The sequence below is a fragment of the Aegilops tauschii genome, chromosome 6 (assembly GCF_002575655.3).
Source record: "Aegilops tauschii subsp. strangulata cultivar AL8/78 chromosome 6, Aet v6.0, whole genome shotgun sequence".
NCBI classification, from domain to species: domain Eukaryota; kingdom Viridiplantae; phylum Streptophyta; class Magnoliopsida; order Poales; family Poaceae; genus Aegilops; species Aegilops tauschii.
Genome location: NC_053040.3, coordinates 426,904,038 through 426,975,783, shown reverse-complemented (window position 1 = coordinate 426,975,783; position 71,746 = coordinate 426,904,038). Strand labels below are relative to the sequence as shown.

At 46.6% G+C, this 71,746-nt stretch overlaps 2 protein-coding genes, 1 long non-coding RNA gene and 1 pseudogene across 5 annotated transcripts; 1 reads left to right on the top strand and 3 right to left on the bottom strand.

Moving 5' to 3' along the window:
- Positions 1-10,060: 10,060 nt before the first annotated feature.
- Positions 10,061-11,646, top strand: LOC120966578 (uncharacterized). The gene is made up of 2 exons (XR_005760593.3): positions 10,061-11,211; positions 11,402-11,646. It is a non-coding gene; the product is annotated as an uncharacterized lncRNA (long non-coding RNA).
- A 28,100-nt stretch (positions 11,647-39,746) lies between these two features.
- Positions 39,747-43,612, bottom strand: LOC109773352 (pyruvate dehydrogenase E1 component subunit alpha-1, mitochondrial). Its single transcript, XM_020332044.4, has 8 exons — positions 42,743-43,612; positions 42,561-42,640; positions 41,947-42,024; positions 41,031-41,126; positions 40,872-40,943; positions 40,684-40,737; positions 40,531-40,596; positions 39,747-40,107 (listed from the first exon to the last, which is right to left on the bottom strand). Exons 1-8 carry the CDS (start codon positions 43,416-43,418, stop codon positions 40,063-40,065), a joined length of 1,167 nt encoding a protein of 388 aa, XP_020187633.1. The 5' UTR covers positions 43,419-43,612; the 3' UTR covers positions 39,747-40,062.
- A 1,721-nt stretch (positions 43,613-45,333) lies between these two features.
- Positions 45,334-48,899, bottom strand: LOC109773355 (E2F transcription factor-like E2FE). Of its 3 annotated transcripts, none has more exons than XM_020332046.4 (10): positions 48,401-48,893; positions 48,188-48,308; positions 47,984-48,061; positions 47,822-47,887; positions 47,590-47,716; positions 47,426-47,493; positions 47,256-47,331; positions 47,093-47,154; positions 46,556-46,940; positions 45,334-45,703 (listed from the first exon to the last, which is right to left on the bottom strand). In XM_020332046.4, exons 1-10 carry the CDS (start codon positions 48,586-48,588, stop codon positions 45,579-45,581), a joined length of 1,296 nt encoding a protein of 431 aa, XP_020187635.1. In that variant the 5' UTR covers positions 48,589-48,893; the 3' UTR covers positions 45,334-45,578. The 3 variants fall into 3 exon arrangements, with proteins under 3 accessions (XP_020187635.1, XP_020187636.1, XP_040248754.1); XM_020332047.4 differs by having other exon boundaries at positions 47,256-47,328; positions 48,401-48,892; XM_040392820.3 differs by lacking the exon at positions 45,334-45,703 and adding an exon at positions 45,710-46,456 and having other exon boundaries at positions 48,401-48,899.
- Positions 48,900-52,153: 3,254 nt separating this feature from the next.
- LOC109773353 (uncharacterized) lies at positions 52,154-55,519 on the bottom strand (annotated as a pseudogene).
- Between the last annotated feature and the right edge of the window lie 16,227 nt (positions 55,520-71,746).

Sequence of the window (71,746 nt, the reverse complement as noted above, 5' to 3'; positions counted from 1 at the left end):
CCAGCAGAGCTGAGAAAAGCAAGTAGGCCTCGGTTTTGGTGTTCTCCAAAAAAAAGAACTGGGCTAGCCATTTTCAGAAAGAAAAAAGATATCAACTGGGCTCGTCATGTGCTTAAATAAAAGCGTAAGCGTGGGCTAGACGGGCCACAGCCCCCGCATAGCGCGCAGTTGAGCTCCGTCTCTGAAACTAAAAAACCAACTGGGCGAGCTGCTGGGTCCCTGGTGTTATCCGCTCGTTGTGTAATTTTAACAAATCCGCCGCCGCGCCGGCCTATGCATCGCCGGTGTGAGATGAGACGTTGATGACTTGTCCTGGCGACATGCCGCCGTTGGTGGACTCCGCGTCCCCCTTGCTGAAGTCGACCGCGTCCTCGTTCTCGTCCTCGTCGTCGGTGCCACCCTCAAGGTTGTAGTACTCGTAGTAGTGGCTGCGCCAGAGCTCGCGTTGGTACTCCACCGCCGATTCCTCGACGGACAAACTCTTCTACCTCGACCTCGGCCACGCGCAACTCCTCCTCCCGGCGCTCCACGATCTCCGCCGCCTCCTGCATCTCCAGCTCTCGCTCGGTGACCTCATGAGGAAGCAGGTGATCCATGGCCACCACCGCCTTTTCAAACGTGGGTTGCATGCTGGAGTCCGAGGTAGCCTGGAATATCTTGGCGTGTGCATCCTCGATCTTGGCGTGGATGGCCTAGACCCAGGCCAGGGCGACATCGGCGGCACGGACGGCAGCTCGAGCGCTCTCGGTGTTTGCAGCCGCCGTCGCAGCAGCAGCTGAAGCCGTCTCGGCTGCCGCGGCTGCCCTGTCGGTTGTCGCAGACGCCCTCTCGGCGGAAGCGGCCGCGCTCAATGCGGATGCGGCGGCACTCTCGGCGTAGGCGGCCGCGCTCTCGGTGCAGGCGGCAGCGCTCGGGGGGGACGCGGCCATCGTACGGGCCTTCATGAAGCGTTTCCACGGCATCATCTTTGCAAGAAGGGGGTGCGGGAATGGGGATTGGGATTCATGGATTCGGGGGTTGCCGGCACTGGAGCAGACAAGCCGGCGAAGCTTAAGGAGGGAGACTTAAATAGACCCAGATATTTTCATCGCCAACGGTTCCTAGAAAACAACTGTGTGTGATGTTGTACATATTTTTTATTAGCTGTGAAAGATGAATTTGGAGTAAAGTGGCAACGGATGGTGTTTTAAATGAACGAGAAATTTTATAGTACTAATACAACTGTCATGTCAAATTTTGGAAAATTTCAGGGGTCATTTGACCTTTTAAGACATTTAAGTGATTTTCTAGCAGTGAGGAATTAGGAGGAAGTATTCTTTTGGCTTGTAATAACGAGGCACCTGCTTGCGTAATGCAATGACCCTGGTGGGTCCCTACTGTCAGCCTCTCCACGTACAGTCATCTCCTGATTCCTCTTGGTTGTTGACCATGTTGACAACGCCAGATGGAGACGGGCACAGCGAGCGAACCAAGGCGGAGAACGACGGCAAGGCCTCGGACGAGAAGGAACAGCAGTCGTGGAAGATGCGACAGTGTAGTGGCAAGTGGAGGGGAGTACGAGGGCAACAACATGCAACTCAATCTTACGAATGGTACAAAAAGCCCAAGGATTAATTGCTCATCAAATTTTTAGACAAAACCCAGATTGAACATGGCAGTAACATCTAACCCAACCACTCTTTTTCGCAGTCACAAACAAATGGATCGGTCTGATCCATAAAAGCAACATCTTGTGCATAAAAATTTATTGCACGATGACTACAACTTGTTGTAAATAGAAGCCGAGCACGTTTAGAAGCTCATTTGTCCACCTGAAACTTCTTTTTTTGCTCTTCAACGTGTCCGTCCGTGAGAAATCTCTTGCGGTGAAACTTAAGCCTCAGGGACAATAGTAACCTCGCATTCAACAGGAAGATTGTGACAAAGCTTCTGTTTGCTTGGATGGATGCATATCCTTCCATCGTTATTGTCCTCAAACGAATGTCATGAGAACTGAGAAAATCCTGGTGCTTATTACGCCACCGATTGGTTATATGTTTTTGTCCATGTGCTTGCAGTACCTAAGTAGACATGAAGATTTGAAAACAGTTAAGGTCTGAAAAAAGAGTATGTCGAAAGAGCAACAGCTGAACGGTTAATTCTAGTACAATATATACAGTCTTTCAATGTGCATGAAATCATCACCTCCATATATAAATTCTCCAGAGACCGAAAGCATCGCAGCAAGCCAATAATTATGTTCAGATCATAACTATGCATTCCGGGATATAAGATCTTGACATAATCCAGCAGCATTGATAGGCTATCCATGGACGAACTCTTCATTGAGCATATAACATAATATTAGTACCCAAAGTGTACTCCAAGATGATATAAAACTTATGCGCGCAAATGAAAAATGTAGCTTATGATTACAAATGTGTAGATGATAATATACGGTACCTGAAAAAGTGAGGAGCCAAACACCGACTTCTTGTGATCATTAAACAGATTACGAATTACACCCAGGGTCTCCAGTTTGGGTGCAGAGACGATAGTTATTTGCGAAGGTTTATAACAATTATCAAGGAGCAACCTTTCAAGTGAAGGGGCATCTTCGATGATGAGCTGTTGTCCTTCAAAACAAATTCCAATGCTTTTAAGGTGAGGCGACTTTATTTGGAGACAACTGATAGGGATTTCTATTCCCAAAACAATCAACAAGCGCTCCAGGGCAGGGCAACTGGAGTGGATGATGCTGTGCAGTGAGGCCTTCGACAGATAAACCACCACAAGCGAAAGTCTTTTTAGCAGTGGGAGTCGAAGCATTTGTACCAGATCGTCTGGTAGATGGCACCGGGCGAAGGTGGCGGTGTGGAGAGAGGAGGAAAACCGCGAGATGGACAACGGTGGTGTGGGCACGAATTCTTGGTATGTTCGTGGTATGAAACTTTCATGGTAATGGTAGAACTCCAAATGCTGGAGTTTTCCAAATTAGGGGATGTCGGCCAAGCGTCCACTGTGCCGGGTATGGACAGCAGGTAGCGTGTCGGGATGCAGAGGCGTTGAACGGGGCCCTGCTGGTGAGAGGAGACGATGGCTCTGAGGAGATCAAATTTAGGAAGGACAGATATCTGACGACAGTCGAGATTGAGGGGCGCGGTGCGCCATAGAGGGCGCCACCGAGTTGAGAGGACTTGTGTGCGGCAGCAATCCTTGGTGGGGAGAAGCGAGATGATCTCCTCAAGGATGACGTCCGGGAGATCGCTGATGCAGTCCACCGGAGATTCTACCGGTTCCTTAGATCCGGGTGGGGGGGGCTTGCCGCTTCTCCCCGCGATGCCGGGTGCGGGATCTACAACCGGCGTCGCCGCTGGCGGGAGCCTCATCTTCTTGGCGCTAGGGCCAGCCGACTCCATTTTCCTTGTGGGCGTCGCGCCGAGCTCACGGGTTTGAGCAGAGTAGCCAGAGACGAGCCTAGTGGCAGTGCGAGTGGGGAAGAAGGAGGGCTGGGGTTTTCTGTAGGAGTGGAAGAAGAGGAGCAGGCGTTTTCTGTACGAGTGAGGAAGAAGGTGAGCAGTTTTTTTAGAAGAGTGAGGAAGATGGGGAGCGGGGGGAATTGGGGCGAGATGGAAGCGTAAGTGGAAGCGAGGAGGAAGGAGGGTTTTCCTGGGATCGCCCCCTCTTCAAGAAATATGGGCTTCTCCTCGCAAAAAAACAAATGGGCTTTAAGATGGATAGGCTTTTGTATCAGCCCAGTCGGCTGCCCGTGTTTCGTACTGGAGGGCCTTGTGCTAGAGGCAGCCCGAGACACTCTCCAACTTATTGCCCATTCAAAAGAAAAAAAAGAGACGCCTCCAGCTTATGGCTACTCATCGGTAACCTTTTTCAACTTGGCATACACCAAATTAGAGGATGCAGTACTGGATGCAGACACTCACACTGGTCGCGTAGCGCGGCAAAGTGAGGTGTCAAATAACAGGCCTACAATATACTTACTAGATTGTGAAGGTTCACAGGCTAGTCAACATTTACATTAAACTAAGCTTCAGAAGACACGGTATGCATACTAACATTCAGAAGAACAAAAGTTCAGCATGTTTATGCATCTCAATGATTCACCATACTATAACCAATACAAAGCTGTGAGAAGGTGTGGGAATAAAGAAAATCGGTCGATGCTTCTCTGAGCAAAGGGCCTCCCTGCGCACGCATTAATTTCCTGGGCATGCTTGTTTCTTCTCAATGTTGCGAGCACTTTGAGCATCTTGGCAACTCCACAGCTAGCTAGCTGCCTCATCTTGCAATTGATGCACGTGCATCGTCACTTCGTCCTTCGCGAGCCTCCGTCTATTCCGTAGTTCCTGCTTTGAGTTGCAAATGTGAGCAACTGAACCGGTATCAAATACCTAGGCACTACAATGAGAGTTGGTAAGGTACACATCAATAACATGTATATCATATATACCTTTGATGACGTTGGCTCCCTTCTTGTCGGCCAGATACTTGGGGCAGTTCCGCTTCTAGTGGCCAGTTCCCTTGCAATAGAAGCACTTAGTTTCTGGCTTGGGTCCAGCCTTGGGTTTCTTCACGGGAGGAGGGGCAACTGCTTTGCGACCCTTTTTGAAGTTTCCCTTCTTTCCCTTGCTCTTCTTGAAACTAGTGGTTTTATTCACCATCAACACTTGATGCTCCTTCTGGATGTCTGACTCAGTGACTTTCAGCATCGCGAACAGCTCGAAGACTGACTTATTCATCCCTTGCATGTTATAGTTCAACACAAAGCTCTTGTAGCTAGGTGGTAGTGATTGAAGAACTCTGTCAGTGACAGCCTCTGGCGGGAGCTCAATTCCCAACTCAGTCAGACGGTTGTAGTACCCAAACATTCTGAGTATGTGCTCACTGACAGACCCGTTCTCCTCCATCTTGCAGGCATAGAACTTATCGAAGGTCTCATACCTCTCGATCCGGTCATTCTTCTCAAAGATAAACTTCAACTCATGGAACATCTCATATGCTCCATGATGTTCAAAACGCCTTTGAAGTCCCGGCTCTAAGCCATACAACATGGCGCAATGAACTATTGAGTAGTCATCAACATGCGACTACCAGACGTTCACGGTGTCTGCAGTTGCTGGAGGGGTTGGCACACCAAGCGGTGCATCTAGGACATAAACCTTTTGGGCAGCCGTGAGGATAATCCTCAGATTACAGGCCCAGACCACAAAGTTACTTCCATCATCTTTCAGCTTAGCTTTCTCTAGGAACGCATTGAAATTCAGGGGAGCTACTGCGCGAGCCATTGATCTACAACATAAATTTGCAAAGGTAACTTTAGACTATTGTTCATGATAATGAGTTCAATTAATCATATTACTTAATAACTCCCACTCAAATCGACATCCTTCCGGTTGTCCGTGTGTAACATGATCCAAATTCACCAACCCAAGCCCGATCATCACGTGAGATGAGGTGGTTTCAATGGTGAACATCTCCATGTTAATCATATCTACTATATGACTCATGTTCGACCTTTCGGCCTCTTGTGTTCTGAGGCCATGTCTGTACATGCTAAGCTTGTCAAGTTTAACCCAAGTGTTCCACATGTGCAAAAATGGCTTGCACCCGTTGTATGCAAACGTAGAGTCTATCACACCCGATCATCACGTGGTGCTTCGAAACGACGAACTTTCGCAAGGGTGCACACTTGGGGAGAACACAATTTTATCTTGAAATTTTAGTGAGGGATCACCTTATAATGCTACCGTCGTCCTAAGCAAAATAAGATGCATAATAAAAGTACTAACATCACATGCAAACCATAAGTGACATGATATGGCCATCAACTTGTGCTTTTGATCTCCATCTCCAAAGCACCGGCATGATCTCCATCGTCACCGGCATGACACCATGATCTCCATCATCGTGTCGCCATCGGGGTTGTCACGCCAACCATGCTTCTACTACTATTGCTACCACTTAGAGATAAAGTAAAGCATTACATAGCGCTTTAATGAGTGACACGCATGTCTTGCCGGTTGCCGTATGCATCGACATGCAAGTCGATATAAACTATTACAAACATGATCATCTCATACATCAAATATATCTCATCATGTCTTTGGCCATATCATATCACAACATACCCTGCAAAAACAAGTTAGACGTCCTTTAATTGTTGTTGCATGTTTTACGTGGCTGCTATGGGTATCTAGCAAGAACGATTCTTACCTACGCAAAGCCACAACGGTGATATGCAAGTTGCTATTTAACCTTCTGAAAGGATTGAGATGGACCTAGAGGGGGGGTGAATAGGTACAATTACAAATTTTAATTATTACTTAGCAATTTTAGGCAATAATGTAAAATATGAAGGTGAGCCTAACAATTGCAAGTGTGAAGCTAAGAGCTAAGCAAGATTAAACAAGTGACACAAGTATGTAAATAAGCAAGCACAATATGATATAAGTAAGTGCTAAGAGACAAGTAACCACAAGTAGAGAGTTAGGGTTAGGAATAACCGCAACTCCGGGAGACGAGGATGTATACCGATGTTCACTTCCTTGGAGGGAAGCTACGTCACCGTTAGAGAGGTGGATGTTACCACGAAGGCACACCAATGCCACGAAGGCTCACCCTATTCTGCCTTTGAGATAACACCACGAAGGCGTTTCTCAACCACTAGTGGTAGACCTTGGGGTGGTCTCCAAACCCTCACAAACTTTTCCGGGGGTAATCACAATGGTTGATTCCTCTCCAAAAGACTCCTACCGCCTAGGAGTCTCCAACCTCCAAGAGTAACAAGATCGAAGGGGAAAAGCTCAAGACTTTCTCAACTCACGATTTGCTTCGGCATAAGAAGGAGAGGGAGAAGATCTTTGTTTTAATTGTAACAACTCTTCAAAACTCTCAAGAATCAAACCGGGATCTAGGATTTAGTGTGTGAGCAAGGGAGAGGGAGCACTGGTGTTCTTGAGGCATGTTTGAGTGAAGTGTTAAACCTTATCTCGAAGAGGTAAGGGACTATTGATACCACAAGTAAATTAGAGCCGTTTAGACAGAGATTGACCTGCCCGGATGATCCGGAAGACCATCTGGATGGTCTGGTCAGGGTCCGGATGATCTGGCTGAAGGTCCGGATGCAAGTGGAAGTAGCAGAGCTGCGAGGAGCCCGGATGATCTGGATGACGGGCCGGATGATCCGACTACATCCACCAAGGTTTTGTAAATATAGGGGCAAGATTACCCGGATGATCCGGGACAGTATCCGGACGATCCGGGCACAGCCCGGATGATCCAGCTTCAACCATCAGTGTTCTATGATGAAGGGGGCACATTACCCGGATGATCTGGAACAAGGTCCGGACGATCCGGGTTTAGCCCAGATGATCCGGCAAGGAGTTTGTGTAGAGAATGAGGAGGAGGAGTAGTAGGTTTTGGCTAAGGGGTTTTGCTAGGGATTTTGGTCCTTTGTGAAAAAGTTCTTGTGAGACAAAATATGAGCAAGCCTTGAACCTATACCTCGGATCCTCTCTTAATAGTGCGGGATTCCTATTACTCAAGAAATATAAAAGAGCACGATGCTTCATCTTTGTTTTCTCCTTTCCTTATTGATAATTTGCTTGAGTAAGTCTCATATGATGTGATCATGATGCACATTAGAAAAACCAGAGGACTAACAACCTTGTATATACTTAGCAAACACGGTTAGTCCCCTATATGTAACAATATCAAAAATATTCTTTAAGAGCAAGATTGCACTTTCAATCTCCCCCTTTTTTGGTAGTTGATGACAAACTACATATAGCACTCAATCAAGTGAAATGTGATGCGAATAATTTTTAGGAGAGTAGTCCGGTATGTGTTTTAGGAAGAGCTCCCCCTTAAAGTATGCATAGGAACAAAGTGATAAAATACAAAATCATGCACATATGGAGTGGATACCCTCATTCGGAATATGATGTTGTAACAGTAGTGTAGACATACACCATTAAAATTAACATAAGCAACGATAAGCAACGAATGAAGATAGCCACTGAAGATAGCATACTTAAGCTCTTACATAGTAGCATAGACTCATACAAGGTAGCATAACACATGACCAAGGTCCATTACAATAATAATACAGAGTCCAATAACTAGAGCTCAATAAACATAGCAGACTCACACTCATACTCCTAAGAATTACATCTCCCCCTTGGCAGCAAGTACCGAAAAGGGAAAAACATCCGAGAAAGTAGGAGGATCACTCGGCATCCTCATCATCATCACCATCACTCAGATCAGCAGGTGCAAGGAAGAACTCCGGAAAATCAGTGGCAGAAGGAAAGTCGACCTCCGGAAGAGGAAGCCGATCAGGAATGGGCTCATCAGGCTCAACAGGACTGCCAGGGCGCGCACGGAGACGAGCCCTAAGTGCATTTGCCTCCAAGATACGGCAAACCTCCTCGGTAGCAATGTGAGTAGCGGTGTAGCGGCACGTATCAAAGATAGCCTTATGGGACTTCCCAATAAAGCGAGCAAGGCGGTCAAAAGGCTTCACGAAAGGTTTAGTGTGGCGAGAAGAGCGCTCGGCACACGGAGGAGCAGGGGCCTTCCCCCTGGAAGACTCATCACGCGGAGTCCATATGGAGTGCGTGGATGTCTTGATAATGGAACACGGATAGACCGAGTCGATGACTCTCTGAATGAAGGGGGCATGAGGAAGTGTACGAACCTTCAGACCACTAGCCATGCGAATCTCATGCCATAGGAAATCTGCCATGTCAATGGGACGGTCGTGAGCCTTCCTCGAGTAGTACATCAAGTCAATGCTATAGGCCCGAACCATCCCACGATCCCCTTTCTTGGGAGCAATGGAGTTGAGGATACACTGAAAAGCCACTGATATTTGAGACGGAAGATGGAGATATCATTAAGCTCCTTGCTTTGCTGCACCGTGGATAACTAAGAGGGAGGCATGACGAGGCAACCACATGCACTGATGAGCATGGCCTCAAACTTGGGGTTCACCTCATGGATCCGGAAAAGAGAGGCCTCAGATCCGGGCATGCCCAAGGCAGCAGCAAATGCCTCGAAGGAGACGGTGAACTGAGAGTAGTGAGTCATCCAAGCGATAGAGTGATCCGGATGGAAGAAACACGTGGCATAGAATTGCCGAATGGCAGCCTCATTCCAATCACAGTGAAGGGACATAGCATGACGCAGCCCCATGCCATCAATCTTCTCCAATACACCTTCAAACTTGGTTGGATTCTTCTCAATGTAAGCCAAGTTCACATAATGCTGAGGAGAAAAACCTAGATGAGCAATGATGGATTGATAGATGTCTTGTTGAACCAAGGTGCGAAAACGAGGATCGGTTGCATTGGCCGGGGCGGCAAATTGATTGACATCACTCCTTAAAGCAGCATACTCAGAGGGGTCCATGGACAGATAGTTGACAACACGACGGCCACGGTTGGTGGGATTGGCCATGGACAAGACGAGGCCAGAAGGTGCCGCAGACTTGGAGCTTGAGGCACCAGCTGCTTGTTTCTTCTTGGACTTAGTCGCGGAACGAACAGGCACGAGCTCCTCATCGTGGAGTTCGGCCTCGTAGTCAGGGTCATCCTGCCCGGCATAGGACGGACGAGCACGACCCGGCGCCTTCTTGAGTGGACGAGCATCATCCTCGGAGTCCGTCGATGCTTGACGACGCGCATCTGCGTACACGCATAGGAGAGATCCAACACGATGAATGACTAATCCTAGATGGATAGATGGAGGTAATAGAAGATGAGGAGCATATGGAGTACCACGAGAGGGACCCTTGGACGTCGACTTGAAGCTCCGGCCACCTCCACGTCCGACCACCATGGCGATTTTGGGGACAGAGGGCACGAGAGTGGAGAACCAATCGGCCCCGGGAAAAACGGCGTGAGGAGGGGGTGGATCGAGGCGATGGCAAGGCATGGCGGCGAGATCCAGCCAAATGGTCGGTCGGTCTGGCGGGGCAGCCCACGAGCCGCTGCCGGCAGGGGCGAGTGGATGGGGTCGTTGGGGGCGGAGAACAGAGGAAGAACCCTCTGTTCCCCATGGCCTGATGTTTTACTGCTTAGGGCGAGGACCCACCCGGATGTCCGGGCGTAGCCCCAGATGATCCGGATAGGTTCGGATGACCGGAAAGGAGCCCGGATGTCCAGGTATATGGGTACAGGGAGTGGAACTACCCGGACGTCCGGATGAACATCCGAATGATCCGGCCAGCCAGAGTGCTGGCTGATATTTTGAACTGGTGATGATGTGATGATGTTTATTTGGATCACAGCAGCCTATATAGGGGCGACGGAGGTTCTGCCGAGATAAAACCTGAAGCGAGCAGCCGATAAAAAAAAGGAAAACCGATCCCGGCCCCGACTCTCTTCCCCAACCTCCCCACTCCCTGCGTCTCCATCCCGCAACCGCGGCCGCGCCCACTCCCCCGACCTCCCCGCCGCCGCGCGCCATCCCCCGGCCCCGCCCCGTCTCCCCTGCCTTCTTCCCCGACACCATCCCGGACCTTCGTCCGAAGCATCCGCCGCGTCCAGATCCACCCGCCGGCGACGCCCACCGCCGGCACCCCGCTACCCACTACCTTCCCGGCGGCTCCGCCTGCGTACCACCGCCGGCGCGCCCCTGTGCCCAGTCGCAGTTGCTGCCTCGCCACCCGCACCCACCTCCAGGCACCCATGGCCGCCATCGCCAGGACCTTCCCTCCCCAACGAGGCTACACCTAGCCAGATACCTGCTGCTCTCCAACGCCTGGACCAACACAGTCAACCGTGCGCCGGCAACGCGCAACCGGTCACCATGGAACCCGCGTGCAGGCATTCGTCCATGGTTGATAGCCTCAACCATGGCGGTCCATCCCCACACGCCGCCGCTGGCCGTCGTCGTCCCTGACCACCAGACAAGCACCGCCGCCCCTGCATCTCCGGCCACATCGACCTTCTCAGGAGGGCTACCTTGACCTTCCCGGGGAAGGTTCATCCATGGAGTGGCCGCTGCCGCCACTCCACTACCGCGCTGTGCCTGGCTTGCCGCAAGCCTCCGCCCTCCATCACCAGTGCGCTGCCACCGCATGGAGCTTACAGCGCCAAGATTCCCTTGTGCGCCATCAGCTACCACCTAGGCTGCGTGGCTACTTCCCACCCCGTTGTGCTTCAGATTCTGTAGAGCTTCAGGTTCAGAGCTTTTCCCTTCTGAAATTCAGTAAGTTGCCTTGGGTGAATGCTGCGTCTGGTTCAGTTGCAAGCCGTCCTCTGTTTTGCTGTTGTTGTCTGTCTACTTCTGCTTTCTAGTTTAATTTGAGCCATTATAGAACTGATGGAGACTGGTAATGGATCAGCCATACTTCCTCTTGGTATGTAGTTTGTTTAGTCTAGTATGTTGTTTTGTGCAGGTGAAGGGAAGGACTACCTGAGCGCTACCAGCAGTACAAGGAGTTTAGAAGGCAAGAGATGGGTCAATAGATGATCCCTACTTTGCAGCAGTGTGCTGTACATGTGGAGGAAAGGTCAAGCAAAAAGTGTAGTTTGATAATTACGTCGTAACTTATTAAGCTCGCTTGCTCTCTGGCTCTTATTACTTTGTGTTTGTGCCTCAAACAAAAGAAAAGAAAAAAGTAAAAAATATTTGAAGATTTTACACTGGAGAAGTTCATGTACACAGACCTACCCCCGATGCCCAGCTCCCTATCGCAGCGATGCCTGTGTGCCCCCCAATGCCTCCTTCCGGCTCGCCGCCGCCCCCGCAACCTCCTGGCACGCCGCCACCCTTGCCAACTTCCGGTGCGAGGTCGCCTCCGCTTCCTCCTTGTGCGTTATCGCCCCCACCTCATCCAGCGCGAGGTCGCCCCTTCTTCAGGGCGAGGTGGATTTGGACTTCAGCGGCAGTACATAGAGCACTTCGGGAGCACGTGGCGAGCTCAGAAAAACTGGCCGCCCCTCGCTCTGGCGAGCTCAGCTGCTCTCGTCGGCGGCCGCCCATCCCACTGCTCGTCGCCGACCACAACGGCGTGAGGAGGTCGAGCTTCCATGATCTTTAACAAATAAGTTCAAAGATAACAAATCACATGCGTTCCTCTCCATGTGTGCTTGTGTTCTGTGTGTGTTCATGGAAAAACTAGGTGGTTTATTTTATTTTTGTGTATAAAAAGAAATAAGTTCAAATATAATAAACAAAAAAGTTCAAGAATATGTAACATGATAGAAAGTTTCGTGTACGAAATTGATATTTACAAAGAAAACTATCATATATGTCCTTTAGGCGATTTTTTTTGGAAAAACTAACATAATCAACTCCTGGAAGTTTATATGTTAAAAAGAAAAAAATCACTTTAAGAAATAAAACCGATTGAAAAGTTTACCACAAACACTACACAAATTTACCGAAAAAGAAAATCAAAATTTCCCCCATTTAAAAAAATAAAAACAAGAAGTTCAGATTGAAACAACAAAGAAATTCAAATTATTTTTTTCCAAAAACTAAAAACGAAGAATTTCAGATTGAAAAACCAAGAAAGTCCAAATTAAAAAATAGAGAAGTTCACTACTTATTAAAACTGATTTTTCCCTATCCACAAACACTACTGCTTTGCGGCTTTAGTAAACAAAAGTTAAAATTTTGTTGAAATGTGTGCATCTTTTGCATTATACGGAGTGAGAGATTGAGAAATATGAATGTGTATGTTGCTGCTCTGTTCTGTTTGCTGCTTTTACAACATCAATGCTGCCATTCCTTTGTTTAATGAAATATGAATGTGTATGTGCTGACTCAAACATAAAAATTCACAGAAGTTCAATATAAAAGCCACTAGAAGTTCAAACACTAAAACTCTAGCAAAAATAATAAATTGAAATATGCTTATCAAAACAAAAAAAAGGTTGGTTGCAAAACATATTTTTGATATATCTAAAAAATCCAAGAAAGGTCAAATTAAATAACATAACATTTCAAAAAGTTTATAAAATATGAAGTTTCCCCAATTCTAAAATAAATTTAAATTCAAGTTGAAGTTCATGTATAAAAAAGTTGAATTCGCATATAGTAAAAAGGTGCATTTCTGAAAAAGATGTAAGAATAAATTATATATTTTCTTATAATAAAACCAAGAAGTTCAAATTACAAAAATAGAGAAGTTCGCTATTTATAAAAAACTTACATTTTCTTGGTACTAAAAGAAATAAAAACAAGAACTTCAAATTTTCACATTTATAAAACACACACAAAGAAGTTCAAATAAAAAAGTTAGAGCGGTTCAACGTCTATATAAACTCAGATTTTTTTCCATTACTAAAGTGAAACACAGAGAAGTTAAAGGTGATAACAGCCAGAAATTCACGTCCTGCATGGTGTGTGTTTCGTACGAGAAAAAAGAGTAAAAAAGGCGAAGTTAATTTTTTGTTGTTAGAAGTTCAAGTGCTCTTCCGTCAGATGTTCAAAAATTCTTGTTAGAGAGGTTCAACGTGTGTTTACATGCTCAAAAAACACAAAAAATATGTTGGGTCCCATGTTTTAAAATAATTCTCTCAATCAATTACAAATTCGGAACAAAAAACTCTACATGGAAAAAATTCTTCTCTATTCAACAACTTTTCAAGGGGTATATTGTATGCTTTGTTCGAAAAATAAATTGGTGTATGTTGTTCGAAAAGAAAAGTTTAACCGTATAAAAAAAATTGCATCTTTTCAACAAGTTTCTAATTATTTATCATTTGTGGAACTCCGAGGAAAGGGTGAGGAATTACAAACAAAAACTACGTGGCCGAAGTTCAATATGAAAACAGCGAACAGTTCAATTACTATACAAAATGCATTTCAAATGAGAATAAAAGAATACAAACCACCCTACACGGTTCAAAAATTATATTACGAGACTCCGAACTTCATAAACTTTCCAACCGTATATTATATGCTACATTCCGATGAGCGGTTTAAAATTTTCATGTATGCCATTTCAAATACATTTTTATATATTCAAAAATTCTTTTGAACCATCGCGAGCATGAAAACTAATCAACACGGGAAAGTTGCGAGTTTTCAATAGCTTTCCATCGGTATATCATTTGCTCAATTCCGGTAAGCGGTTTACGGGTAAACAACAACACGTGAAAAAAAGAGTAAAGTTCAAAAAGAACTGCTCCAGAAGTTCAACCTCTTCACAACAAAGTGCATTTTCGGAGACTTTGTTTTTTCGATGAAGGCAGAACGCATGTTCTCAGAAGTTCAGATTGATAACTGCTAGAAGTTCACGTACTACACGGTGTGCATTTTGTATTAAAAAAGAACAAAAATGCAAAGCCTAGAGTTTTTTTGCTAGAAGTTCAAGTGCTCGGCCGAGAAAGTTCAAAAATTCTTGTGAGAGAGGTTGAACAAAAATACATGACAGAAGTTCAAGGTGAAAACAACGAGAATTTCAACTACTGCAAGGAATGCATTTCAGGTGAGAATAAAAGTATAGAAAAATAAAATCTTAAAAGGTTTGTTGAAAGAAGTTCAAGTGCTCTGCCCGGGGAAGTTCAAAATTTCTTGCGAGAGAGGTTCACCTTGTATTTCCATGTTCGATTTTTTCCGTATAAAAATCGAATACAATTCTTTACTCAAAATATAAAAATGTGAAGTTCATATTGAAATAACAGAGAAGTTCGAAGTTTATTAAAACCTAGGATTTACCTGTTCAAAAAATAAAAACACAACACCATTTTTTGCACTTTTAAAAACAACTCATAAACGCAAAAATGGTTCTAGAAGTTCAAGTGCTCGGTGAGGAAAAGTTCAAAAAATTCTTGTGAGAGAGGTTCACCGTGTCTTTAGATGTCCAAAATACATAAAAATATGTTGTTTTTTGTGTTTTAAAATAATTCTCTCAAAGCAGAGAGAAGTTCAAAGTGATAACAACCAGAAGTTCACGTACTACATGGTGTGTATTTCATATAAGAAAAAAACAATAAAGTGAAACAGAGTGAAGTTCAAACAGACATATCCCAGAAGTTCAACTACTTCATGCAGTGCAAAAAACAGCACGTCAAAAACAGAGTGAGGTTCAAACAGACATGCCCGAGAAGTTCAACTACTTCACGCAGTGCGTTTCCATCCGCAATGAAGGCAGAAATCATGATCTCTTCATTTCTCTAATTTACTTCAAAATGACGGGAATATCATTTGTGTAAGTTCAAGTCCTCGGTCGGAGAAAGTTAAAAAATATATTGTGAAAGAGGTTTGTACAAAAAGAATATCATTTGTGTAACACTGACGAAATGGATGAGAAAATTACAAACGAAAATACGTCACAGAAGTTCAACGTGAAAACAGCAGGAAGTTCTGTTGGAAATATGCCCTAGAGGCAATAATAAAATGGTTATTATTATATTTCCTTGTTCATGATAATTGTCTATTGTTCATGCTTTAATTGTGTTATCCGGAAATCGTAATACATGTGTGAATACATAGACCATAACATGTCCCTAGAGAGCCTCTAGTTGACTAGCTCGTTGATCAATAGATGGTTACAGTTTCCTGACCATGGACATTGGATGTCATTGATAACGGGATCACATCATTAGGAGAATGATGTGATGGACAAGACCCAATCCTAAGCATAGCACTAGATCGTGTAGTTCGTTTGCTAAAGCTTTTCTAATGTCAAGTATCATTTCCTTAGACCATGAGATCGTGCAACTCCCGGATACCGTAGGAATGCTTTGGGTGTACCAAACGTCACAACGTAACTGGGTGGCTATAAAGGTGCACTACAGGTATCTCCGAAAGTGTCTGTTGGGTTGGCTCGGATCGAGACTGGGATTTGTCACTCCGTATGACGGAGAGGTATCTCTGGGACCACTCGGTATTGCATCATCATAATGAGCTCAATGTGACTAAGTAGTTAGTCACGGGATCATGCATTATGGAACGAGTAAAGTGACTTGCCGGTAACGAGATTGAACGAGGTATTGGGATACCGACGATCGAATCTCGGGCAAGTAAAGTACCGATTGACAAAGGGAATTGTATACGGGATTGCTTGAATCCTCGACATCGTGGTTCATCCGATGAGATCATCGTGGAACATGTGGCAGCCAACATGGGTATCCAGATCCCGCTGTTGGTTATTGGCTAGAGAGGTGTCTCGGTCATGTCTGCATGATTCCCGAACCCGTAGGGTCTACACACTTAAGGTTCGATGACGCTAGGGTTATAACGAAGGTTTGTATGTGATTACCGAATGTTGTTCAGAGTCCCGGATGAGATCCCGGATGTCACGAGGAGTTCCGGAATGGTCCGGAGGTAAAGATTTATATATGGGAAGTCACCATACGGTCACCGGTATTGTACCGGGACCACCGGAGGGGTTCCGGGGGTCCACCGGGAGGGTCCACCTGCCCCGGAGGGCCTTATGGGCTGTAGATGGAAGGGAACCAGCCCTTAGTGGGCTGGGCGCCAACCCCCTAGGGCCCATGCGCCTAGGGTTTGGGGGGAACCCTAAAGGGGGGGCGCCCCCCTTGCTTGGGGGGCAAGCTCCCTCCCCCCTTGGCCGCCGCCCCCCCTCTAGATCTCATTTAGAGGGGCCGGGCCCCTTCCCCCTTCTCCCTATAAATAGAGGGGTGAGGGGAGGGCTGCAGCACCACATCCAAGGCGCAGCCCCTCCCCTCCCCAACACCTCTCCTCCTCCGCGTGTGCTTGGCGAAGCCCTGCCGGAGAACTGTCACTCCACCACCACCACGCCGTCGTGCTGCTGTTGGAGCCTTCTTCCTCAACCTCTCCCTCCTCCTTGCTGGATCAAGGCATGGGAGACGTCACCGCTCCGTACGTGTGTTGAACGCGGAGGTGTCGTCCGTTCGGCGCTTGGATCATCGGTGATTTGGATCACAACGAGTACGACTCCGTCAACCCCGTTCTCTTGAACGCTTCCGCTCGCGATCTACAAGGGTATGTAGATGCACTCCTCCCCTCTCGTTGCTAGTAAACTCCATAGATTGATCTTGGTGATGCGTAGAAAATTTTAATTTCTGCTACGATCCCCAACAAGTTCGACTACTATAGTGAATGAATTTGAGATGAAAAACTTTTCGCGAGTATGAAAAAACGATCAACACGGGAAAGTTGCATGTTTACATCAGCTTTCCACCGGTATATTACTTGCTCAATTTTGGTGAGTGGATGGAGAGCTACGAGCAAAAAAAGCACGTGAAAAATAGAGTGAAGTTCAAGTAGACATGCCGAGAAGTTCAGGTTCTTCACGCGGTGCATTTTCGAAGAATCTGTTTCGCGAATGATCTCGCCATTTTCGAAATTACTTGAAAACGGCTAGGAATCAGAGAAAACCATCAACATGAAAAAGTTTCGCATTTTCCTTAACTTTTCAACGGTATATTATTTGCCCCATTCCGATAAAGTTTGTAAAAATTACGGCGAAAATACGTTTTTAGCCATTTTCAAAATTGACTTAAAACAATAAGGATCTGGGAGAAACAATATATACCAAAAAGTTTCGCATTTCCCCCAAGCTTTCCAACGCCATATCATTTGCTGCATTCGGGCGTACGGTTAAGAAAATAGATCGAAAATACCAACTCGGTGGAACTTGTATTGTTTTCTAAATTACTCTTAAACCGTTCAAAAGTAGAAAAAACTGTCTACATGAAAAAGTAGCGCATTTTCATAAGCTTTCCAACGCAATATCATTTGCCTCAATTGGATTAGCCGTTTAGAAATGGCATCGAAAATACGAACTCGACTGTTCGGTTTGCAAACTTTTACAATTTTCCTAATTACTCTTCAACCGTAGGGAATTAGAGAAAAACTTTGAACATGTGGAAGGAGTGGGGTTGCAGTAGCTTTCCAACGCCATATTATTTGCGTCATTCCGATAAACGGTTTTAAAATGCAACCGAAAATACGATTCACGTTTTTTGTATGAAGAAAAAACGGTTTTCAAAACTGCTCTTACACCGCTTACATTTTGCCAAAAAAATTAACTTGGGTCATGATATTGGTGTCCATAGCTTTCTAACAATATATCGCAAGCCCCATTTAGGCAATATTGGCGGAAGTTCAACCTAGCACTGGGAGAAGTTCAGGTCGAACAACTCAAGCAGTAAAATTGCAAAAAACGCAATTTCATCACGACCCGAGAGCAAAATCCGCTAATGAGCGAGCTTTCTATTTAAAACCGGTATTTAGTTGATAAAAAACGTTTCTAGATTACACTAACATCATATAGAACACGACTAACCAGAATAATTCACGGGGGAAGCCACGGTTGCGAAGATAGCCCGAAGGTCGGGTTCGTACAGAGGGAAGTTCAGGCGAGTTACTCAGGCAGTTCAGGTTGTGATCAGAATATTATTCTGATCCCGTGATCAGAATAGTGTTTATGTATGTATGTATGTATGTATATATATATGAATATAGATATATAAGTGTAAGAATCAATCGTATCCAAGACATATCACAAACCCACATAAACAACTAAGAAGAGTTGTAGCCTAAGTCACCATGTTTGAGTATACATAACCTGGGATACCAAGGAGTTGAACTTTAGACCCATAGTTACTACTCCATCATTGTAAAGTACTATGGACACAGAATAAGTGTCATAGTGACTTTGAGAGTGTTGGTTTTATTTATGCATAATGTAGGGTGAGAGTACTCATGAATTGAGTGTCTCCCCCTAAGAATATGCCTACATCAAGACAAGACATTATGAAAATGCATGAATGGGTTCTAGATTTCACATAATATTATCAAGCTCCAAGATGCCAAGTTCACGCCTAAGTTGACAAAACCTTGCTTCATCCAATGGCTTGGTGAAAATATCTGCAAGTTGCATATCTGTGCCAACATGAGCAATGTCAATATCACCCTTCTCCACATGATCTCTCAAGAAGTGATACCTAATGTCAATGTGCTTGGTGCGAGTATGATCTTTGGGGTTCTCAGCAATATTGATGGCACTTTCATTATCACATAGAAGAGGCACATGTCTGTAAGTGCTACCGTAATCCTTCAAAGTTTGCCTCATCCATAGTAATTGAGTTGCACAACTGGCGGTTGCAATGTATTCAGCTTATGCGGTGGAGAGGGTAGCACAATTTTGTTTCTTCGAGGACCAACTTACCAAGGAGCGTCCAAGAAACTGACATGCGCCGGAGGTGGACTTACGATCCACTTTGTCTCCAGCCCAATCCGCATCTGTGTATCCAATGAGATCAAACTTAGCATCCTTGGGGTACCATAGACCCAACTTTGGGGTGTGAACAAGGTATCTAAGAATATTCTTAACCGCCTTATGATGACTTTCCCTAGGGGAAGCTTGAAATCTAGCACACATGCATACACTAAACATGATGTCTGGCCTAGATGCACAAAGATAAAGCAATGAACCAATTATAGAGCAGTATTTAGATGGGTCGAAAGGGATACCGTTTGTGTCTTCAGTGAGTACAATTTTGGTTGGCATGGGTGTCTTACATGGACTAGCATCAGACATGCCAAACTTTTCTAGGATATCCTTGAGGTATTTTTCTTGGCACAAGAAAATTCCTTCTTGAAATTGTTGAATTTGAAATCTGAGGAAGAACTTCAAATCCGCATTGAGTGACATTTCAAAATTCTTGGTCATGGAAGCCGCAAACTTCTTGCACAAATGAATGCTAGGAGAACCAAAAATGATATCATCTTGCCTTGTTGCGGATGATTACACCATTCTCATCTTGCTTGTTCTTGAAAATCCACTTTGTTCCAATGACGTTGTGTTCCGTAGTTGGCCTCTTGACTAATGACCACACTTGGTTGAGCTCAAAGCTATTCAACTCTTCTTGCATAGCAATGAGCCAATCGTTGTCCATCAACGCTTCTTGTACCTTGAGAGGCTCAACACTAGACACAAACGAGAAGTGAGCACAAAAGTTTGTCAATTGTTTACGAGTGACTCTACCTTCGATATGCCGGTGAGGATTTTATCAACATCAACACGACCGGCCACTCGAGGCATGATGGAGGTTAAGGTTTCGCGAGGTTCAACTTCATGTCCATCATCCACGTCCTCAACATATGGATCATTAATGTGTGGTGGAAAATCTTCTTCTTCATCTTGCATTTGTTGAGGTTCATTGTTAATGATTGTAATTTCTTGTTCTTGCCCTTGGGGATGATCTTGTTCTTGATAATTATCATGAAGAGGAACTTGATCATCATCTTGTACTTGAACTATGGGCATTGGTTGAGTAATAGGAGCTTGTGGTGGTATGGGTGTTGAAGTAGTTTGATGATGTGTGAAGTTTCCATCTTCTTCTTCATCATCATGAGGTTCTTGTTCCATTGGAAGAAGTGCAACAATACCCATGGTCAAGATATCTTGAGAAGAATCTTCTTCACCTACATCACTTAGCTCAACTTGCTCCCCATGGGAGCCATTAAATTCATCAAACACCACGTCACAAGTTTCTACAACACATCCATTGGATTTGTTTAGACTCTATAGGCGTGAGAGTTTGATCCATAGCCAACAAATATGCCCTCAATGGTTTTGGATTGAAATTTTCCTAACCGTTCTCTTTTGTTGAGGATCAAACATTTGCACCCAAATACACGAAAGTACTTGACATTTGGCTTGTTCCTAGTTAGAAGCTCATATGGAGTCTTTTCCAATATAGTGCGGAGAAAGAGCCGGTTTGATGCATGGCATGCAGTGTTGACAGCCTCGGCCCAAAAACTATGTGGCGACTTGTATTCATCCAACATGGACCTTGCCATCTCCACAAGTGTGTGGTTCTTCCTCTCTGCTACACCGTTTTGTTGGGAAGTGTATGGAGCTGAATATTGATGTTCAATCCCTTCATCACTAAGAAATTCTTCCAAGGTGTAGTTCTTGAAATCAGAGCCATTATCACTTCTTATTGCCAAGATTTCTTTGTCAAACTTGCGATGTGCTTGCTTGGAAAAATCAATGAAGGTGATCTTCGTCTCGTCCTTGGACTTGAGGAAGAAAACCCATGTATATCTTGAGTAATCATCAACAATGACAAGCCCATACTTTTTCCCACCAAGACTATCCCATGAAGGAGGCCCAAAAAGATCCACATGAAGGAGCTCCAAAGGCCTTGAAGTAGACACAATATTCTTGGGTGGGTGCTTTGACTGATGTTGCTTCCCGGCTATGCATGCACTGAAGGAAATATGCCCTGGAGGCAATAATAAAGTTATTATTTATTTCCTTATTTCATGATAAATGTTTATTATTCATGCTATAATTGTATTAACCGGAAACATAATACTTGTGTGAATACATAGACAAACAGAGTGTCACTAGTATGCCTCTACTTGACTAGCTCGTTGATCAAAGATGGTTATGTTTCCTAGCCATAGACATGAGTTGTCATTTGATTAACGGGATCACATCGTTAGGAGAATGATGTGATTGACTTGACCCATTTCGTTAGCTTAGCACTTGATCGTTTAGTATTCTGCTATTGTTTTCTTCATGACTTATACATGTTCCTATGACTATGAGATTATGCAACTCCCGTTTACCGGAGGAACACTTTGTGTGCTACCAAACTTCACAACGTAAATGGGTGATTATAAAGGTGCTCTACAGGTGTCTCCGAAGGTACTTGTTGGGTTAGCGTATTTCGAGATTAGGATTTTTCACTCCGATTGTCGGAGAGGTATCTCTTGGCCCACTCGGTAATGCACATCACTATAAGCCTTGCAAGCATTGTAACTAATGAGTTAGTTGCGGGATGATGTATTACGCAATGAGTAAAGAGACTTGCCGGTAACGAGAGTGAACTAGGTATTGAGATACCGACGATCGAATCTCGGGCAAGTAACATACCGATGACAAAGGGAACAACGTATGTTGTTATGCGGTTTGACCGGTAAGGATCTTCATAGAATATGTAGGAGCCAATATGAGCATCCAGGTTCCGCTATTGGTTATTGACCGGAGACGTGTCTCGGTCATGTCTACATAGTTCTCGAACCCGTAGGGTCCGCACGCTTAAAGTTCGATGACGGTTATATTATGAGTTTATATGTTTTGATGTACCTAAGGTTGTTCGGAGTCCCGGATGTGATCACGGACATGACGAGGAGTCTCGAAATGGTCGAGACGTAAAGATCGATATATTGGATGACTATGTTCGGACACCGGAATGGTTTCGGGGAGTTTCGGGCATATACCGGAGTACCGGGGGGTTACCGGAACCCTCCCCCCCCCGGGGGAGACTAATGGGCCTATTGGGCCCTAGTGGAGAAGAGGAGGGGCGGCCAACGGCAGCCGCGCGCCCCCTTCCCCCCAGTCCGAATTGGACAAGGAGGGGGGCGGCGCCCCCCTTTCCTTCCCCCCTCTCTCTCCTTCCCTCTCCTCTCCTACTCCCACTTGGAAGGGGGGAGTCCTACTCCCGGTGGGAGTAGGACTCCTCATGGGGCGCGCCTAGGGTGGCTGGCCCCCTCCCCCTCCTCCACTCCTTTATATACGGGGAGGGAGGCACCCCTTGGAGACACAACAATTGATCTCTTGGATCTCTTAGCCGTGTGCGGTGCCCCCCTCCACCATAATCCACCTCGATAATATTGTAGTGGTGCTTAGGCGAAGCCCTGCGTCGGTAGAACATCATCATCGTCACCACACCGTCGTGCTGACGGAACTCTCCCTCAAAGCTCGGCTGGATCGGAATTCGAGGGACGTCATCGAGATGAACGTGTGCTGAACTCGGAGGTGCCGTATGTTCGGTACTTGGATCGGTCAGATCGTGAAGACGTACGACTACATCAACCGCGTTGTGCTAACGCTTCCGCTTTCGGTCTACGAGGGTACGTGGACAACACTCTCCCCTCTCGTTGCTATGCATCACCATGATCCTCTGTGTGCGTAGGAATTTTTTTGAAATTACTACATTCCCCAACAGTGGTATCAGAGCCTGGTTTTATGCGTAGATGTTATATGCACGAGTAGAACACAAGTGAGTTGTGGGCGATACAAGTCATACTGCTTACCAGCATGTCATACTTTGGTTCGGCGGTATTGTTGGATGAAGCGGCCCGGACTGACATTACGCGTACGCTTACGCGAGACTGGTTCTACCGACGTGCTTTGCACATAGGTGGCTGGCAGGTGTCAGTTTTCTCCAACTTTAGTTGAACCGAGTGTGGCTACGCCCGGTCCTCGAGAAGGTTAAAACAACACTAACTTGACGAAATATCGTTGTGGTTTTGATGCGTAGGTAAGTACAGTTCTTGCTCAGCCCGTAGCAGCCACGTAAAACTTCCAACAACAAAGTAGAGGACGTCTAACTTGTTTTTGCAGGGCATGTTGTGATGTGATATGGTCAAGGCATGATGCTATATTTTATTGTATGAGATGATCATGTTTTGTAACCGAGTTATCGACAATTGGCAGGAGCCATATGGTTGTCGCTTTATTGTATGCAATGCAATCGCCCTGTAATTGCTTTACTTTATCACTAAGCGGTAGCGATAGTCATAGAAGCAATAGTTGGCGAGACGACAACGATGCTACAATGGAGATCAAGGTGTCGCGCTAGTGAAGATGGTGATCATAACGGTGCTTCGGAGATGGAGATCACAAGCACAAGATGATGATGGCCATATCATATCACTTATATTGATTGCATGTGATGTTTATCTTTTATGCATCTTATTTTGCTTAGATCGACGGTAGCATTATAAGATGATCTCTCACTAAATTTCAAGGTATAATTGTTCTCCCTGAGTATGCACCGTTGCGAAAGTTCTTTGTGCTGAGACACCACGTGATGATCGGGTGTGATAGGCTCTACGTTCAAATACAACGGGTGCAATATAGTTGCACACGCGGAATACTCAGGTTAAACTTGACGAGCCTAGCATATGCAGATATGGCCTCGGAACACTGAGACCGAAAGGTCGAGCGTGAATCATATAGTAGATATGATCAACATAGTGATATTCACCATTGAAAACTACTCCATCTCACGTGATGATCGGACATGGTTTAGTTGATTTGGATCACGTGATCACTTAGATGATTAGAGGGATGTCTATCTAAGTGGGAGTTCTTAAATAATATGATTAATTGAACTTTAATTTATCATGAACTTAGTCCTGGTAGTATTAGCATATCTATGTTGTAGATCAATAGCTCGCGATGTTGCTCCCCGTTTATTTTTGATATGTTCCTAGAGAAAACTAAGTTGAAAGATGTTAGTAGCAATGATACGGATTGGATCCGTGATCTGAGGATTATCCTCATTGCTGCACAGAAGAATTATGTCCTTGATGCACCGCTAGGTGACGGGCCTATTGCAGGAGCATATGCAGACGTTATGAACGTTTGACAAAGCTCGGTATGATAACTACTTGATAGTTTAGTGCACCATGCTTTACGTCTTAGAACCGGGACTTCAAAATTGTTTTGAACGCCACGGAGCATATAAGATGTTCCAAGAGTTGAAATTGATATTTCATACTCATGTCTGTGTCGAGAGGTATGAGACCTCTGATAGTACTTTGCCTACAAGATGGAGGAGAATAGCTCAACCAGTGAGCATGTGCTCATAATGTCTGAGTACTACAATTGCTTGAATCAAGTGGGAGTTTATCTTCCAGATAAGATAGCGATTGATAGAATTCTCTAGTCACTATCACAAAGTTACTAGAACTTCGTGATGAACTATAAAATGCAAGGGATGACGTAAACGATTCCCGAGCTCTTCGTGATGCTGAAATCAACAAAGGTAGAAATCAAGAAAAGCATCAAGTGTTGATGGTTGACAAGACCACTAGTTTCAAGAAAAGGGCAAAGGGAAGAAGGGGAACTTCAAGAAGAACGGCAAGCAAGTTGCTACTCAAGTGAAGAAGCCCAAATCTGGACCTAAGCCTGAGACTAAGTGCTTCTACTGCAAAGGGATTGGTCACTGGAAGCGGAGCTACCCCAAGTATTTGGCGGATAAGAAAGGATGGCAAAGTAAACAAAGGTATATTTGATATACATGTTATTGATGTGTACTTTACTAGTGTTCATAGCAACCCCTCAGTATTTGATACTAGTTCAGTTGCTAAGATTAGTAACTCGAATCGGGAGTTGCAGAATGAACAGAGACTAGTTAAGGGTGAAGTGACGATGTGTGTTGGAATTAGTTCCAAGATTGATATGATCATCATCGCACACTCCCTATACTTTCGAGATTAGTGTTGAACCTAAATAAATGTTATTTGGTGTTTGCGTTAAGCATGAATATGATTTGATCATGTTTATTGCAATACGGTTATTCATTTAAGCTAGAGAATAATTGTTGTTCTGTTTACATGAATAAAACCTTCTATGGTCATACACCCAATGAAAATGGTTTGTTGGATCTCGGTCGTAGTGATACACATATTCATAATATTGAAGCCAAAAGATGCAAAGTTAATAATGATAGTGCAACTTATTTGTGGCACTGCCGTTTAGGTCATATTGGTGTAAAGCGCATGAAGAAAATCCATGCTGATGGGCTTTTGGAATCACTTGATTATGAATCAGTTGATGCTTGCGAACCATGCCTCATGGGCAAGATGACTAAGACTCCGTTCTCCGGAACAATGGAGCGAGCAACAGACTTGTTGGAAATAATACATACCGATGTATGCGGTCCAATGAGTGTTGAGGCTCACGGCGGGTATCATTGTTTTCTGACCTTCACAGATGATTTGAGCAGATATGTGTATATCTACTTGATGAAACACAAGTCTGAAACACTTGAAAAGTTCAAAGATCTTCAGAGTGAAGGAGAGAATCATCGTAACAAGAAAAAAAAAGGTTTCTACGATCTGATCATAGAGGCAAATATTTGAGTTACGAGTTTGGCCTTCAATTAAAACAATGTGGAATAGTTTCACAAAATCATGCCACCTGGAACACCACAGCATAATGGTGTGTCCGAACGTCATAACCGTACTTTATTGGATATAGTGCAATCTATGATGTCTCTTACCGACTTACCACTATTGTTTTGGGGTTATGCATTAGAGACAGCTGCATTCACGTTAAATAGGGCACCATCTAAATCCGTTGAGACGACGCAGTATGAACTGTGGTTTAGCAAGAAACCGAAGTTGTCGTTTCTTAAAATTTCGGGTTGTGATGCTTATGTGAAAATGTTTCAACCTAATAAGCTCGAACCCAAATCGGAGAAGTGCGTCTTCATAGGATACCCAAAAGAAACTGTTGGGTACACCTTCTATCACAGATCCGAAGGCAAAAATTCTTTGTTGCTAAGAATGGATCCTTTCTAGAGAAGGAGTTTCTCTCGAAAGAAGTGAGTGGGAGGAAAGTAGAACTTGATGAGGTAACTGTACCTGCTCCCTTATTGGAAAGTAGTTCATCGCAGAAATCTGTTCTTCTGACTCCTACACCAATTAGTGAGGAAGTTAATGATGATGATCATGAAACTTCAGATCAAGTTACTACAGAACTTCGTAGATCAACCAGAGTGAGATCCGCACCAGAGTGGTACGGTAATCCTGTTCTAGAGGTCATGTTACTTGACCATGACGAACCTACGAACTATGAGGAAGCGATGATGAGTCCAGATTCCGCGAAATGGCTTGAGGCCATGAAATCTGAGATGGGATCCATGTATGAGAACAAAGTGTGGACTTTGGTTGACTTGCCCGATGATCGGCAAGCCATAGAAAATAAATGGATCTTCAAGAGGAAGACGGACGCTGATAGTAGTGTTACTATCTACCAAGCTAGAATTGTCGCAAAAAGGTTTTCGACAAGTTCAAGGTGTTGACTACGATGAGATTTTCTCACTCGTAGATATGCTTAAGTCTATCCGAATCATGTTAGCAATTTATGCATTTTAAGAAATCTGGCAAATGGATAAATAAAACTGCATTCCTTAATGGATTTATTAAAGAAGAGTTGTATATGATGCAACCAGAAGTTTTTGTCAATCCTAAAGGTGCTAATAAAATATGCAAGCTCCAGCGATCCATCTATGGACTGGTGCAAGCATCTCGGAGTTGGAATATACGCTTTGATAAATTGATCAAAGCATATAGTTTTATACAGACTTGCGGTGAAGCCTGTATTTACAAGAAAGTCAGTGGGAGCACTACAACATTTCTGATAAGTATATGTGAATGACATATTGTTGATCAGAAATAATGTAGAATTATTCTGCAAAGCATAAAGGAGTTTTTGAAAGGAGTTTTTCAAAGAAAGACCTCGGTGAAGCTGCTTACATATTGAGCATCAAGATCTATAGAGATAGATCAAGACACTTGATAAGTACATACCTTGACAAGATTTTGAAATAGTTCAAAATGGAACAGTCAAAGAAAGAGTTCTTGCCTGTGTTACAAGGTGTGAAGTTGAGTAAACACTCAAAACCCGACCACGGCAGAAAAATAGAAAGAGAATGAAGAGTCATTCCCTATGCCTCAGTCATAGGTTCTATCAAGTATGCTATGCTGAGTACCAGACCTATTGTGTACCTCACCATAAGTTTGGCAAGGGAGTACAATAGTGATCTAGGAGTAGATCACTGGACAGCGGTCAAAATTATCCTTAGCGGAATAAGGATATGTTTCTCGATTATGGAGGTGACAAAAGGTTCGTCGTAAAGAGTTACGTCAATGCAAGCTTTGACACCGATCTGGATGACTCTAAGTCTTGATCTAGATACATATTGATAGTGGGAGCAATTAGCTAGAGTAGCTCCGTGCAGAGCATTGTTGACATAGAAATTTGCAAAATACATACGGATCTAAATATGGCAGACCCGTTGACTAAACTTCTCTCACAAGCAAAACATGATCACATCTTAGTACTCTATGGGTGTTAATCACATAGTGATGTGAACTAGATTATTGACTCTAGTAAACCCTTTGGTTGTTGATCACATGACGATGTGAACTATGGGTGTTAATCACATGATGATGTGAACTATTGATGTTAAATCACATGGCGATGTGATCAAGATTATTGACTCTAGTGCAAGTGGGAGACTGAAGGAAATATGCCCTAGAGGCAATAATAAAGTTATTATTTATTTCCTTATTTCATGATAAATGTTTATTATTCATGCTAGAATTGTATTAACCGGAAACATAATACTTGTGTGAATACATAGACAAACAGAGTGTCACTAGTATGCCTCTACTTGACTAGCTCGTTGATCAAAGATGGTTATGTTTCCTAGCCATAGACATGAGTTGTCATTTGATTAACGGGATCACATCATTAGGAGAATGATGTGATTGACTTGACCCATTCCGTTAGCTTAGCACTTGATCGTTTAGTATTCTGCTATTGCTTTCTTCATGACTTATACATGTTCCTATGACTATGAGATTATGCAACTCCCGTTTACCGGAGGAACACTTTGTGTGCTACCAAACGTCACAATGTAAATGGGTGATTATAAAGGTGCTCTACAGGTGTCTCCGAAGGTACTTGTTGGGTTGGCGTATTTCCAGATTAGGATTTGTCACTCCGATTGTCGGAGAGGTATCTCTGGGCCCAGTCAGTAATGCACATCACTATAAGCCTTGCAAGCATTGTAACTAATGAGTTAGTTGCGGGATGATGTATTATGGAATGAGTAAAGAGACTTGCCAGTAACGAGATTGAACTAGGTATTCTGATACCGACGATCGAATCTCGGGCAAGTAACATACCGATGACAAAGGGAACAACGTATGTTGTTCTGCGGTTTGACTGATAAAGATCTTCGTAGAATATGTGGGAGCCAATATGAGCATCCAGGTTTGGCTATTGGTTATTGACTGGAGACGTGTCTCGGTCATGTCTACATAGTTCTCGAACCCGTAGGGTCCGCACGCTTAAAGTTCGATGACGGTTATATTATGAGTTTATGTGTTTTGATGTACCGAAGGTTGTTCGGAGTCCCGGATGTGATCACGGACATGACGAGGAATCTCGAAATGGTTGAGGCGTAAAGATTGATATATTGGACGACTATGTTCGGACACCGGAATGGTTTCGGGGAGTTTCGGGCATATACCGGAGTACCGGGGGGTTACCGGAACCCCCCGGGGAGACTAATGGGCCTATTGGGCCCTAGTGGAGAAGAGGAGGGGCGGCCAAGGGCGGCAGCGCGCCCCCTTCCCCCCAGTCTGAATTGGAGAAGGAGGGGGGCGGCGCCCCCCTTTCCTTTCCCCCTCTCTCTCCTTCCCTCTCCTCTCCTACTCCCACTTGGAAGGGGGAGTCCTATTCCCGGTGGGATTAGGACTCCTCATGGGGCGCGCCTAGGGTGGCTGGCCCCCTCCCCCTCCTCCACTCCTTTATATACGGGGAGGGAGGCACCCCTTGGGTACAAAACAATTGATCTCTTGGATCTCTTAGCCGTGTGCGGTGCCCCCCTCCACCATAATCAACCTCGATAATATCGTAGCGGTGCTTAGGCGAAGCCCTGCATCGGTAGAACATCATCATCATCACCACGTCGTCGTGCTGACGGAACTCTCCCTCAAAGCTCGGCTGGATCGGAGTTCGAGGGACGTCATCGAGCTGAACATGTGCTGAACTCGGAGGTGCCGTACGTTCGGTACTTGGATCGGTCGGATCGTGAAGACGTACGACTACATCAACCGCGTTGTGCTAACGCTTCCGCTTTCGGTCTACGAGGGTACGTGGACAACACTCTCCTCTCTCGTTGCTATGCATCACCATGATCCTGTGTGTGCGTAGGAATTTTTTTGAAATTACTACGTTCCCCAACATGCACTACACACACGATCTTTCTCAAAAGAGACATTGGTTAGTCCAAGGATGTGATTACCCTTTAAGAGATCCTGAAGATTTCTCATGCGACATGGGCTAGCCGGCGATGCCATAGCCACCCCTTGTCGGCCTTGGCCATTAGACAAGTTGCATGGAATGTGCTCTCTTTCGAGAAATCAACCGTGTAAAGGTTGCCATCCAACTTTCCAACAAAGGCCACTTCGAGAGTATCTCTCTTAAAGACTTTCACATCCGTTAGTCCAAAGAGTGTATCATAACCAACAGAAGCCAATTGGCGAACAGAAAGCAAATGGTATTTAAGGGATTGGACAAGCATGACATTGGCAAGAGACATGTCATTTGTGATAGCCACCTTACCCAAACCAAGTACATGTCCTTTTGATCCTCCACCAAACATAATGCTCATAAATGGTTGAATAGCTTCCATGAAATCGTAGAGCAATTTGCTATCTCCGGTCATATGATTTGTACATCCACTGTCAATCACCCATTTTACTCCACCGAAGAAAGCAACCTACAAACAGTTATGACTTGATTAGAGGCACCATTTTGCAATGGGACCTCTCAGGTTAGTCACAAGGGTCTTAGGGACCCAAGTAGCATAAAACTGAAATGCATTTCGAGGACCAACAAACTTTGCATAAACTTCTCCATCCTTAGTCTTACGAAGAACATAGGATGGAGGCATGAACTCTTTTGGCTTGTTGAGAGTGGGTATGCCCCATGTGGCCTTCCCACTAACAACCTTACCTTTCTCCTTGTGCCCTTCTCATACAAAAGTTTCTTTTAGAGGGGTGGTGCACTTTTGAGAAGGCGTCTTCTTCTTGCTTGCGCTTGGGTCAAACCCGAGCCCCTCTTTGGCAAACACCTCATTGTGTTGCCTCAATACATCATCAAGGTTCTTTTGACCTTGAGCACATGTCATGGGACCTTTCTCGATTTGAGCCTTGAGAAAGTGATTCTCCTCAAGAATAGATGCTAGATCACTACTAGAGTTAGTAGTACATGCATCAACATTGATAATAGGAGAAGAGTAAGCCTTGGCTAGAGTTTCAAGATAAGTAAGCTTGAGCGTCTCAAAACTCTTTTTAAGAAGGGTGAGCTCTTCTTCCTTAGTCTTGAGGGACAAGGATAGGAGCTCACAATCCTTAGAGAGAGAAGTATTAGACTTCACAAGCTTACTTTTATCATCCATCAACTCTTCGCAAGAGTCAATAGCCTTTTTCAAGGAGGCAAGATCTTTAGTATGAACATCAATGTTTGCACCAATTTTCAAGTATAGTTCATCATTTCGTGATTCCTCATATTGGACTTTCTGCTCAAGGATTTCATATTTTTCCTTTTCCTCGGTAACGAGGGTTTCGAGTTCCTTAATGGTGATGGTGTGCTTACTCACCATCTCCATAAGCATACGAAACATAGTGAGCTTCTTTCCTTTGAGGGAGCACATGAACTTATTTAGTTTAGCAAGCATAGGATCATCTATATCATCATCCTCATAACTATCCTCTGCATCAAGATACTCATCACTAGGAGTAGGAGGAGTGAAAAGAGGAGGGTTTGATCGTGGGGTTACCTTGACCTTGTCAGGAGAGTGTTGGTCCTCTCCATCTTCTACCACGGCCTTTGCCATGAGGCACTTGTGAGCGTTGCCCTTGTAGTCCTTCGCGTAGTTGTAGGTGACAACATCACCACTCTTGTTGACTAGCCTCAATGTGTTTTAAGAATCTTGAGCAACTCCGGCAACACCACTAACATCATCCGGATCGGATTCTTCTTGAGCAACCATTGCTTTCCCATCTCTCTTCCTGAGCTTGGAGTTCAAATGATTTGGCAACTTCTTCTTGGGAAAGGTCTTGGGAAACCTTGGTGTATCCTCTCTCTTCTCATAAGGACACTCGTTGGAGAAGTGGTTGGTTTCTTCACAGTTGTAGCATTTTCTTACTTTCTTCTTTTGAAATCTTACCTTGAATTTTCCCGCGCTAAACTTCTTGACAAAGAGAGCCATGTCTTCATATGAAGGGCCCTCATCAGATCAACCTCATCACCATCTTCATCATCATCATCATCTTCTTCTTCTTCTTCTTCACTTTGCTCATCTTCACATACATGTTTGGCCTTCAATGCAAGATTGATCTTTGATGTTGGAGTACCATGCATGGCAAGATGTTTTGTAGCATTTGCCTTCGACTCTTCAAATAGTTGGAAAGTGGATATTATGTCATCTGTAGTCATTTCCTTGAAGGCATGGTGTTGTCTTATGTCCCACACCATTTGATGGTGATATGGGGCAAGAGCATGAAGCAACTTGTCCACAAGGAATCGCTTAGTCATGTTGAATCCATCTTGTGTCTTGTCACACTCACACGACTCAATGTCAGCGGTGAGAGTCATGAGACGCTTAAGGAGTTGATTGGGAGTTTCACCTTTCTCCATACAAAAGTTTTGCAATTGCCCCTTGGCAATTTCATATTGAGCACTCCGGTGGGTGGAGGTACCGGTCTTGGATCTTATAATACTTTCCCATAGTTCCTTGGCACTTGTGATGTGTATGAAAGGTCTCCTTTGCTTTTCAACCATCCATACCTCTCCTTATACACATGATTGCAGTGTCATTGAGATTCTTGTCATAAATTTCTCTTGGTGTAGGATTCTTTGGATCAACCACATGGTAACCATACTCCAAGATCTCCAGCATCTCATCGTTTCCATATCGAAGATGATCCTGGATAGCAACTCTCCACAAGGCAAAATCAGAAGTGGCATCAAGTAAAGGAGGTTTTCCTTGAGGGTTATATTTCGGTTTCTCAACTTGGGGTCTTGCATAAAGCCAAGGAACACTGGAGTGTTCATTGCTAGGAGGTTGTTGACCAAGTGTCGGAGTAGGCACAGCTGGCCTCGAAGCCGCACCACCCGAAAGTGGTGCAAGCACCGTGGACAACGTGGCTATTCTCATTTGTACCAAGGCCTCAAGAGAAGCATCATGCTCCTCTTTTTGCTTAGCAAGGGCCCATTCTAGATCCTCAGAAGTAAAGGACTTGACTTCTGAAGAAGCTTCGCCTTTATCCTTCGGATCTGCAACACAGGGAGTCCCATCGAGGAATCTCACTCTAGGGCGGTTAAGCCACAAGAATAGAGCACGAGGCTCTGATACCAATTGAAAGGATCGAGATGGACCTAGAGGGGGGTGAATAGGTACAATTACAAATTTTAATTATTACTTAGCAATTTTAGGCAATAATGCGGAATATGAAGGTGAGCCTAACAATTGCAAGTGTGAAGCTAAGAGCTAAGCAAGATTAAACAAGTGACACAAGTATGTAAATAAGCAAGCACAATATGATATAAGTAAGTGCTAAGAGACAAGTAACCACAAGTAGAGAGTTAGGGTTAGGAATAACCGCAACTCCGGGAGACGAGGATGTATGCCGATGTTCACTTCGTTGGAGGGAAGCTACGTCACCGTTAGAGAGGTGGATGTTACCACGAAGGCACACCAACGCCACGAAGGCTCACCCTATTCTCCCTTTGAGACAACACCACGAAGGCGTTTCTCAACCACTAGTGGTAGACCTTGGGGTGGTCTCCAAACCCTCACAAACTTTTCCGGGGGTAATCACAATGGTTGATTCCTCTCCGAAAGACTCCTACCGCCTAGGAGTCTCCAACCTCCAAGAGTAACAAGATCCAAGGGGAAAAGCTCAAGGCTTGCTCAACTCACGATTTGCTTCGGTCACAAGAAGGAGAGGGAGAAGATATTTCTTTTGATTGGAACAACTCTTCGAAACTCTCAAGAATCAAACCGGGATCTAGGATTTAGTGTGTGAGCAAGGGAGAGGGAGCACTGGTGTTCTTGAGGCGTGTTTGAGTGAAGTGTTAAACCTTATCTCGAATAGGTAAGGGACTATTTATACCACAAGCAAATTAGAGCCGTTTAGACAGAGATTGACCTGCCCGAATGATCCGGAAGACCATCCGGATGGTCTGGTCAGGGTACGGATGATCCGGCTACATCCACCAAGGTTCTGTAAATATAGGGGCAAGATTACCCGGATGATCCGAGACAGTATCCGGACGATTCGGGCTGTCGGGGCACCGTCCGGATGATCCGGATTCAACCATCACTGTTCTGTGATGAAGGGCGCACATTACCCGGATGATCCGGAACAAGGTCCGGACGATCCGGGTTTAGCCCGGATGATCTGGGGCACCGTTCGGATGATCCGGCAAGGAGTTTGTGTAGAGAACGAGGAGGAGTAGTAGGTTTTGGCTAAGGGGTTTTGCTAGGGATTTTGGTCCTTTGTGAAAAAGTTCTTGTGAGACAAAATATGAGCAAGCCTTGAACCTATACCTCGGATCCCCTCTTAATAGTGCGGGGTTCCTATTACTCAAGAAATATAAAAGAGCACGATGCTTCGTCTTTGTTTGCTCCTTTCCTCATTGATAATTTGCTTGAGTAAGATCTCATATGATGTGATCATGATGCACATTAGAAAAACCAGAGGACTAACAACCTGTGTATATATTTAGCAAACACGGTTAGTCCCCTATATGTAAATTTGTCATCAATATCGAAAATATTCTTTAAGAGCAAGATTGCACTTTCACCTTCTACAAAGACTGCCTTTGTCAAATCTGATTCAACTAAGGTGGGAGAGACAGACACCCGCCAGCCATCTTTATGCAACAAAGTCACATGTCTATCGATGGAACCGGTCCCATGTACGTGGACATGTAAGGTTGGTCTGGGCCGCTTCATCCCACAATATTGCCGAATCAAGGAAAGACCAAGGAAGGAAGCAATCTAAATATCAACACCCACAAACTCCTTTGTGTTCTACTCGTGATGTCACCTACACATAGACCTAGCTCTAATACCACTGTTGGGGAACGTTGCATGGGAAACAAAAAAAATTCCTATGCTCACCAAGATCAATCTAGGAGATGACCATCTACGAGAGGAGAGATTGGATCTACATACCCTTGTAGATCGCTAAGCTGAAGCATTAAGAAACGCGGTTGATGTAGTCGAACGTCTTCGCGATCCAATCACGATCCGTCCCGCGAACTCCCGATCCAAGTGCCGAACGGACGACACCTCCGTGTTCAACACACGTACGCCTTGATGACGCCTTCACCTCCTCAATCCAGCGAGCGATGGTGAAGTAGTAGCTCGAGTCCTCCGGCAGCACGACGGCGTGGTGGCGGTGGTGGTGGCGGAATCTCAACAGAGCTTCGCTAAGCACTACGGAGAGGAAGAGAGATGCGAGGGAGAGGAGAAGCAACGTCGTGGCATGGAGATGTGCTCTCTAGGGTGCGGCTTCCCCCTCTCTACCTCTCTATATATAGGGGAAGGGAGGAGGGGTTGGCGCCCCTAGGGTTTCCCCTAGGGGGCGGCGGTCAGGGCAGATTGGATCTCCCCTAGGGTGACTTTCCCCCCAAGTCGGGAGGTGGGAAGCCCTAGGGGGGCGCCCCCAACCCTCCTGGTTACGTGAGATGGGGTGAGGGGGCGCTTAGCCCCTTAGTGGGCTGGTTTGCCCCCTCCCCTTGGCCCATGCCCCCCCCCCCCAACACTTGTCGGGGCCCTCCGAAACCCCTTTCGGTGACGCTGGTCATCACCCAGAACAATTCCGGACTCCAATACCCTTTGTCCAATATATCAATCTTCACCTCCGGACCATTCCATAGTTCCTCGTCACGTTCAGGATCTCATCCGGGACTCCGAACAACCTTCGGGACTCAACTATACTTATCCGTCACCAAACGTTAAGTGTGTACACCCTGCGGGTTCGAGAACTATGCAGACATGCCCGAGACACCTCTACGGCCAATAACCAATAGCGGGACCTCAATGCCCATATTGGTTCCTACATATTCTACGAAGATCTTATCGGTCGAACCTCGATGTCAAGGATTCAGCTAATCCCGTATGCAGTTCCCTTTGTCTATCGGTATGTTACTTGCCCGAGATTCGATCATTGGTATCTCCATACCTAGTTCAATCTCATTACCGGCAAGTATCTTTACTCGTTCCGTAATACAAGATCCCGTGACTAACTCATTGGTCACATTGCTTGCAAGCTTATTGTGATGTTGTATTACTGAGTGGGCCCTGAGATACCTCTCCGTCATACGGAGTGACAAATCCCAGTCTTGATCCATGCCAACTCAACAGACACCCTCGGAGATACCTGTAGAGCACCTTTATAGTCACCCAGTTACGTTGCGATGTTTGGTACACACAAGGCACTCCTCCGGTGTCAGTGAGTTGCATGATCTCATGGTCATAGGAACATATACTTGACATGCAGAAAAACGATAGCAGTAAACTTGATACGATCATATGCTACGTTTATAGTTTGGGTCTTGTCCATCACATCATTCTCCTAATGATGTGATCCCGTTATCAAATGACAACTCATGTCTATGACTAGGAAACCATAGCTATCTTTGATCAACGAGCTAGTCCAGTAGAGGCTTACTAGGGACATGTTGTTGTCTATATATCCACACATGTATTTGAGTTTCCGGTCAATACAATTATAGCATGGATAATAAACTATTATCGTGAACAATGAAATATAATAATAACCACTTTATTATTGCCTCTAGGGCATATTTCCAACAGTCTCCCACTTGCACCAGAGTCAATAATCTAGCATTACATGGTAATGAATCTAACACCCATAGAGTTCTGGTGTTGATCATGCTTTGCCCGTGGAAGAGGTTTAGTCAACGGACCTGCAACATTCAGATCTGTATGTATCTTGCAAATGTCAATTGAGTGTTCATCTTGAGTTCTTCTCTTGATTTGCTCCTTTCCCCACCTCCAAGTGTGAAAAGATCATGAAGTAGGGTTTTGCCCTACATCATATGTGCTTAAGGCAAATGGATTAACACGAATGGTTTAATCCTGGATTTAATTTTCACGGTATTATTTTTCTCATGGAAATACTTGATGTCGTGTTTCGCAACACCACTTGACTTATAACCGCCAAATCCTTACGTAGAGAGAGAAGAAGAGAAGGCAACCTGGCCACCAGCCTCACCGGGGTTCCCTCACACCGGTTGGCTGCTCTGCCAGCTACGTGAGAGAGTGGAACATGAGACCTTGTTCCATGTGCATCTAGTAGTCTAGACTTGATCAATTATGATTTTTGACTATCCATGGTTTTGGCTACGGTGGTGGCGATAAGAACGACAAACAAATTCCTTCAGATCTCCCTCCGATGTTGTGGCTCTCTCTGTTGTTCCTTTGGTTCTAGGAGGTAGTGTTAGCGTTGTTTGGATTCTTTCAGATGTAGGGAGGCGCTTGTGCGTCTTAGTCGCGACATCAAGGTAGTGGCAGTGTCTCTCCTAGTCCCTATTGATGGAGGTGGCGATCATCTTCGTCATGTCCATCCCTTCTCCTTATCCTCTTCTTTGGGGTGACGATCCGTTTGTTCTTCGGATGGTGGTCATTGGCTTCTTCTGGCATAGCCCGAAGACTTCCCACACAGATTCAATTTCTTGATGGCTTCCACGATGATGCAGAGTTCCAACCACGACATCAAGCATGGTTCATGGCACGTTGTTGTCATGTGCGGAGAAAGATAGTGTTGACTTCTCTAAGGATATGATTGCAACCTCTATTCTATTTTGGAGTTGCCTTATAAGGGTTGGTTCTTTTAATACATGGCCATTGGCCTTCAAAAATATATAAAGCACCACTTCACCTATCACAGGATAGAGAACTGTGGGTTCATTATCGTAGTCAATGTTTTAAATAGCGGGCTATGGAAAATAGCGACGGACCTCCAAATCAGCTATAGCGGGCTATATAGGGCTATTTGTGAAGGCGATCATTTAGCGGCACCCTGCTGAAAAGGCTATAGCGGAGCTATAGCCGGCTATTTAAAACTATGATCGTAGTATAATGTTAGTTGCTTCCAAATGTTGTCTACCACTTGAAGTCTCGTTTTTTGCCATGCAGCCTTCTCACTAGCCTCACAACATGCTAAAAAGTATGTTCGTGCTATTGATAAAGCATTTATTGTTTATTTGAAACTTTCTACCCCTCAAACGAGTGCCCCCCAGTAAAATCTGCATTTGAATAACCCACAATTGTAAGATAATCACATCTCGATATGTAAACATGCAATCCCTATTGCCTTGCATATGACGCAAGATTTTCTTAGAGCGCTTCCGGTGGTGCAATACCTGATTTAGGGGCGGATCAGGGGGGTCCCATGGCACTTGTCTAAAGTTGCAAAGTAAATTTTACTATGTACTTAACACTAAATACGTAACAAGTTGATGCAATTTCAAGACTACTTATGGAGAACCAATGTTTAGACCAAATTATATTATATGTAGTGTAGGTTTTCACAAAATTTGAACACTGGCGCCCCAGGACCAAGATTCTAGGTACGTTGCTGGGGTTGATATCTGCCAATCATCCTTGAGCTTATATGACTCCATTTGATCACACCTGTTTGTTCCTTGAACATTGAAATGTCCCAAACATATCGCCCTTGACTATAAGAGCAGGTGGGGCAGAGCGCTTATGCATATTGTATTTCTTTAACATTCAATAGGTTCCACATGCGCACGAGCCATTGGAAAAAAGTTCCCTCGGATAAGCAAGGATGGAATACAGTCGTTCTCCTACAAATCAGTTTCTCTAACTTGTAACTTCATTATCCTTAAAGAACAACCTTGGTCTCCACTCTCCACAAACTTAGTGGTATGATTGGGATAAAAAAAAACCACATTCCTCTTCCATGTGAGGGTATACTACAAAATAGCAGCTTACAATCTCGAAAGTCCACTTTGGTGCCCAAGCACACCTAATCCCTCTATCCAAGTAGTCCATTCACTCAGTGATTCAAGCCTAGGTATGTATACTGTAACGAGCAACCTTATAAGGTTTAGGTCTCCGTGCTTACCATGTCAGCCCATACACGATACCGATGTAATATCAAACACAGATGCATATATCCACTACATCACAAAGATCCAGAAAACTAGGTGAAAACATGTACAAATGACACACTACACCTACATAGACTAGGTCTAAAGCACTATAAAACATGCGGAAACGCCAAAAGGTCGAGAAAACATAACGCAAACGAAAAAGCACCACATCGGCAAAAGCGATGTCATCGTACATCATCAATCACACCCATGACCTACCAACTTCAACTTCACCGCAACTTCATCAATAAGCACTCCGTTTTGCTGTCGGTCGTGCCTTCCACAAGCATGTTCGATAACCTCGTTGACACCAGAGAGAGGACATATCTAAAGACGAGCAGACATGTGCCACTCTTGGTCCCAATAGGATGGCCAACGGAACTTGTGTGGCGCTGCCTACATTCCAAATCGGGTGTGTTTGGTAGGGTGTATGAAGGATGCATGAGTCCGCACTAGCTTAACATAAATACACTAGGAGGATGCATGAAGATGAATGCTGAGATGAACATGCACCAAGAGGGAACAACTATGCTGAGATGAAAATGCAACCAAACAGAGTGCTCACCACCGCTGTCATGAACGGAAGCACCACCGTAGACATGACGCACACCCCGCCTCCGACGGTTCCCGGCGAACCACATCAGCGCAAACCATGTGCTCCAGGCAAGATCATGTCTCCAAGATGATGATTCCATCAAAAGTAACAAAGCCCATGGTGCCGCAATCATAGGAGAGGTGCCATATCTCCTCGGTGATGCCCAAACCAGCGAGTGGGTAGTCGTTCAGAGTTTCAGGAAGTGTTGCGATAGGATGCTTGAATTGCACCATATACATTGGCACAAAATCATGACTGCAAGTACATCTGACAACTGGTCTATGGTAGCAAAAACAAAACATAATCTAAAAGGCTAGCAGACAATAACCAGAGCATATACTAATAGCTAGTTAAGCGTATCACAGTTAGGCAATTAACGAGTTGCTGCAACAACCACCTTGCTGCCTTTGATAAGACTAAGAGAACAGGGAAATATAACAGTCGCCATACGGCAAGAACAGGCAAACATTAATTTCCACCTCATGATTTTGCGAACAGAAGCGATTATGGAGGCCAAATCACTAGCTTCAATAAGAAGCCAGCCAGCAGCAGTTAAACTGAATTGCAGAAGAAAAAAAAAAGGAAAACAAAACAAATAAGGAACGAATTCCCCTGACATCACATCTCTATACAGGTTCGTTTTGCAACAAAAACTGCCAGCAACACCCAAGGGTTTGTTCACCGATGCTTATTTCTCCTCGATATCTCAACGTGTTAGAAGAGTACTCATCTTCATCTTCAGGTTGGTGACCTATGGGAGTGTAGCTCTCAACTCCTTTCTGTCTGCGCCAAATGACTGCATCATCAAGTAGTGCGTGTTAGTGCAGCCATGGTTCGACCAATATATAATCTACTATAGCACATACTACCTCTGTATCAAAATGTAAGACGTTTTTTGAAAGTCATAGTGTCAAAAAACGTCTTATATTAAGTTGCAGAGGTAGTACAGAAGAAAACATATTTTCAAGAGGCAATGAAAATTGTCGGTTCTGACCAAAATCATAAAATTTTAGTATTCCATCTCGTTACTGTGCAACAGCAGTTATGATTCAATTCTTTGCAACTTACTACTAGCACAAACAAGACATTAGACTAAAATGCCAGTTCACAAGATTAAAAGCTGTGACCATCAGTTTGACAAGTCCAGAATCACTTCAAGATAAAAATGGTGAATTCACTTCGGAGTAGCCTACATAAATTAGATCAGACATTAACTGACCTCAACGCCGAAACCCTTAACGTAGACATTTGTAAAGAGCTCAGAAGCATCAGGCATAGGACTTTCCTGGAGATATCAATACATGTATATGTAAGTGATAAGCACAACTAATTTAGAGTGCACAAAAGGAGTATATCCAAATGCAATGGTAACCTTGGCTTTAGCAATGGCAGCGTCGACTTCTTTCCTAATTTCTTTCTCCATGTCCTGAGATGAAAACATATTCATAGTAAGAATTAGAACTTTCCTCTTATTTAAATGGTAATTCTGTATCTATGATTCTCACTTGCTATTTATACAATAAACATAACTGACAATTTTCAATACAAGCTCATACATACCTTGAGCTCAGCAGGGGTTGCTAGGTCATGAGCCAAGAGCAACTTCCTAACCCTTTCAATTGGATCACGCTCCTGTTGATACCACAAAACAAATAATAGTCTGAAATAGAAATATTTGGCACAAAACAACGTTTAAAATAAAGGTCACAACATTCCAACCTGTCTTACACCCGAGATCTCATCCCTGGTGCGGTAAGTGCTTCCTGGATCGGACATAGAGTGGCCGTGGTACCTATACGTGTCCATTTCAAGAACCTAAATAATGGGAAATATTAGTAACTATCATGCACTACTAACAAAATAACTCCACTTTACAAAACTATCCCAAAAACATACTCCCTCCGTCCCAAAATAAGTGTCTTAACCTTAGTACAACTTTGTGCTAAAGCTAGTACAAAGTTGAGACACTTATTTTGGGACAGAGGGAGTATTATTCACAATAGGTGGACTACTATGGAAATAATAACGGCCATGTATAAGAGGACTGTAACTGCCCGCGAAATTAAGTAGCAAAAAGAATCAGCAGCAGCCAACAATACATTAAAGTTAGCATCGGGTCAATCAGTGTTCAAAGCTGTCATCAGGCCGAGTGCATAGCATTTCCATACTTCACGGGTGAACGGGTATTTTAGCGGTTAGCAGAAATTGACATTGACAAAACAATGTGATATTTGGGGTTCTGGAAACAGAACAATCAAGTGTTTCGATGGGAAACAATGGAAGGCAAAAGAAGATGGAATCAGTGTTAGATGTATTGATCATCAAAGTATACAGCGTATTCAGATCCAAGTCTCCAATCCATAAATCACCTATATGGAACAATTGCAAACATATAATTCAAGCCACCTACTGTAGAGAGCCACCAAGTGATAGACTAACAAGCAAGGCCAAATTCTTGGACACAGATCCGGCAAATTATTAATGTCAGGCAAATCTGACACCTGAGCTAGGCATAGCAGATGATTTTTTTTCAAGAGAAAATGGAGTGCGGGTAAATTAAGTTATTACAGTCTTAGGCATTATACTGATATGCATACTTAAATTGTAGAAGAAACAAAAATTGTTGGGCACTAACAATTGGGCCATTTGCAATGGCATGCTCCTTCGCAAATTTGCATGCCTGCTTCACAGCAAGAACATCCATTCCGTCCACCTACACCAAACATAATTTGAGGATGTTAATAGGACATAAACATGTAATGCAAGCTTATGTTATCACCTCGCATTCAAAGGAGAAATTGGCTCACAAATGCAGGTTAAAACAAAGACATAGTTTGAAGTGTAACCCAACTCATCATGGACAATAAGCTAGGGAAGATGAAGTTCTACTCCTAAGTAAACATTGTAGCTCCTATACAAACATAGTAACTTACGACAAATTAAAGCTGCCCTCAGGAAAACATAGTAATGAATAAATTATTGAAGAAACTACTTCCTGTACATGTTGGAACAGCTAGGCATGAATTAAAATAGCATAGTGAACCAATTATATATCCTTCGACCAAGGAAGGCCTCTTCTGTAACTCAAAAGACATATATAGGTAGAATCTATGAGGTCAACCCTCCATTTAAAACACACCAAAAGAAATCAAACATAGCACGCAGAATAATAAAATCCACGATGCTAATCAACCCTCATCAATCCATGCACAATGATTAGCAAAACCAACAAGAGGGATTTGAAATTACCTTCAATCCAGGCACATAGTCACCACGCTTGTAGTAGGAGGGGCTCTTGGCCGCCCTCCACTCCGCCGTTCCCATCCCATCTGCATAACGGAAATAGCGACCAGATCGCGTCACGTCAGATGAAAAAAAAAACAGGAATCCAGATGCAATCCGAATTTCCTACGATCGGCGGACGAACTTACAATGGTTGTTCTCGCAGACCAGTATGGCGGGCAGCTTCCAGAGGGCCGAGATGTTGAGCGCCTCAAAGAGCTGGCCCTGGTTGGCGGCGCCATCGCCGTAGAGCGAGAAGGAGACGGTGTCCTCCTTCCTGTACTTCTGCGCGAAGGCGAGGCCGCAGCCGAGGGGCACCTGGGCGCCGACGATCCCGTGGCCCCCGTAGAAGTTGGCGTCCTTCTTGTAAAAATGCATGGATCCGCCCTTGCCGCGGGAGCAGCCGACCTGGCGGCCCATGAGCTCGGCGAAGGCGGTGACGAGGTCGCCGCCGCGGGAGAGGAAGATGCAGTGGTCGCGGTAGGCGGTGATGATGGAGTCCTTGCGGGTGATGGCGGCCTCCATGCCGGCGCAGACGGCCTCCTGGCCGTCGTAGAGGTGGCAGAAGCCGCGGATGAGCTTGGCCTTGTAGAGCGAGTCGGCGGCGATCTCCATGCGGCGCATGAGGGACATGTCGTGGAAGAAGGCGACGAGCTCGGCGGGGGTGGTGGCGACGTCGCGGGAGGGCGGGTCGACGATGTGGGCCGTGAAGGGCATCGAGGTCTCGATGGTGAGCGGCGCCGTGGAGTCGGAGATCAGGCGCGTCGCCGCCATGAGGGGGGGCCGCGCGGCCGGGAGGCGGCGGAGGAGCATGGCCGCGGCCATGGCGGGTTGGCTGGCTAGGGTTCCGGGGGGAGGAGGGGCGGAGGCGGGCCGGGGCGGGGGGTGGGTGGGATGTGGGAGAGATAAAAGGAAGGAGGAGATTTTTCTGGTCGCCTCCTTATTAAGGGGAGATGGTTGCAGGGGAGAAGGAGATGGATGGAAGAGGTTGGTGCCTCGGCTTGCCTGGTGGGCCTTGGCGGGCCGGCGGCGCAGCGCTCGTGCGACGCAATCTTATTGGTTAGGGCCAGTTTGACTGCCACATAGGTTAATAATAAATCTTGCAACATTGATTACCCTCCTCTTAAAAATTGACAAGACGACAATTGCGTCAGGGTTTTTTGTAGGAAAAGATTCTTGTATATGTTTATTTATTTATTTATTTTTGCAGGGGGGTTCTTGTATATATTTATTTAAGCACAGCTCTTTCAGATCGATCGCGTATGAAATCTGATCTTCCTCCTACTTTATTGGGGTGGTTGCCACTTGGGGCAGTATAATATTTGGTGGTCTCTAATAAGTTCTGACGTAAGTACATTTTTCTTATGAACAGAATAGAACTACTAGCATCTCAATTTTCATGATGTTAATGATTGATGATACGACTAGCATCTCAATTTTCATGTATCGATTGGCTATCGGAATTCGGAAAATATGCCCTGCCCAGCAGCCAGCAGAATTGTTTTATTGTGCATTCAACCAAAAGAGCTGGTTATTAAATGTAGTGCCGCTGTCATGACGTTGGGAATATTTGATGTTAGTTATTAGGAAGACAAAGCTAAGCCAACCAATCCTCTTTCATCATAAACAAGTGAAACAGCCCTGGCAATGGCCAGGGGCCACTTGGCTCAATCAACCATCCCTTTCATACACCGTTCCGTAATCTAGACCAACCAAAAGACAACTTCCAAGTTCCAACTTCTCACAACAAAACTTCTTTATTTACCAAAAAAAACAGGTGAAAACAAATGCAGCCTTCTTTGGTGTCCAAAAAGAAACGTGCAGTTTTTTTTCTAAAGGCGAAAACAGGCGAAGGTTTTTAGTAAGACTAGCCACAATGGGTAGTAACATAGACTAGTAACATGCTCATGTTACTAGTCTATGTTACTACTCCTTCCTTTCCGGATTATAGGGCTTATCTCAAAATTTTAGTTTTTCCATTTTATAAGGCTCAATTTGGTTGTTTCCCATCACATGTTCAGATTCCAAGATGCGTTAAATCATTGCATGCAAGTATTAAGAGAAAATTGACCAATGCATGTAATTTATGCATGCATGCATGCAATTAATGCATTGGTAAACATACTTTTTTGAGCAAAACAAGAGCATTAATTGGGTGATTTTGCAAACTACAAAAAGTTTTCCACCACTCACCATCTACCTTGGTTGGCGAGATTTTTGAATTGAGCCTTATAAACCGGAAAGGAGGGAGTACCTCTATAGTGAGGAGTAATATATGTGTGGTAACATGCAACACTTCATTTCTTAGGCTATAGACACATCTTGCCTTGATATGTGTGATGTTATTCATACTAGTAGTAACTAGCTATGTTACCACTTGCATTTCTTTCTTCATTTATTGCATGCCACATCATTTATTTAACCTAGATATGTGTGATGTTACTACCTATGTTACTCCCACTATGGGTAGTCTAAGTCATATGCAAACTTCCTAGCACCCTGTAAATATTATGATTCCTACTGTAATAGTCCCCTTGAATTGGAAAAATACCAGCCTGGAAGGACCGACCTCGAGTCTTCGACTGCTTAACTTGACGTGTGTTTTGCCTTGCTTTCATATGAATTGTACAGCTAAAATGAGATCATCCAGGTTGTATCATAAAAAGGATACAACTCTGGTTGAACAATAGTGTTTCCATGTCGGTTGATTGTCGCCGAAAGAGATGTGCAAAACAGAAGCTTTAGAATGCAGAGGTAGGCACACTTGTAGGTGCAAGAATGAAGAGTAGACAAGTTACACATTGACAGTGAGAAAATGTTCCCACTCTTTTTGGACTAGAAAAGCCTAAAGATTTCCTGCATTGAGTAAATACAATGAACCCTAGGCCAAGCCGTCTATCTGTCTCCCCTCTTCTTCTATTTTGACAAATTGTACAGGTCAAATCCCAAGCATGCAGGACTACTGTGCTTGGGTTTGTAGTTTGCCTACAAAAATCGTTTATTATTAACAGAACTGCCCAAGTGTTGCTGCATGATGCCGCTACCCTGCGAAAATTCAGAGTACCACGACTTCCACGCATCCACGTAATGAGCAAAAAGGTCACCAAGTGCTGCATTCAGAAAAAAAAAAGATGGGACAAAAACTGTCAGTTTTTTTACATTATAACGGAGAAGATTCAATGTCTCATACTGATCCAATGCCTGGAAGTTCAAGCAACAGAACCACATGAAAATGTCAACTACAAGCTTTTTCCCTTGAGAAATTCTCAAAGAGGTCAGAGCGCTGCAATTGATGGAAAATAATAGAATTGGCCAGTAAATACTATAGTCGAAAAAACATTGAACTTGCTTCCAGAGAGTCAGAGAGCAGCTCCCATGCTATTTCTATGAATCTAGCATGATTTCCAAAATCACATAGATATGCATATTCATATATGTATGGAGCTATGTGCAACTTCTTTTGTGCTAGAAATTATTCAGGGAACTACCACTTGCATAGACCGAGTCTACTAACTAACACCAACTAAAATATTACAGATACCAAATTATGAGCAGCCGTGAAATCTAGTATGAGTGTAGCAACTGTAATAGTATTTCTTACATATTTCAAATAAGCATCACACACTACAAATACAGCATGATAGTTTCATTTGGAAGGTTGATTACGAATAACATGATTCACTTTATATGGCATATTTCTGCTCCTCAAGTATGCATGGCAAATAAGAAGCACAGCAACCAAAGGCGTGTCAGGGCAAATGCAGTAGGCCTCATGCTGTAACTTCAGCTAGATTGCTAGTCATACTGTAATTCCTATTTCCAGCACAATCAACGACAAGTATTTTCCTATCAGAAATTAACATCTGCAGTGACAAAGTGATTGACTTCTCATCATCTAAAAAAGTAAGCAACTTTCTACTAAGGAACAAAACCAGACCAAAGAAGTGCTGATAAATACCAACCTGGGTTCTGGTACTGCGGTCGAAATGAATCGGCAAGGCTCTCCCAATTATTACAGTCATCAGGCTCCTGTTTTCTTGCACAAGAAGGGTGGAAAGGCCCATAAACAAAACCACTCTTGTTAACCTGCCCGGGCTGCTTCTGCGCGGCCACGTTGTAGCTCTTCAAGATATCAGCACCGCCCTGTGCCAGCTTCGCTTTCTTCTGGATTGTTGGTTCCAGCTGGCTTCTATTTATACCAATGTTAGTGAGTTCAGTTCCAAAGACTCTCTTGTTTGACAGAGTCTTCCTTGCTGGGGATGCAACAACCGTGACACCATTTTCTGCTTTTGGTTTCCCCGCCATGCCCAACCACCGGAATGCAGGCTTCCTTGTGTCCACTTGTGTCTGCGTGAAAAGATTCAAGAACAGATTCCGGAACATCAATTATCATTTAGGTACAAATAACATTTTTAAGACCATGCAGGAGAGCTGCATGTATATGTACTGAGTGCAGCTGACAGACTTATCAGCTATTTATTTTGTAACAGCATACATACCTTTTCAATGAGCTTCAGTGAAGACAGCACATTAGCAATGTCATATAATCTCCGGACTTTAGCTGTAGCATAAACATAAGACATACTATTAGCTTTTGTTTTGATTGGTATTCATACTAATACAGCTTAAGAATTGCGCCGAGGAAATAGTACAGATACTAACTTCTCATATTGGACTCCTCATGGCCTTCCCCAAGGAGGAACTTTGCAGCTTCATCAAGTGAGATCGTGCTAACCTGCTGGATGTACAGATTTCATACCAATCAACAACAGTTCCACAAACCATAAATCTTCATCTTCAAAACAGAAACAAGGAAATGCAGAATTTCCCACCTCCATGGTGAGGAACAGCTTCACAAAATTTTGAGTGAGCAACCCAAGAGACTTCTCCTTCCTATGATCTGAAAACGTGGCAACCAAAATTCTAAGCCTGGCACGACAAAATGAGACTAAAACCATACGGCAGGCCAGCATTAGAGCAGATAATGCAGCCATACCAGATCTAAGCCGGCAGGGAGGTGCATCAGGCATGTCAGAAGGATTGTCAACAGTCTGGCTCAGCTTGTCACCCTCTGTTTCGGCCTCCGGATCACCCAGCTTATCATCGTCCTCGTCATCGGACATCTTTACAACATCAAATGGAACAAGGAACAACATAGTCAGGAACTACATTGTTCACCGGTACCACATGGATAAATGCAAAGGAAAGATGCAGACAACAAATCATACATTGGCAGCAGATAGCTCCTCCACTGGCAGAGGAGCCAGGCCAGACTTCTCTCTCAATGCCCTCTCCTGATGAGCAAATACAGGCAGGCAAAAGACCAGAATTGAGATGGATTACACTGACAGTTGTTGGTGGAACGATCGCATGGAAATGCAGATGCAAACCTTGAGCTCTCGCAGCGCCATCGGGACCCCTCCGAAGCCTATCCAGGAGTAGCGGTTCTTGGCCTTCCTCGCAAGGATCTACTCGCAGGGGATTGATTCAAAGCAGAACTCAGGACCCCGTGACTGAAGAATTGAGGATATACTACGAAGAAGTCTATCCGGTAACAGGCAAAAGAAGAGGAGGAAGCGAAAGGAAGAGCTGACCCCGACGCTCTCGAGCACGTTGACGATGTCGTAGATCCGGCGCCTCTCGACGCCGAGGCGCCTGGATGCGTCGTCCAGCCCGATGGACTCCACGCCGTCCCGGTCGTACAGGGCCACGAAGCTGCAGCAAAGGCACGCGCCAGAGAATTGGGTAAGAAAGACGCAGATCTCCGGCGGATAATAGGACGCGAAGGACAGATGGATGGCACTCACTTGGAGCAGAGCAGGCCGAGCGACTTCTGCTTGCGGCTGTAGGCGTGGTGGCGTAGCCTCGCGCCCCCGCCGCGCTCGGCGAACAGCGGCAGCGGCAGCGGGTTCGGAAGCCGCGGGAGGGGCGCCGGCGCCACCGCCGTCGCCGTCGGCGTCTCCACGGCTGTCGAAGAGTGGGGCGCCGCGGACATCGTCGTCGCCGCCGCCGATCCGCGTGCGGGCAGAGGCAGGATCTGTGTCGCGTGGCGTGGCGTGGTGGGCGGTATCGGATCGGAGGAGAGAATTGTCGCGGCGTTAATATAGACGGATAGATCTGCGGGCGGGCGGGCGGGCGCGGGGTGGGGGGCGCCGGCCGTTGAAAGGGAATCCGGCGTGTGCTCGAACGAATTGGCGCGGCGGTGGCGGCCTCCCCCCGCTTTTGAAATTTTCTCTTTCCGATGCGCTCGCTGTGCGGTGCGGCTCGTGGGGTGGGTTGGGTAGAGAGGGCGGCTGGCTGGCTGGCTCGCGTCGGGTCCGGCCGACGGCACGCGCCCCGGTTTGAAATTTAAGCGGCCGTCGCGCGCCTGGGGGTGGGGGTGGGGGTGGGGTTCTCTCCTCGTCCCGTGGCCGTCCGATCTGGGTCTCGGCTTTTTTCGCGGTGCGCTTTGGCTGGCCGTGATTCGGCAGCTCACGTCACGACACGTGCGACGGGAGGGCGCGTGATCGGCGCGCTGGCTGGACGCGCCTTTCCCTCCCGGCGGCCCCGGTGCGTGCCGCGGAATCATGTGATGGCACCGCACCGCACCGCCGCGGTGGAATCGTGTTCCGGACGACGAGCCTGACTACTGCCTCTCTGCCTGCACTCTGCCACGGCTTGCTTTCTTTCTTTTTGACGTGTGCCATGGCTTACTTTCGACTCTTCAGAAAGCGCGACAATGTAACTTCAAAACAAAAACAAAAAAGCACGAAAAACATCACACACACACACGCGCGCGCGCATTGTCATTTTGTAGATGGAAGAGACCGGCTGATAGAAGTTCAGAACATCTACTGCAAACAAAAATCCCTGATACGGCCGCCCCCGCTAACACATGATCTGAAGTTCCGACTAAACAAGAAAACCTATTGATGTGCGGTGCAAGATTAGACGACAGGCATAATACATGAACAAAATCCAGTTCGTGGCCGTGGCCGAGGAAGCGCGAGGCTTCATCTTCACGGTAGAGGGGTAAGGGGTTGGAGGATTTATATACAGCGTTGAAATGCAAAGTGCTTTTTTTTTTGAGAGAACAATGCAAAGTGCTTTTCATGCTTCAAGCCTAAGAAGAAAAGAAGATGGCACCCAAGACGAATGCTTCAAGCCTATGAATGGTTGTGATGCATTTTGGAGCGCCCCTCGACCTCGAGGAATCAGTTGGTAGAATCGTGGAGTCTGCTCCTGACACTGCCACGAACAAAGAGGAAATCCGTGTGATAGGCATTTGTTTAAACTGCTAGCATGAGCAAGGTTGATTGGCAGCAATGCCAGAACACACAATCTGCCAGCCATTTGCAGATGGGCATTTGCAGTAAAGTACGCACAAAATGGGAACTTCACTTAACAAATGCGGAAACTCACCTCACGAAGTGTTCGAATGAGCCATCATCCTTGTCTCCAAAACACGAACCCACAGAAACTTCTGCCATGGCCAAAAGTGCAAAGGCATTCAAACTCCGTGAGCTAGGGACAGCCACCAAGAACTTCCGCCTTCGACTGCCTTCTGGTTCTAGGAGATGGTAGCTGGACAGGGTCAACAAGGGCCACCGTGAAAATGGCCGGGTATATACAATAGCGCCTTGATGATAAACATTCTTCAGATACAGTCTTTTTTCTTCAGATAGTCTTGCTGGCTTGCAACAAATTGCTCACTGCTTCAATTATAATTTTTGATTCACGGCTTGTAGCTGTGAAGCAACTAGACCTTAACTGATACTCCCTCCGTTCCAAATTACTCGTCGTGGTTTTAGTTTAAATTTGAACTAAAACCACGACGAGTAATTTGGAACGGAGGAAGTATAAGGCTACAGAGTTCCCAGTCAAGATCTTGATGATCAGCCTCTTGTGCCATCCAAACTTGGTGAGCTTAGCAGGATACTGCACAGAGGATCAAAGGCTACTGGTGTATCATTTACGATACGAGTACAAGAAATTATAAGTTGAACTGGCGTCATTGTAGATAACAATTCTAATCAAATACTCCCTCCGTTCGGAATTACTTGTCGCGAAAATAGATGTATCTAGAACTAAAATACGTCTAGATACATCCATTTCTGCGACAAGTAATTCCGAACGGAGGGAGTACCACTCAGTTGCATATCAGGATGAAGATAGCCCACATAACTGCTAGGGGGATCGAACACCGCCATGAGAAAATGAACTAGCCGGTCATCTACCGAGGTTTCAAGTCCCCCAACATCCTTGATGAGAAATAAAACCATAAACTCCCAGGCTTTGGGCTCACAAAGCTCGGCCTGGTTTGGGAGAAGAGAAGACATAGTACATCTCAACTCCACCGATGGCCACATGTGGGCCCAATATATTCCCCCTATAAAGAATGCTTTGTTAGATTTTATTTGAAAATATGCTGGACGATATTTCTTTCCGACTGCTAAGCTAAATTCATATTTGGTCAACAGAAAAAGCCCATGATCAGGGATAGGAGGAGATACCATGAGTTAGTAGGCCCTCTTCTTAGACATGAATACAGGAGGAAGCCTCTATTCCGCCATACATGAATGATGTCGTTGTCCCATTGGGATTCCATGCAGAGGTGCCTGCTGGCTGTGAAGAGAAACCTAGTGCTGCAGAGGGCCAACAAGGTGTAGTCGAGGCCATCGCCAGTAGAAATGGGCAAAGCCATCGAGACTAATATCCACCAGCAGGAAGAAGAGAAGCTCAAGTTCAAGGAAGGACTCGCTCTCAGTGCATTATAGCCCCATCTGAAGAAAAAAAATCAATGTAGAAAAAGGCAACGCTACCTATTCACAAAGGTTATTAGGTTCCCCTGACATTAACTTCCCAATTTTGTGTTGCATTAGAGCTGAATTTTCATATAGAAACAAGAAACTGCAAATCACATTCCTGTCCCGTAAAGGTGGTAAGGGGTATTATAGCCTGTGCTGAATCCAAAAGGTTGTAAAAACCAGTATGTCCGATGCTTATATACGTTGCACAAAGATGTTACTATGTCAGGGATCTACGCTGCTTGCAAAAAATATGGGAGGAGCACTAATTTTTTTTTACACAAAAACCTAATAGTGAATCAAATGCGATTACGTGCTGATGTTTATTTGCAAGTGTGTTGGACATATACAAAAGAACCGGAAGGCTTGGATAGGATATCGTCAAACAATGAAACCCAGAGACATTTTGGTAACGTTTTAGATCCTACTCGGTACTCACCTCCTCTAGTTAGAAATATGCAACCAACACCTGACTGCCAAAAGAATAGTTTCAGTCCTCTTTGAAGAGCTAATTATCATTCTTCTTATCTCACTACAGTGCCAGCTCCAACCTCAAACAGTTTGCATTTTTCAGGAAAAGACCAGTTGGGTACTTCTTTATGTATCCATTGCCACATAGACAATGGGTTGCCTGCCATAAGGGAAGGTTTAAGATTAATTAGTGGACAAAAAAATAACTTACTACATACTGCAACTCACTATGTCTAAAGAACCTGCAAATAGTAAATCATTTTAGACTGCTTGGATGACACAAGTGCATAATTCAGCAAGAACTTTTCCCAAGGAAGATAAAATGCGAGTGCTGGGATGACACAAGTGCATAATGTAACAAGAACTTTGCCCAAGGAAGATAAAATAAGAGTGCTTGGATGACACAAATGCAAAATTTGAAAAGTCAACTGATATCTGTCCAAAATATGGGCGACATTCTACGGTACTTGATCGAATTCCAAATAAATATAATTAATAAAAAGGAACAAGATATGCGACAAATTTATATGGAATGAATTGAAGGTCTTTATATCAACTGCAACTTGAGTTCTGCTATCAACAGAGAAGAAAATGTGAAATTCGCTGGCCACATTGCTCCCTCTAGTGAACATAAGGAAAAACAACATCAAGGCATGCCTGCAAGAGATATTTCCAGATTAAGATCATACGTCATAGTCATAACATAAATAAATGCACCAAGAAAATGTATGAAAAATGTTTAATATTGGTATCTTGTTCAGGAACTCAATTTTAAATTGGGGGTTCAGTAAGTCCTTTAGGGTGATATATGACGGTATCTAGTTCAGGAACTCATACAGTTTTCTGGTCTATAATGACACATGCATCTAACTATAAACATGAAGACCTCAAAACAGCAACAGGAGAATAAAAAAGAAAAGGCCCTGGGGTACTAGCACCCCTGGCATATTCTTAAGAGGAAGAGAGGATGCGAACCTTGAGCACGGAAATGGCATGCAGATTAGAGGCGATGTCCATAGGATGCATGCCCAGCAGCGGCATGCATCAGGCCAAAACGCTGGGGTGGCACCAACACACAGCTCGATCTTGTGAGCGCATGGAAGAGAACTCATGTCGACATCATTGAGAGGGAGCTCCAAACCATGCCAAATTGCCAATGTTTATCTGCCTAGTCCAGTGCATCAACTGACTCCATTGAAAAATTGGTAATTTACAGGGAGCAAACTGATTTGTTCCCGATATTTCCCTTTACTTAAAAAGAGACACATCAACAACGAAGTAGTTGAAGCTTCAAGTGAGATGCTCTTGCCATCAACTTTAGACATATAATTTCCAGCCTTGACGATGTCACCGTTTTCCAATAATATTCTGATGATATTATTTATAAGGCGAGAGTCTGGAGCACAACCACTCTTCTCCATTAATGAGAACATATTTTCAGCTTCTTCCACTGATCCTTCTTTTAGAAGATTTCCTATCAGCATTAGGTACCATCCCACTGGCTGATATTGCAGCAAACAAACCGTTAGCTTCTTCTCTTCTCCAAACCTTGAACATGGCATTGATCATGGTAGTGAGTATTTTAATATCAAACTTCACATTCATTGCTCCTAATTTCTGAAATAGGGTGATCGCTTCGTCAGAGCAATTATTCCTACAAAGTCCTCCAAGTATTATACTGTATGTGGAAATGCTCACTGTTATTCCCGTTTCAATCATCTCAAGGAACATTTTCTTTGCAGCAAATGTTCTCCCAGCACGAAATAACCCATCCAGTATGATGTTATATGTGATTGTTGTGGGTTTAGGTTTGTTTTGCAACATTTCTCTGAATAGAATCAACCCATCATCAATCCTTCCACATCTACAATAGCCATAAGCAAGTGTATTATATGTAAAAACATCAGCCTCAATGCCAGCTGATACCATGGAATCAAGTACTCCAAATGCTTTCTCCATCTCACCGACTAAGCAATGTCCATCAATCAGCGTATTAAACGTAATGATGTTAGGTTTCAGACCTATGTCTGTAACCAAGTGGAAGATATCATGTGCATCCATAACCCTTCCTTCTTTGCATAGACTGTCCATTATAGAACTGAAGAATGCAATGTTTGGACAAGGAATACCTTTGTTCGTCATTTCATAAACCAACTCCTTTGCTTTCCTCAAATCACCATGTGTAGAGAAACCCTGAATTAGGGAGTGATAAACAACTGTGTTCGGTTGTACTCCCTTACCAATCATCTGACTGAAGTTATCCATGGCATCAGCCAGCCTACCCATTCTGCAAAGTGCAGATATTAGAGTTGAATAGGTCCATACATCTGGACACACTCCTTGTCCCTGCATTCCAGTAAATATGTGCATAGCTTCATCCATCATTCCATGTTTAGCATGTGCATCAATTAAAATGTTGAAAACCTGACGATCGGGTACAATACCTTTGGTTGCCATTGAATTAAAGAGATTAATCATATCAGCAAAGCATCCTTCGGTTGCATACCCATGGAGCAGAACATGATACATGACCAAATCAGGCTTGTGGCCCTTGGCAGTCATGGAATCAAAGAATTCGGCAGCTTCTTTGGTTCTTCCATGCTTACAGAGAGAGGCCATGAACGAGGTCCAAGTAACAATATCTGGTATGAGACCCTGTCTTGTCATTTCTCTGAACATTTTACCCGCTTCCTTCCACTGTCCCAGAGTGCAATATCCATGGATCATGACATTATATGTCACATTGTTCGGTCGAACACCTTTATGAATCATCTGCCGGAGGAACAACTGTGCTTTGTCCATAGCTCTGGCCTTGCACAGCGCATCAATAGTCAAGCTATATGTCACCACATTGGGCGGAACCCCTTTCTGCGCCATTTCATGGAATAGGTTACATGCCTTGCTTACTTCACCTTCCTTAAAGAAGCCGTGGATGACCGTGTTATACGTATATACGTTGGGGGAGCAGACACCTCGTTCATTCTCCCACATCCGGAGCAGGTCGAGTGCCCGCTGGCTCCTGCTATCATCGCATAAGCTCTTCAGAACAATGTTGTATGAGAAGTCGTCAGGCACGCACCCGAGCTCGGACATCCGATGTAGCAGGATGTCCACAGCCTCATCTGTCCGTTTGGCGCCGCACAGGCACTGGAGGACCGTGGTGGCGACGACCACGTTTGTCCTCAGGCCCATCCTGAGGACGCGCCCAAAGAAGGCAAGCCCAAGTTCCGGACGACGCGTGCGGCAGCAGCAGTTCATGAGGATGCCGTAGGTGAAGATTGTGGACGGCACCACCCAGGAGCCGGCCTCTTCTCGGCGGGTGCGGTTGAAGAGGGCGAGGGCGAGGGCGGGGCCGTCTCTGCAGGCGCCGGTGTCCGGCGCACGGGAGAGGGCCGTAAGTAAGCCGTTCAGGGAGCGCGCGGGGACCGGAGTGGCCTGCCGTAGCAATTCGTCGAACAGGCGGTGTGCGTCTTCCGGGCTGAGCGTCCCAGCGCTGACGCGCTCTGTGGCCGCGGCAAAGGCGGTGACGGGAGACCATGAGCGCGAGGGCGGAGAGATGGGGATGGAGGAGAAGCGGCAGCGGAGGAGGCGGAGGTGAAACATCGGCGCGGTGGAGGTGGAGTGGCGGAGGCGGGACATCGGCTATGTGGAGGTGGAGAAGGATGCAAGTGTTCAATTCAGTAAGACAGTGACAGTTCATTCATCAGTCAATCAACGGCAAGCTCGCTCCTCAACTCCTCGTCGCTCGACGGCCAAGATCACCCCACTGGTTACCGTAGCTTTATTATTCAAGTGTCAACTTTACCTTAGTTATTGGTCAATCTTGCCTATAAATAGAGACTGTGCTAAAACCTAAACATGCACTTTATACCTATATACTCTATATTTCAGTTCAAACGATATATTCCGTCTAAGAAAACTTCCCCTAAATGGATGTATCTAGCACCTAATTTTTTCGGACGGAGGAAGTATATATATATACTCTATATTCAAACAATGGCCATATGAGAGGGGTGGATTTCCGTGGATCCTTTGCATTTTTGTGTGATCTTAGTGATGTTCAGGATATCGAGAGTCGATAAATGCTCGCTCGGGTGTTGTATAGAGATTACTCGACGAATCGACCTAACTAAAATTATATGTAACTCATTCACCGGTAGGTTAATTAGGGTCATATCTAGACTTGGACTTTTATGTGCTTTTCTTTCCCCTCCTGCAAGGCGACTAGGGCAAAGTCTTCCCCCTTTGATCTCCGTCAGCGAGCCTGTGGGTTCACCTCCTCTCTGCCTGTCACTCCAGCGGCAGGTGGCAGGAGTGGAATCCGGGTGCCTTGGTTTCGGCTAATAGATGGGTAGGGTTTTAGTCCTTGCAGGGATGGCGCTCGAACAGACGGCGACACTTCTTCAAGTCAGCCTTCCGGGCTCCGATCCTTCTTCAGCTCATCCGTCGGGGCAGGTTAGACGGAGCTCTGATGTAGATTCCTGCTAGCTCCTCGGGGCTTCTCGTCGTGCTTACGCTACGATGAGATTTGGTGTTAGTTTCTTCAGATTCAAGGGTTGAACGGCGACGACTGCGGCTCTGGGTGCCAGTCTTTGGGGGCGCGTGCACGAAAACTTCCCTGCTCTCATTGACAAGGTCAGGTTGGCTCCGGGTATGGAAGCGGTGTGCAGCGAGTCGTTCTGGCGGTGATAATAATCGTTCGGTGGTCCATGGATCTCGATGTCATTTTCACTGTGTTTAAGGTAATTTGTACTTCCGGTGAATCTATGTAGTAGATCTGAGTTATTTCAATAAAAGAAACTAGGGTTATATCTCTACATAGCAAACATGCAATGTACTAAATGTTTAAATATTCTAATGTACATGTTAGTGTAACAAGGAAAAGTGTTACATATCCATATATCCTAAGCCACCCCACATCATCTGAATTTCCTTTCAAAGATGGAGCACTTGCAGCGATAGAATCCTACACAGAGGAGAGGGCAGATCAACAACGTAGATATAGCCAACCAGTAGCAGCATAACAATCTATGAGAAGGAGTGGGAGCCCCAAAACTAAAACGATGAAGAAGGAGCAGGCGGCTAAGAGAAGAGAGGGAAATGTGCTACATTTTGGGCCAAAATAAGCTTTACCTCTTCTTGTAGTTAATTGCCCATCCAAAATTTTGGCATTTTATTGGCTGGCAAACCGATTAATCGATTGGCCCCGCTAATTGGTTGAATAGTAGGTATTTGATTACCTACAAGTGTAGGGGATCAATTATGGATCTTTTTCAATAAGTACGAGTGTCTACGCAATGAAGAGCAGAAGAAATTGGTTGATGGAAACTAGTAAAGTAGCAAAGATTCTTTGATTGTTCTTTTGGACGTGATGGCAAGCGCAACAACATAAATTGTAACAAAAGCAAGAGAGTGTAGTAAATGGCTCAATCCTTAATTACACAAAGGACAATCCGGTGGTGTTGCTTATATCGATCAAATCATTCTTGAGGAAAGCGGGTATTTCACCAAGTTATTTTGACTTTAACTTTCATTGCATTGATCGTGTGGTGGAGCCTATGCTTATGTACTGCCTTTACTTGGAAAAAAATACATACTTATGATTATACCCTTGATGCAAGCATTCGCAAATGGGACAAGAATAATTAGGATAACTTCTAACCATGACATTATGTAGGATCGAAAGTAGGTCTGGCGGGGGTGATTAGACTACTTGGCCAAATAAAAATCTAGCATTTTCCCAATTTTAGGTGTTGAAGGATTTTAGCAACAAGTACAAGTCAAGCAATCAACCTACACATGCAATTCTAAGAGTGTAGCAACGGTAAGTAAAACATTGCATATGAAGGTAAAGGGAAGGATTTGGAGAAGGCAAACGCAATGTAGACACGGAGATTTTTGGCGTGTTTCTGATAGGTGGTGCTATTGTACATCCACGTTGATGGAGACTCCAACCCACGTAGGGTAACGGTTGCCTGAGTCCACGGAGGGCTCCACCCACGAAGGGTCCACGAAGAAGCAACCTTGTCTATCCCACCATGGCCATCGCCCACGAAGGACTTGCCTCACTCGGGTAGATCTTAACGAAGTAGGCGATCTCCTTGCCCTTACAAATTTCTTGGTTCAACTCCACATCTGATGGCTCTCTCACTAATGGAGAAGGGGGTGGAGGGGAATATATAGCCTCCACACAAAATCCAAATGTTACACACATTTGACCCAACTTGGTCAGACCGGATAGAAGAACTCGGTGGGACCGATTTAGTTCAAAATGTGAACGTTATGAATCTCGGTGGGACTGACATGATCAACTCGGTGTGACCGATGTGCTAGGGCTATGTCAAAACCTCATCTCGGTGAGACCGATTGCATGAACTCGGTGAGACCGATTTCAGCAAAGATCAAACAAAGAGGATGTCAAGCAAACTCGGTGGGACGGATCGCTCATTTCGGTGAGACCGAAATGTTACGAAGGGAAACAGAGAGTTTGCAGGGCCATCTCGGTTAGACCGAGATCCGTATCGGTGTGACCGAATTGTCTAGGGTTTCTGGCAGTGGATATGTCAACTGAACTCGGTGGCGCCAGATAGAGTAGATTGGTGGGACCGAGTTTGACTTTGGGTTTTGGACATATTTGGAGTGGGAAAGTGGTTGAGGGTTTTGGAGCAATATCACTAAGCACTTTGAGCAAGTAGATCATTAAGCAACACCTCATCCCCTTTTAATACTATTGGCTTTCCTATAGAGTCAATGTGATCTTGGATCACTGAAATGAAAAATGAAGAGTCTTGATCTTTTGCCAATCTTTGTCCTTCGCATTTTGAGGGGTCCACATCTCTAGTCTATGCCATGCCAATCATTGAACTTTCTGAAATAATCAACTTGAATGATCATTAGTTCAATGAGCTATATGTTGTTATGAATTACCGAAACCACCGGGGATTAGTTGCACTTTCAATCTCCCCTTTTTTGGTAATTGATGACAACATATAGATCAAAGCTTCGACAAATGATAATATGAATGAAATACATCGTCGCTTTGAGAAGTATGTGATAAGCAAGAGCTCCCCCTAAATTTGTGCATTATTTAAAGTTTGCTTTTGAATGCAAATGCACAATCGATTAGGATCATGGGTCACTCTTCCATGTCACATACATTGGTGGAGCGCTCAAAATGATAAGAGTTAAATAACATGCACTCATCATGAAGGGTAAACATGATTGACCATACACACATATCATAGATATCATCATGCAAGCACACATTAAGGCGTAGTATGATCAAACACATGATCATAAGAATACCTCACAAACAAGTACAAATATTGTAGCAAAGAAGCAAACGATTAAAGTAGCAAAAGCGACAACAAAAAGGCAAAACGCGCTCTCTCTCTCTCTCGAATCCTAATGATCTATACACTTTCTCCCCCCTTGGCAACAAGTTACCAAAAAGTTTGAAATGCATAGTGATATGCGGCACTCTGGGCACGATCTCCAGGAGCTCCTGAAGGGGTCTTCTGGCTGGTTGCTCCGGTGTGCGTAGATGGCGTGGAGAGGAGTCCGTCTGCAAATACTTCAGCTGATGTCTGTGGAGCTGGAGGAGTTGAAACTGGAGGTGCAATAGTGGCAGTTGCTGCAGGTGCTGAAAGTGTAGTCCTGGTGTCATTGACAACTGACACTGCTGAAGACCTTTGTGCCCTTGGCACTCGCTGAAAAGTGTCGGTGGTAGGTCTGTCATTCCTGTCCTCAACTTCTTCCTGGAGCTTCTCCACAGTGGTCTGGATCTCAGTGACCTTAACATCTAGATCATGGAATTTTGTCTCAATGATCCTTTCGAGACTCTCTTGATTCTGAGTCAGGGTGGCCAAGCCCTTCTCAATCCTCACAGTAGCCTCAAGCAGATAACTGAGTTGATCTTGCTTGGTCTTGAGCATCATAGTTGAAGCATCTGGTGCACTAGCTGCCGTTGTTGCTTTTGTAGCCTTTGCTCTCTCTCTCTTCTCCTGAGCTTCTGCACATGTTGGATGAGATGCATCCATAACAATCTCATTGTCCTCAAATTCTGGCCTCAGGGGAAGATGCTCTTTATCTAGAAGATATGTCCCTGTTCCAATCTTGGAGTTGGTCGACATCTGTATATGAGGGGCATATCCAAATGATCTCTTCTGATCAGCTGCAGTTCTCTTCACTGTTTCAACAATCTAACTCATCACTTTAAACTTCCGTGGCACATCAAACATATGGAGCAAGTTGATGGAGTGACCACGGATCATCCTATGATCTCTTGACTTGGGCAACAGAGTGTGCCTCAAGAAGGTGTTCATTGTTGTCAAGCCAGAGAGAAGATAGTAAATTGATCCAAACTTGTGAGTATCCAAGGCTTTATCAGGGTTTCCTTGTACATGTGAGTCATGGAGTTGTGATCCTTCCTAGGCTTAGCATACACATCAATGTCGTTCTCATCTTCCTTGGGGGCATTGATCAACTTGGCCCATTCAGAGATTGTTGATTGATATCTTGTGCCTTCAGTCATCCAGACAATCTTTCCATCCGGATAAAAATGAGCAGTTGAATAGAATTGCATTATCTTCTCATCATTCCATTTGGTCAACTTCTGACCAACAAATGTATCAACACCATTCAACCTGAAACTTTCATGCACACCTGGGAAGTAGTCCTCATTGTCATCGATGTACTTCCAATCAACCCATTTCATATCACAGACTATGGGCTTCTTGTCCAACAAGACTGTCTCATAGAAGTCATGTTGTTCCTTGGTGTGGAAACGATAGTCTACAACAGTTCTCCTTATGATAGCATAGGGATCAGTCTGTCTCCACAATCTCAGACATGCATCCTTCCTTTCCTTCATGTTTTCAACCACTGGATGATCATCACTATGATCCGGAATCTTTGGCTTCAGTTTTCTGAGCACTTGCTGCTCTTCATCTTCTTGAACTTCAGGCACTGGGGCCTTGTTCTTCTCAGTAGCAGGGATGTTTCTGGTGGATCTCTTGGGTGCAGATGGTTTTGGAGCTTGAGCTTGAGTTGGAGGCTTGGGGGCTGACTTGGTCTTAGATGTTGCAGCCCCAGTCCTTATAGCATCCCCCATGAGCTTTTGAGTCTTGGGTGGAGGTGCATCAGCCTCTTCCTCCTCCTCTTCTTCATCATCACTTCTCCTCATAGAAGGATATCCAAGAACTTTGGCAGTAGTGGTTCTAGATCTCTTTTTCTTCTTGCCATCTCTTGCAGCCTCATCATCATCAGATTGCTCTATTGTGAATTGCATAGTCTTTTTGGGTGGAACTTTCCTGGGTTTAAACATAGGAGCTCTCCTAGGTGGAGCTTTCTTCTGCATTCCAGGCTTTGTGGCAACAGCAGCAGCATACTCTTTCTTGAGCACCTTTTTCTTGGAGGTCACCTCCTCCTCAACAACAAAGTTCTCTTCTTCCTTTGCCTAGTAGCAGCCTTAGGAAAGTTGCTTGGAGTGCTTCTGCTACCATCATCATAGCTGCTTGAGGGACTAGTGCCCTCACTGAGATTCACTTGCTCTTCAGACCTGTTCTGGCTGTCACTGCCCTCTGACATCGCTGAAACTGACCCTGTGAATAGTTGGATATAGATAGAGTGGATGAGCATCACAAAGTACAGCTTGTCGGATCTCGGGTTCCGGCAAAACCCTTAAGGTTCGAACACTGGGGTGCGCGCGCGAAGATCTCCCCCTCACAGATCACACCCTCTCACACTTCGCGATCTCTAGGCTAGCTCGACGAACTCACAACACAAGGGACGCAAGATTTATACTGCTTCGGGCCACCGTTGTGGTGTAATACCCTACTCCAGTGTGGTGGTGGTGGATTGCCTCTTGGGCTGAGGATGAACAGTACAAGGGGAAGAACAGCCTCCTTAGGAGAGGCGTTCTTGTGCTTGGTGAACTTGTGTGGGTGAGGATGATCTGAATCCAAGATGAGATGATCCCCCTCCTACGGCGGGTGGCTAGTCCTATTTATAGAGGCCTCGGTCCTCTTCCCAAATATTGAGCGGGAAGGGATCCCACAACGGCCAATTCGAAAGGGGACAGCTAGTACAGCTTATCCTGACAAAAGTAGTCTTCGCCTGCCAAAGGCTCTGGTTGTGATGCCGTCTTGGGCTCCACGGTGACCTCCGTCCTGCCATCCTGTTGGTCTTGGTCTCGTTGCATCAATAGGGAAACCTTTGCTTGACGCCTCGGTACTCCTCGCCTGCGCTTGCCCCCTTAGCACCAAAGAGGAAACCAGGACACTGTGCACGCTGGCGCCCGCCTGGTCTCGATCGTCATGGCTCACGTCACGAGAACCTCGCGAGGTTTGCCTTGCCTTGATCTCTCCACTCCTCGCGAGCCAGCCTGGTGAGGTCGCTCCTGAGGAGATCTTGTGTCGTCCGCCTCGCGAGGGTCTTGAGTGCTTGCTGGTGAAGATGGGTCGTACGGGCCCGCTGGTGGAGCCACGCCGTGGGCCGCAGGCAGGCAAGTCTGGGGACCCCCGTTTCCAGGACACTGACAATAGCCCCCGGGCCCAAGGCGCGCTCGGGCTTGGCTTCGAGGCGAAGCCAAAGGTCAAGTGCGGAGCGCCGCGGGCCCCAACAACCTGCGGCCTTGGTCGACGCGTGGCGGTTGATTGGACGTGGGCGTCTCCGCTTCCCCATGCTGCCTTGATACCCGCCTGGCTACGCGGCCACCGCAGTCTACACGTTTTCCTTCCCCTTGTTTCGACGCACTCCCCCAATTCTTCCGCTTCCCTGAAGCTCACCTCCTTCCCCTAATCCGATCTGAGCTCATCTCTCCCATCGCCATGGTGCCGGATTAGATGGAGAAAGAGAAGGAGCCCCTGTCCTCTGCCGAAATACATCCGGCCATTGAGCCCGCCGTTGGCAGGTCGCTGGTGCTCAACCAAGAAGCCATGGGCAAGGTGTGCCCCATGCTCGCCTCCAGCTTCAATGAGTGGGGGAAAACGGCGGCCTGGCCGGCATCTCGAGCTCGCGTCGATAGGACGGCCACCGAGGTCCCATTCTTCATCGACGCCCTCTGGGCCAGCCTGGTTCCTCCTTTTTCTGCCTTCTTCAACGCAGTGCTTGCCCATTACCAGATCCACATGCTGCACCTCGATCCTCAATCTGTGACCCTTCTCTCCGTCTTCGCCTTTGTTTGCGAGGCCATGGTGGGCATTGCTCCTTCCGTGGCACTTCTCCGCCACTTCTTGTTGCACCTGACTGATCCCCGACAGACCTCGGGATGCCTGAGATTCCAGGCCGTGGCGGTGACGGCCAACGCGGGGATTGACTTTGAGCTTCCGCCATCCACGAGCGAATTCCGGACGCGGTGGGTATTTGTTGATGTCGTGGTGTGCAGCCCCCTGCTCTCTTCTCCGTCGGCGCCCGCCATTCCCAACTCCGGTTGGTGCAACCAGAGGATCGCCGATCCTTGCCTTGCCCCGTATGGCTCAGGTTGAAGAGGCTGAAGGACCTCGGCGTGACTGCGCCTATGGTGGTGCAGGAGTTCATCCGGCGCCGAGTCGCTCCACTTCAGCGACACTCTCGACCGATGTGGGCCTTGCTCGACAGCAACGATCACATGAGACTTCAGGAATCCAGGCTCCCCCTTGGGGCGCGGCGAACAGTGCTCGAGGTCCTGACAGGCGTCCCGTTGCCTGACGACTTGCCAGGGAAGAGTTGTCTTCTGTACCGCTGCTTGAACAAGGCACAATTCGTGGAGCACATGCCTTCCTTCGATGAGTGGGGGTTGCGCCCAGTCGGCCTTGTGGGGGCACGTGAGAACCCCATCATTGTGGTCCCTCTCCTTGCCACCAGCCTCGATCTCGCCCCAAGAGTGGACGCTGGGGGGCAAGCACTGTCGGAGGCCGGTGGCGCTGGTGCAGATGCGTCGATGCTGCCTGAGGCTTCCGAGGCATCATCCTCGGGAACCCGTGATTCCCACACCGGGGCGGCAGCCAAAGGGGCGACGTAGCCCGCTGCTCCTGAGGTCGGAGCTCCCGAGGCATCAGCAGGTCGTCGCGAGGCAAAGCCCAACAGTTCTCCCCAGCTTGGCGCTCCTGAGGCCTCCGGGGGTGTTCCCCCAGTTGCGCCTCGGGATGGTCACCACGTACAACACTTCGGCCGGCTTCGTGTGGACTTTGAGGCTCCGCAAGAGGAAGGGATCCCCAAGCTGTAGCAGCGACGTCTTCGGGCCGTTGAAGCGGAGGAAGTATATCGCCATCGATGAGTAAGTACCTTATCTCTGTCATCCCTTGCGCGTCGCTTCCCTTTATAACGGTTGGTTCCCCAGGATCCCTTCCGCCAAGGCCACGGAGTCTCCTGAGAACGACCTCCTCTCGCTTTGCTTCCTTCGCCAGGTTCAAGCGCTGCGAGCCCGCACGCTACCCCCGGAGCGGGACCAGCCCGGGTGGCCAGCCCGCCTGCCGGGTGCCTTGAGTTCATGCCTATGCTGCCTTCTCTTGGCGGCCTTGTTTGGGGTGTGACCAGTGTGCCAAGGGCCCCTTCCCTGATCGTGGACGGCGGTTGGTTGGCTTCGGTCCTAGGGTCCTCTTCAGGTGGCGGGTCTTCGTTTGCTCGGGCCTCTCGTGAGGCCTGGCCAGCAACTAGGTGGGTGCCAGCCCCCAGCCCCCTGCTGAGAGGGGGTGAGCCGCTTCGGGCCTCCTCTGCGGCCCCCGTGGAGGAGGACAGAGTCAGCAGCGTGCTCAAGTCGGCGCAAGGAGGGAGCATCGTCCGCCACGAGCTCTTTCGGGAGGCGTTGGGCGCGATGAACCGGCTTGGTGAAGAGCTCGTGAATATGGATGCGCGCCTCATGGCCGAGGATCTTCGGTTGGCAGAGGAGCGACATAAGCTGAAGGTGGCTATCAACCTCGGGCGCCACCAGCGTGAGCTTGATAACCCAAAGGCCGAGGCTTCCCTCGCAGACTCGCGAGAGGCCTACTCTCGAGCTCAAGAAGAGGCTCGGGAAGTAGACCGCCGTCACGAGGCCGCGGAGAAGCGCGCGTGGGAGCTCCAAGCCTGGAGCGCCTCCTTGGAGCAGCAAGTGGAGGCGCGCAGAGCCGCCCTCGCATCGTTGAGGGGGACGCCTGCCAAAGAGGAAGAGATCCTGAAGCGCGAGGAGGCGTTGGCGCCGGAAGCCGTGGAGCGTAGCCTTGAGCTTGAGCGACTGGAGACGAGGGAGCGTCAGGTTGCCCAGGTGGAGGACGCTGTTGGCGCGCGCGAGGCCAGGGCCCAGGAGGAGGTCGATCGCTGGGTGGCCGAGGCTCGCGTGGATCATGAGGGTAGGTATGACCTGAAGCTGAAGCGCGTCGAAGACGAGGCTGTGGGCAGGACTGCCGCCCTCAAGTCTAAGCTGGCTGAGGCGGAGCGGCGAGAGGATGCCGCCGCAACCGCCCTGGTCTTGGTGCAGGCTGAACTAGTTTCCGCCCGCGCTGAGCTGCTCCCTCTTCAGCAGCGGGTTATCGACGCCGAGGCCATTGCGTGGCAGAACAGGGAGGAAGTGCTTCAGCGATGGACATTGGAGCGCGTGCATGCCCCCATGCTCCAGGGCGTCAGGAACAGAGCCAACACCGCGCTAGGCCACATCTGTGACGAGAATGCCCCTCATCCCCACGCGGACGACTACGCCAGTCACCTTCGCTTCTTCACCGAGGTGGTGACGCGCCTGGAGAACCGTTCCGAGAGGGCTCGCTAGCTTGTCGAAGAGAGGAGTCGCAGCTTGCTCTGGCGCGCGTTCTCCTGCGTCTTCAGCCATCTCCAGAACACCTACCAGGACTTTGACTTTGATGCCGCCATCACTCCCATTCCGAAGGCCATCCGGGGCGACCTGGCGCGGTGGGTGGAGGACAATGTGGACGCGCTGGTCAGGGCCTTCGCTTCCGAAGACGACATGGTGGTCGTGGCAGACGAGGGCGACGTGGTCGACGACGGCGATGGTGGCACCGTTGAAGGTGATGATGATGTCGGCGGAGGTGACGACGACGCCAGCGACGCGTCCGAAGGAGATGCGGCGAGCGACATGTCCGACTGATTCCCGTGTTTCCCAGCTGTTTGTCCTGCACGCAGAGGCTTGGGCGCGGCCCCAGAAGTTGTAAGAGCATTTTGGGACGGGAAGCCCCTCATGTAAACAGATTACTATCTTTATTCCTTAGACCAAGCTGAATATATGTCTCCGCGAGCCGGTGAACCTCGCAGCGAGTTTACTGTTGCGATTTACCTTAACCTGAACAGGTCCTGAACCGACCTGTGAGGTCGCGAGCTTCTGAGAAACTCCTGAGGAGCCCTCCGATTCATTTGAGGGAGCCTCGCGAGAAGCGCGCGCAGTCATGGCAGGGTATGCGGGCAGCGCCCGTGTGTCATACCCAGCCCCCGCTCGTGAGGGGCCCGCTGGTGAGAGGCAGCAGGTGCGAACTCCAAGGTAAGGCAAGGAACCAAATCGCAAGAAATCGCTCGAGAGAAGAAACCCCCCGCACATTCCAATGAAAACGCAACTTCAGCTTAAATCCAAGGCCCGAGAACGGGGCTACACAAAAGAGATCCAAAGCAAATGGCCGCGTCCGGCGCCTAGTCTAGTCTTCTGGTCTTCTTGTCTTCTCACCAGCGCGGAGCTAAGTGCTGCCACTAGGACGTGGGAGGGAGCCCCCGAGGCCCGAGGGCGGCTCTCCGGAGACTCCGGGGCGTGTACAGCCCCACTCATTATTACGTGAGAGTGTCACGAGCGGAGACCTTCATAAGCGTGAGTCTTACTTCATATCGCCAGACGAGGGCACCGCCTTGCGCCACCCTCGACCACTCTTGAGATGACCGGAAACCAGGACAGTGCAAAAGGGGCAAAGGGGACGCCAGCGGCGCCCTCGGCGACCACGGGTCCTCTGCCAGGGGGAAGGCTCGCCAGCGCCTCCCCGGTAGAGGGCCTACCTCCGGGCGGCGTCTTGCTTCGTGTGACGTGGTGAGGGGTCTTGCTCCTGGCCCCTTTCGCGCTGCCCCCAGTGTGCCTCCCCTGGCGGAAGGGGGGCGCCATGCCGGGGCCGTCGGCTGATGCTGCGACCTGATTCACCTGCGGCCCATGGTTAGCGTAAGCTTGCTCCTGAGAGATTAGTGATACCATGTAGCTGTTGTCGCTGGCGTGGTTGTCGTGGTTCCCTGGCGGCTCCTGGAAGGCCTCAGCTTCTAGCACCTCCTCCTCCCAGCCTGGCTCGAGGAACGAGCCAGGGTCGTCTTTCGGCGTGTACTCCTGGTCCATCATGCGGGGCACATAGGCTTCCGGGCCGTCACCCCAAAAACCTCGCCGTAGTGCCCCACGCTCCATGTTGCCCGGCCCATCACGCTGTCTTGAGGAGGGTAAGGCTGCGCCCCCCTAAGGCCGTGTGGGGCAACGCTTGTGCCCACACCCACCGGAGGTGGCGCGGGCGCGAGCGGGCGCCCGGCGCTGCTGGCCGTGCTGATGTCGACGAATCCCCCTGGTGCACCCGGGGGCACGCGGGCACGGCGAGGCCTGCCGTGGGATCCGGTCGCGCTCTGGGGCGTAAGCTGGTAGCAGAAGGGCGGTGCTCCCGTGGCCGCTGCGTCCAGCAGCTCGGCGACGCATTCCAGCAACGCGTCCCGGCCGCCCTCCATCAGTCGACACCGCGGCAGCTCCCGTGCCACTGTGAGCACGACCCTCATGTTCGCCTATTCTCGCCGAGTGTGAGGCGCTGTTGCTGCATGGCTTGAAGCTCTTGCGGCTGCCCGAGCCTGTCGTGGAGTAAGGGTGGATGCCGCCTGGCCGCGCCGCCCATGCCCTGCAGCGTTTGGCGGCGCGCGTGCCGCCTGGGGCGCGGGGTTGAGGTCTTCTTGGGCGGACGATGCCGCCCAGGCCGGCCAGGCTGCCCAGCGGTCAGCGTCGGTCCTCGGGTCGCCGGACATTGAGATCATGGAGTGTCGGTGGGTCAACGGGAGGAAGAAAGGCTCCGGCGCACCCCTACCTGGCGCGCCAAATGTAGGATCTCGGGTTCCGGCAAAACCCTTAAGGTTCGAACACTGGAGTGCGCGCGAAGATCTCCCCCTCGCAGATCACGCCCTCTCACGCTTCGCGATCTCTAGGCTAGCTCGACGAACTCACAACACAAGGGACGCAAGATTTATACTGGTTCGGGCCACCGTTGTGGTGTAATACCCTACTCCAGTGTGGTGGTGGTGGATTGCCTCTTGGGCTGAGGATGAACAGTACAAGGGGAAGAACAGCCTCCTGAGGAGAGGTGTTCTTGTGCTTGGTGAACTTGTGTGGGTGAGGATGATCTGAATCCAAGATGAGATGCCCCCCCTCCTATGGCGGGTGGCTAGTCCTATTTATAGAGGCCCCGGTCCTCTTCCCAAATATTGAGCGGGAAGGGATCCCACAATGGCCAATTCGAAAGGGGACAGCTAGTACAGCTTATCCTGACAAAAGTAGTCTTCGCCTGCCAAAGGCTCTGGTGGTGACGCCGTCTTGGGCTCCACGGTGACCTCCATCCTGCCGTCCTGCTGGTCTTGGTCTCGTTGCACCGATAGGGAAACATTTGCTTGACGCCTCGGTACTCCTCGCCTGCGCTTGCCCCCTTAGCACCAAAGAGGAAACAAGGACACTGTGCGCGCTGGCGCCCGCCTGGTCTCGATCGTCATGGCTCACGTCATGAGAACCTCGCGAGGTTTGCCTTGCCTTGATCTCTCCGCTCCTCGCGAGCCAGCCTGGTGAGGTCGCTCCTGAGGAGGTCTTGTGTCGTCCGCCTCGCGAGGGTCTTGAGTGCTTGCTGGTGAAGATGGGCCGTACGGGCCTGCTGGTGGAGCCACGCCGTGGGCCGCAGGCAGGCAAGTCCGGGGACCCCCGTTCCCAGGACGCCGACACAGCTATTTTGCATAAATATTGAGACAAAAACTTAATTTTAGTTTTCTGCAGAAAGCATTTCGGAGCTACCGATATGACAAACTCGGTGACACTGAAGCTCAAACAGAGTCTAAACGTGCAGTTTCGGTCAGACCGAAGTTCGGTGACTCCGAGATGCTAGGGTTTCACAGAGTGAGTGATTTCGGTCACACCGATCAGTACACTTCGGTCAGACCGAGTTGTACTTGTGCAATGGCCTGAGCCAAATCGGTGAGACCGAGATCCTCAGATTGGTCGGTCCGAGATGAGTTCGGCGGAAACCTAAGCCTAAGTTTTTGCACCAAATCTATTCTAATGGAATCTTTTGGTGGATAGATTGATCTCATTCGTGGTAAGAACAATGACAAAGATCTTTGTGCAAGAATCGGAATAATGGAGCGCACAAAGAGGTCAAGTCCGTACCCTAACTTGGCGACGAACTTGCTATGGCGGTAATGGCGGTGAGATTCCCATTGACGGTGATGGAGACTAACGGCAGGAGGCACTGGCGACGACGGCGATGATCCGGAGACCAAGGGGCGGCAGAGCTGGGAAGGCGCGGTTGAGAGGTTTGGAGAAATTTCCAAAATTCAGCCCGCGACACACACACACACACACACACACACATATATATATATGTGCCCAGTCACTATTGGTGTGACCGAGTGGAACGACTCGGTGGCACCGAGATGCAAAACTGCTAGCAGTTACTGCAACTCGGTGTGACCGAATTGTTCAAATCGGTTGCATCGAGATGAAAACCTAGATCAACTTAATGAATTCGGTGAGACTGAGTTGGATAAGTTGGTCTGACCGAGATGCATTAAGACGTTTTGGAAGTTTAAGCCCTTGACGGATCGGTGGCTCCGAGTGCTCCTCACCCGGAGGGTCCGAATTCGACTTGTTCAAACTTTGTGATGTAGCATGAATAGAGTTTGAGACAAGAAAAGCATAGATAGCTAGAGGGAGTACTTAGGCATTCCTGTCCATCCATTTGGCAAAAAGAAAACCAAACAATCAAAGCAACACATGGATGTCCTCGAATGGAGAAAATTATGGATCCAACATGCTCACACAACAAGATAGCAAATAAAATATGTGGCAAAGCATGCACAATCACTCTAGCATCTCTCTAGCAATTGGCGATGACTAGGTCATCTATATATGAGTATATTGACTTAGGAGTCAAATGAGAACATTTGATCATAGGTCATACTCATCATTTAAGCACAAGTGGGGTTACCACTTTTACACAAAGCATTGTTGTGTTCACACCATTTGAGTTGCTTTTGCTCAATTTCTTAACAAAGCTCCCCCTAGATGTGATATCCCCCCTTGAGAGGGATGAACTAACCTTGGGTTTTGTCGATGATGACTTCATGTAGGTGTTGAAGATGTGGATGCTCAATGTTGATGTGGATCATTTGGAGCAATCCATTGGAGTGAGTTGCACTTTCAATACCTACACGGGTTAGTCCCACAAGGAACATGCAAGTATATCCATAGACATAGAGTGAAACACACATATGATGATGTCCATGAAAGCATTAGGTTACTTTGTCCCTTGTCTTACCAACAAGAGGGTTTGTGACTCCTTGAACTAGTGCAAGATATGGAAGTGATTGCACTTGTCCTTGCCAAAATGAATATGAGTGAAGTTTGTTGGCGGAGTCACCCTCAAGAACTCTCTAGTTCTTCTTCTTTGGGATCCACATCAACTTGATGGGAATCCTTGGAGTTGTATTCGTACTTGATGAAGTAGAACTTGACGTAGTCTTGGGAACTAATAATCCCCAAGTGCAGGGAATCATCGTAGCAATTTCCAAAGGGGGGAGTGATAAGTATGGAGTGTCGAACCCACAAGGAGCTAAAGGTAAGATCAATATTCTCTCAAGCCCTATCTGCCACTGATACGACTCTACGTGCACCGAACGTTTGCTTCCAACTAGCAACGAGAAATAAAACTATGTTGTGGGTATGAAGAGGATAACTTTGTATGATATCGGAGAGCTAAAATATAAAAGTAGGTGTTGTTATCATAAAGTTAGAATATATTACTAAATATTATAAATAGCGAGTGTGGAATAATGGTGGATCGGTGTGCGGAATTGTCCTAGGCAATTGTTAACAAGACCGATAGTCATCATTGCAATTTCATATGAGGGAGAGGCATAAGCTAACATACTTTCTCTACTTGGATCATATGCACTTATGATTGGAACTCTAGCAAGCATCCGCAACTACTAAAGATCATTAAGGTAAAACCCAACCATAGCATTAAAGCATCAAGTCCTCTTTATTCCCATACGCAACAATCCCTCTTACTCGGGTTTGTGTTTCAGTCACTCACCAACCCACTATAAGCGAATCATGAACGTATTGCAACACCCTACAGCGGGAATCCCTCACGCTTGTGCGACACGGAGGGCACCATAGGACAGCACCAAAATAAAACATACAACTCGTACCAATCTATATCATCAATCAACCCAAGGACAAAAGATATCTACTCAAAACATCATAGGATGGCAACACATCATTGGATCATAATATGTAGCATAAAGCACCATGTTCAAGTAGGGATTACAGCGGGGTGCGGGAGAGTGGACCGCGTAAAAGAGATGAGGATGGTGATGTTGGTGAAGACGATCACTGTGGCGATGATTCCCCTCTTGATGGCACTCCGGCGCCATCGGAAGAGAGGAGGAGAGGTTCTCCCCCTTGTGCTTCCTCCTCCATGGCCTCCACCCTCTGGTCCTTGGCCTTCATGGTGATGATGGCCCCTCCGGGATACTCCTCCAAGACCACGGTGATGATGGCCCCCTCCGGCAGGGTGCCAGAGAGGGCCTAGATTGATTTCTCGTGGCTACAGAGGCTTGCGGCGGCGGAACTTCCGATCTAGGTTTCTTTCTGGAAGTTTGGGTTTATATAGAAGAGTTTTGCGTTGATTTCACGTCAGGGGGGTCTCCGGGCTGTCCACGAGGCAGGGG

Coding starts and splice junctions, on each gene's coding strand:
- LOC109773352 (XM_020332044.4), bottom strand. CDS start 43,418: ATGGCCGCGGCCATGCTCCTCCGCCGCCTCCCGGCCGCGCGGCCCCCC. Junction 42,641..42,742: donor GGTCTGCGAGAACAACCATT/GTAAGTTCGTCC, acceptor TCCGTTATGCAG/ATGGGATGGGAACGGCGGAG. Junction 40,597..40,683: donor CTGCCATTGCTAAAGCCAAG/GTTACCATTGCA, acceptor TGATATCTCCAG/GAAAGTCCTATGCCTGATGC.
- LOC109773355 (XM_020332046.4), bottom strand. CDS start 48,588: ATGTCCGCGGCGCCCCACTCTTCGACAGCCGTGGAGACGCCGACGGCG. Junction 48,309..48,400: donor CTCGGCCTGCTCTGCTCCAA/GTGAGTGCCATC, acceptor CCTTTGCTGCAG/CTTCGTGGCCCTGTACGACC. Junction 47,888..47,983: donor TGGCGCTGCGAGAGCTCAAG/GTTTGCATCTGC, acceptor TTTGCTCATCAG/GAGAGGGCATTGAGAGAGAA.